Genomic DNA, 61,821 nt, shown 5'->3' on the forward strand with positions numbered 1-61,821 from the left:
GGCAAATTACATTTATGAAGTAATAATTAGTTGATAGAATCCATGTCTCGACTTTGATCGATGATACCCTTTATGGATGCTTATAAGTCTCGTATGAAAACCCCGTTATGTGGAATTTGTATCCGTCACATGATATAAGTTAGCGGAAATATAAAGGATTCAATTAGTCAATGAATTAAATTGTCGATAATTTAATTTAATTGATTGGTATCTCGTAATCTTAACATAGGGTTAAATAAGATTTAATGAGAGATTTCGAATTGAACTGAGGAGTGCGATTATGATTTTTTAGTGGAATAATTCCGTAATTTATTATGGTAAGATTAATTCGATATTTGAATTAATTCCATAATAGGAAACCTCGTTAATTAATTTTGTAGTCATTAAAATTTTAGATAATAAAGAATTAAATGGAATATTATTTCTTGGTGGAAATAAAGACCCAATAGGTTTTGGAAAAGGAAAAACCCTAAACCCGTAGTTGCAAAATAGGGGTCATTCATTCCATAAAGGAGGCCATTTTACAAGTTTTTCTTTTTTTCCATAGAAATTCGCCCACACGAATTTCACATATTATTATTATTCGGGTTACACGACCAAGACCGTAGGCCCCGAAGGATGACGATCAAGCAGGGATGGTGTTGTTGAAGATTCGATTCTTGGTCGCGGTCACGCTTCAAGAGATAAGTATCAATTTTATGTTTGATTAATATCTTGATTATGTGTTGTCTATATTACATGCAAGTTCGATCCCAGTACATTTGCCACCGCGTATGCATGTATTCCATCGTAGACAAAGAGCTCCAACAAAATGTAGGGCTCATTCACGCACAATTTCGTGTGTGAAAGGCCAAACTCTTATTTTGTTGATTTGGTCCTTTCACGCACTAAATTAGGCGTTTAAACCTACTTCTATATATATATATATATATTTTTTGTATTAATTTGGTTCAACTTTTTTTTTTTTTTTTTTGTCTTACAAAAGTGTGATTCATTATTTTGCTATACTGCACCTGAATCAAGTCCACACCTTACCAGTTAGATTCCATGCATGTAATCATTTGATTTTCTTTATTATTCTGGCCACGAAATAAAGAAAAAAAGGACTTTCACTAATTCTTTTGATTTAATAATAGTAGAAAAATGGATGTCAATGATGAGTTACATATATTATAATGGAAGCTTTTGGGTTATGGCATTATTCTACTTGAGTTTGTTTCCCCTGGCTTTCGAGTGAATACTCGTATCTGTTTTAGTGGGATTAAAGTATAAAGTAATAAGTACTAGCAATAAACAAAATTGTTTATAATATTAGTGTAACTAATATATGATAATTAATTAATAATTATATTTTCATTCTGAAGAAAAAAATAAGGAAATTAAGAATTTACAATGGTATTAAAAATCTACATTAATAGTTGAATATTGATTTTTCAATTTTAAGAATATTCTGTTTGAAAACTTTATACAGTCCGCACAAGATCACAAGTAAAGACAATTTTCATGGATTAAGCAATTTTCATGGACTAATTTTCATGGATTAAGCAATTTTCATGGACTAATAAAAACAAATAAAATTTGGTAAAAAGATTTCTTATTAATTAAGAGAGAAACTTATTAGTAGGCAGACAAAGCTCGACGATGAAGACTTTCAATATTAAGGTATTGCTTCATTTCTCATGCAATGCAAGGTATAGAATTTGTGTTTAGTACTCAACTTGTCCTTGCAGCCAAAGCTGTCAAAATCCTAATTGTTCTTGTGTTTATTTTATAGTAATTTGATATTATAATTGTTTTGGAAAAGCAAATGGAGAAATGTGTGAGATCATTTCCAACTGGTAGATCAGCTAGTATACGCTAGAAATTTACTGTTGTTTTATCAGTAATTATTGGGAGCATAAACCGTCTTTTGTTGATTTATAAATTGTTGGCTTGCTTCTAAAAAATAACTTATTTTAAAAAATACTTTTCAAAAAAGAGATTTTTGAGTTAAACTTAGTTGTGTTGTGATTAATTTGAAAATTACTTTTGAGTAGCAATTAGTGTTTGATCAAGCTTTTTAAAAGCGGCTTTACGCGTATTTTCTCAAAAGCATTTTCAAAAAAGAATCTTTTTATTATTTCTCAAAAGTCTTTATTTTCTCACCAAAACTCTGGCCAAACACCTCCTTTTTAAAAAAAAATAAGTACTTATTGATAAAATAAGTACTTTTGGGAGAAAAATAAGCTTGGCCAAACAGGCTATTAGCAGATACACCAAAAAAATTCCTTCCATGCAATAGATTTTTTTTATAAAAAAACTTTTATATTTGTAACCGGGGTTGGATAAGTAAAAAAAAAAGAAGAAAAAAATAAGATATAATAGTTTTTAAGATCTGAAAGTTGTAAGAAATATGTGTTTGATTCTCTTAATTAGGATCGAAATGCATCCAAATGGATAATTTTCGTTAGGAGATTATATTCAAATATAAAAAGTAAATATATAAAAAAATCAATAAATTTCAATATCTACTATATATATAAACCCTGTTTGTGGGATCTTTTATCCTTTCCTTCTTCCTAGGACAGTAAGAATGGAATTGCCTGAATGATATCATTTTGATCTTCTAACTACAATTTAGTTTTTTCAATAAAGAAATTCGGATAAATTCTTTGCGTACCTAGTTTCGTGACCAACTGGTAAATAAAAGAAAGAGAAGATGACAAGTGTTGAGATCTTAACCTCATAGGATAAAGTGTCGACCAATGGGCTGGAACTTCAATCATAGGAAAGAAAATTCAAGTTTGGGATCTTTTACTTGATAAAATCAATAATAATGAAACCAAGATTGTTATTAATTCTTCTTTTGCATTTTTAAAATTTACTAGCTCAATTAATTTAACTTTCTATCAAGTATACTTATTAAAGAAGGTGAAACACTTTTTATTAAAAGATCTTTTACTCACAAAAAGTCGAATATAAAATTTTTAATGAAGGGCGGATAGATTCTAACTCTCTCAGACTCTCACTATACTTGTTAACAGTAATTTGACATTATTATAAGAACAACCAACCAACAATTATGTTGTAGTAATACCAAAATAAATAAGACAACACTATATGAATTAAGGAACGACTATCAACGAGAAATATCAATAGAAAGCATTTCAAAATTAAAGTTCATCCCTCACAAATACAATATGTGATATATCTGATATAACCTTTATCCGTTAGTTTCTAATTCATTTTTTTTTTCTTCTTTTTCAGAACTCCTCTCTTAGTAATAATTTTTTGTCTAATAAGACAGAGACAGCCGTAAGAGTCATGAGGCAATAAAGCAACATCAGTAAATTAATTTGCCTCAGTTCTAAATAGACATATTAAGGGACATATTCTGCTACATTTCCCCCACTTTATGCTCTAAATTCGTTTTCGTCGTCCCTTCCATACATTAAATATTTCAATACATTTTGACAAAAAATGAATTATTGAGTACGATAAAAGCGTTACCATGAAAAGTATTTTGCATGTCGCCCAAATGTCTAACTGCTTTTACAGTGTCTGTCCACTTCAAACATTCTTCAAGGGTTGTTTGTATTTTATTGTACTTATATACTTTTTTATTTAAATAAAGACACGCCAAACAAAACTAAATTAGAAGAGAGAAAGACAAATGATAAAACTGTAATAACATTCCTCCACTACAACAGATGTGATACTTAGCTACGAAATTATTAGCTACAACACAAAATTTGTCACTAATTGTTCACATTTTGTGACAAAAATTACATTTCATCGCTAAATATATGAGTCACATACTTTTAGTGATGAAACACAAAATTTCGTAGCAAAACTTTTGTCCATTAGTGTTTCCCACCAAGAAATGAGTTGACGCCAATTATTGAGTAACATTAGCCACAAATTTTAAGTTATTGGTAACTTAATGGTGTACCTAATTTGTGACAAATCATTATTTGTCTTTAAAATTAGTTAAATTGTGGACACGAAATAATTTTCAACACAAAAAGTATATTCTTACAATAGCGACTAATTATAGTTTGTAGTTAAATGTTGTAAGCTTTAGCCACAAATTTTATATTTAATTGTGACCGTAGTTTTTGTCACTAATAATATAAACAATTATTGACGAACAATTTATCATCTCTAATCAACATGCGACTTAGTGGCGATAAAGTTTTGTCACAAAATATGCAATCTTGTTACTTGTTTTAATCGAAATCAGATCCATAACTTTTTTTTTTTTTTTTTTTTTTAAATGTGTGTAATGCATGAAAGAAGAAACAGAGAGAAAGTGGGGTCTGACAATGGGATATATGGAAAAGAATGGAAGAGCTGACTTTGTTAGTAGGTTTTTATGGAGAGAAAAGGGACAAGAAAAGGTCAAAAGGTAGAAATTGGATTTGGGACTGAGCTGTTTGGTTTTGTTTGGAATTTCTCAATTTTTTTAGGCCTTTTAAATTTGTCCAATTTTTTTATTTAAGGTGTGTTTGGTATGAAAGAAAACGTTTTCGTATAAAATATTTCTTGAAAAGCAAGTGAGTTTCTTACTTAATTTTATAGTGTTTGGCAAGTAAGCAAAATCTCACGAACATTTATGTGTAATCTAATAAAATACTATGGGGAATGGGGAGGGAGAGATGAAATTTGTTTTCATTACTTCCATTAGGAAAGTTATTTTTCTCATTTAATAAACTTATTTCCTAAAGAAAATGTTTTTTCCTCCATACCAATTAAACACAACCTCAATCAATTTAAGGGATGAATAAGCACAATTTAACTCGGAATTTAAATGCTCAGCAAATGCAATTCTTAGTCGTAAGTATCTAAATAAATAAAAATATTGAGAGACCCCATAAATTATAATCGTTAGAAGTTTTACCTACACGCAGTTGTTATAAAATTGATTCAAATTGATAATCAAATCTGAATGACTTCAAATTTGATATACGTTATTTTCATACAAATTTCAACAATTAAGCTTAGCAAAATTCAGTAATGATCTGTTTCAAATTACTTCGACCAAAGTTTGGTCGTCAAACCAATCTAGATCAACCACGAATAAGAAATGTATCGTTAGAGAAATAGAAGTGTCCGATCTAAATAATTTTTTCTCTTATTTTTTTTTTCTTTTTTAAATGGAGACACAAAGACATTGTATGGGATAATAGGAGCGGGGAGCCTCTAAAACGCATGTAAAAGATTTACTAGTATGTTATGATGTAATCTTTTAGAAAATACACAATTTACATTCTAAATTTATTTTAAAAGTTATTTACCATCAAAATTTTATGGGCACCTTTTAATTTATATCCCTATTCTTGTTCGAAGTAAAGAGATAATATCTTACATGGTCACTCAGAAAGTCACTTAACTTTGTTTTTCAACCCAAAATTCACTCATTAAGGGTAATTCACTCAGAAAAGTCACTCAACTTTGTTTTATCCCAAAAGTTACTCAACTATTGATATTTCATTTAGAAAGACACTCAACCTATTTAAGTGATTTTTTCATTAAATTTTGTTGAAATATAATTTTTATTTAAAGCCAAATTTTTAAGAAATAAAAAAAAAAACTCATTTTAGCCATCTTATTAACCCCATCCACTTGATCCGACCCGCTAAAAATATACTGACCAAGAGCCAACAGATACAACTTACTTTAATTGACAGAAAATATATTGAAAAATCAATATCTTTGACGGACAAATACTAATTTCTTTTTCTTTTTTCACTTCACCCACACTACCTTTCTTTCACTTGTCCATCTTTTCCTTTTATTTCACTTTTTGGTTTGGGATAATTTCCAATCACTATATCTCTTTATAATAATAATAACATTACCGATTTCTTTTCAGAATAATTTACTCCTCTGTGATGGTAGTTGTACTAATTATCTAGCTAGGGACCACCATTGTTGCCCTGCATGTTTTGTTTGTTAATATATCAAGAGCAACACGACAACACCATCTTCTTCTTCTTTTTCCAGTACGTATAATTAACTTTTTCCATAACAAATTAATAGAGAATGTCAATATCTGAGTTCGACTACACCTATCTGTCAGACGTTGACATTTAAATTCAACAATCTGTAAAATGATTGTACAAACTGTTCTTTCAATCATATGTAGTAATAATGCAGATGGAAGAGAAGATTACTAATAACTTCTGCTTTATTAAATGTTGATTGAGCAAACCAAAAATTAAACTCACATTTCAACTATATATCCAAGATATAAGGTTTTCCATTGTAATGCTACATTATACATTTGCATAAAATGTTAAATATTAAATATGACTAATTTCTGTATATATAACATACATACTATTCAAAAATAAGATTAATTATAAACTTGTAAACTAATGGTTGATGTAATTTTATATTGCATCACTTAAGCAAAATATTCACGACCTCACTCCACCCTGGTTGATTTACACAAATGCTTTTCTTTTAGGTCATTGTTTAGATTTATATTTTTTTAAAAATTTGCAAATACAGCCCTTGGAATAATTATGTTTCGGACAATGTTATATCAGCCTAATGTCTGCTCGTATATTTAAGAACGAAACTTTAGATTATCGTCTAATATTTATTATACGACAACAACATAGTAGTTGTACGTAATATCTCATCTGGGGAGGGTGATGTGTACGCAAACCTTACATGTACCTTATGGAGGTAGAGAGACTGTTTCCGATAGACTCTAGGCTCAAATAACACATCTTAAAGCGGGTTTGAAAGGTAAAAACAATAGTGACGAAACCCATTTTCAAGTAATGTCATCTAACATTTATAATAACTTATAAAATTTTAGAACGCTTTATTTGCCTTGGTGATGGATGAATTGTCGCGGCAAATTCAAGGTGAGGTGCCATGGTGTATGCTTTTCGCAGATGACGTAGTCCTGATCGACGAGACTCGTAGCGGAGTTAACGACTAGGCCGGAGGTTGGAGACGGCCGAGTAGACCAAGACGAGCAGTACTTCAAGCCGAGCAGTAAAACCAAGACGAAAGTACTTGGAGTGCAAGTTCGGTGAAGCACCTCAAGAAGGCCGGGCGTGGAAGTGAGCTTAGTACCGGAGTCATCTAGAAGAAAAGTAGTTTCAAGTATCTTGGGTCTATTATACAAGGCGATTAAGGGAGATTGACGATGATGTCGCACATCGTATTGGGGCAAGGTGGATGAAATAGGGCTTTAGGAAAGTGCTATGTGATAAGAGAGGTGCCACCACAACTTAAGGGCAAGTTCTACAATGGTGGTTAGACCGACTATGTTGTATGGGGCGGAGTGTTGGCGGTTGAGATCTCTCACGTTCCAAAAGATGAGGATTCTTGAGATGAGAATGTTGAGATGGATGTGTGGGCACACCGAGAGTGACGAGGATTAGGAATGAGGCTATCAGGGACAAGGTGGGAGTGGCCTCGGTGGAAGACAAGATGCGGGGAAGTGAGACTAAGATGGTTTGGACATGTGAAGAGGAGAGACACGGATGCCCCGGCGCGGAGGTGTGAGAGGTTGGCCATGGATGGTTTGGAAGAGGTAGGGGTAGGCGAAGAAGTATTGGAGAGAGGTGATTAGACGGGACATGGCGCGATTATAGCTTCGATACATGACCTTAGATAGGGAGGTATGGAGGACTCGAGATTAGGGTAGAAGGCTAATAGATCGTCTCGTTTGTTCTTTCATATTAGTAGTCGCATTATCGTGTTATAATTTCTTGTGCTTTGATTTACTGTTGCTATCTCGTTAGTTTACGTACTTCGATTATCTTATTTTATCTATACCATCTGCCCTTTTGCAAACTGTTTATCACTTTACTACTTTCGTTATTTTCTTTTCCATATCGCTTTTTTTTCTAGGCCTTATCCGACCTCTTTTTTGTGCTTTCTATCGGCCTGAGGTCTTTCGAAAACACCATCCTACCTTGGTAGGAGTAAGCGTCGCGTACACTCTACCCTCCCCGTACTCGCGTTGTGGGATTTCACCTATTGTTGTTGTTGTATAAAATTTTAGAACGCGATATAACGTTTTATTGTAAGATTTTCAACTTTCTCAAAAGAGATCCTTATATCATGATCTAAAAAATATACTAATATATATTGCAAATCAAAAACTATCATTTACTAAATAGTTACACTAAAAAAGGATAACCAGCAAAAAAAAAAAAAAGAAAAAAAAAAGGGCACATTGAATTATGTTGGGCCCAATATACGGGCCGCAGAATTGAAAGAGCCCACATGGAGGGACACCTCTACAAAGTCTTCATCGATCATTTTGGCGCACACGTGTCATATTCACGTGTACTTTTGCTATAATGCGCCTGAATCCAGTCCATACCTTACCAGTTAAGATTCCATGCATGTAATCATTTGATTTTCTTTATTATTCTGGCCACGAAATAAAGAAAGAAAAAAAGGACATTTCACTAATTCTTTTGATTTAATAATAGTAGAAAAATGGATGGTCAATGATGAGTTACGTAAATTATAACGGGAGCTTTTGGGTTATTGCATTATCTACTTGAGCTTTTTTACCTGGCTTTCGAGTGAATCATCGTATCTGTATTACTGGGATTAAAGTATAACGTAATACGCACTGACAATACACCAATGTTTTATAAATTAGTGTAATTTAATATATGATAATTAATTAATAATTATATTTTACTTTTGAACAAAAAATAAAGAAATTAAGATTTTTACCATGGTAAAATCTACATTAATGGTTGAATATTTTTATTGTAATTTTAAGAATATTCTACAAAAATATAGTTACTTTCCTTCTAAGTTTAGCTAGAGTCTTATTAGATCTACATTAATTATACAATGTTTATTTGTCTTTTAGGCTATGATTTATAGGGAAAATAGTAGTATATACTATCTTTTTATTTCGTATATTTCCTTTAGTTCTCTAAAGATAATGATGTATAGTTTATCCTCATTCTTGATCTTCTCTGATTTCTTAACAGTTTGACCATAAGACGACTTTGATATATTGTAATACGTACGTCCGGTTCTTTGGAAGAGTGGATAACATAATTTGGGAATTCAATATATATCGGTAAACTAAGAATTGAGATACATGAGCATATGACACAATGACACTAAAATCGATGTTAGGTTTAACTCATATTCAAAAAGTTACTGTAGTTCATAAGGTGAAGACCATATACAAAGACCAATTATTCAAAACGTGGGACTACTATGTAAAATGATTGTCATAAGGAATTGAAGGTAACAATTAGGGGTGTTAAATCGGTGAATTGGACTGAGTTAACGGTCAAAATGAGTTGCTTTTATAAATGGGCAAGTGAAATGGGTTGGACTGGTAGGTAGACAAATTAAATTTGGTATACAAGATTTCATATTAAGAGACAAAACTCGACGATGAAGACTTTCAATATTAAGGGAGTACTTCATTTCTCATGCAATGCAAGGTATGGAAATTGTGTTTAGTACTCAACTTGTCCTTGCAGCCAAAGCTGTCAAAATCCTAATTGTTGTTGTTGTTGTAGTTATTTTATAGTTATTTGATAATTTGATATTATAATTGTTTTGGAAAAGCAAGTGGAGAAATGTGTGATCATTTCCAACTGGTCGATCAGCTAGTATACGCTAGAAATTTGCTGTTTCTTTATCATTAATTATTGGGAGCATAAACGCGTCTTTTGTTAGGGTTATATTTAGCAGGTACACCTAAAGAATTCCTTCCATGCAATATATTTTTTATAAACTTTTATATTTGTAACGGGGGTTGGATAAGTAAAAAAAACAGATACAGTACGTTGTTCTTAAGATCTGAAAGTTCTAGAAAAATATGTGTTTGATTCTCTTAATTAGGATTAGGGCGCAGGTCTAGTGGAGTCAAAATTCTCATTAAGGGGATTCAAACTATAAAGAAATAAATATACGAAAAAATCAAGAAACTTCAATATCTAATAAATACATATATATATATATATATATACATATATATATATATACATATATATATATATATATATATATATATATATATATATATATACAAAAAAAATATTTTGATCTTAATTATAACTACAGTTTAGTTTTTTCAATAAAGAAATTCGTATAAACTCCTTGCGTACCCTAGCTTCGCGATCAACTGGTAAATAGGAGAACTAAAAAAAAAACGAAAGAGAAGATGACAAAGTGTTAGATCTTAACCTCATAGGATAAAGTGTCGACCAATGGGCTGGAACTTCAATCATAGAAAAGAAAATTCAAGTTTAGGATCTTGTACTTGATAAAATCAAATAATGAAACCAAGATTGGCTTTAATCTTGTCTCGCATTTTGATATTTGAAATTTATTAGCTCTATTAATTCAAATTTCTATAAAGTATACTTATTAAAGAAGGTGAAACACTTCTTGTTAAAAGATTTTTTTACTCACAGAAAGTCGAATACAGAATCTGTAGTGAAGGGCGGATAAATTCTAACTCTCTCACCACACTTGTTGGCGGTAATTTGACATTATTATAAGAGTGACCAACAACTACTATGGTTTATGCTGTAGTAATACCAAAATAAATAAGACCAAACTATATGAATTAAGGAAACGACTATCAACGAGAAATATCAATAGAAAGCATTTCAAATAAAAGTTCATCCCTCACAAGTACAATATGTGATATAACCTTTATCCGTTAGTTCTAATTCCTTTTTTTCTTATTTTTCAGAACTCTTTTCTTAGTAATAAATTTTTTGTCTAATAAGACACAGACAGCCGCTAGAGTCATGAGGCAATAAAGCAACCTCAGTAAATTAATTTGCCTCCTGTTCGAAATAGACATATTAAGGGACAAATTCTGCTACATTTCCCCACTTTATGCTCTAAATTTGTTTTCGTCGTTCCTTCCATACAACAAAATATTTCATTACATTTTGACAAAAAGTGAATTATTGAGTACGATAAAAGCCTTACCGTGAAAAGGACTTTGCATGTCGCCCAATGTCTAACTGCTTTTACAGTGTCTGTCCACTTCAAACATTCTTCCAGATTTGTTTCTATATTATTGTACTTATATACTTTTTTATTTAAGTAAAGACAAGCCATACAGAAACTAAATTAGAAGAGAGAAAGACAAATGGTAAAACTGTAATATCATTCCTCTTTTTTATAACAATTTAGTATCCAAAATACCCTGTGCCTAAGGTTGCTTGCGGGTTCGACAGAATTCAATACTTTTAGCCTCTTAGACTCTGAATTTGTATTAAAAAAATCTACTTAATATATATAAATAATTTTTTCATAAACCAGTAAATCGCATTGTCCAGAATTCAGAACTCATGAGTTCAAAATTCTGACTTCGTCTATAACTGTCACAGCTAATTCAGGTTTGCACAAAATAAATTTAGTAGAGCATGTCCCATTAAAGGGTTAAGAACTCCTTACCAGGAGTTTCTTTGTTGCCGAGGCTCAAATTTAAAATCACTTATTAAGAATAACAACGGGATCACATTCATTTCATCGTAATCCGGGATAATCGTTTCTCTTATTTTTAATAGGCACGATCTCTTATGCAAATTAAGTGAGTTTTTTTAATCATAAAACCAAGTACACGTAAGAAAAAGGTTGTCAATGAGTCATCATGAGGGAGCCTTTAGATTATCGTATGGTGGCTTGACCTTTTCTCTATATTTTAGGAGTGGACCATCATTGCACCACCAAATAGCTTTTTGACTATATAAAAGCGTAGGACTATGGTATTATTTTTGTACATCATCTCCTTTCATCTGACTAAGGATGTTGTATATGTACATCCATTTGCAAATTAAAATTACTTTTGTCGGTAGACTAATTTCAACTAATATGAAAAATATTGTTGCGAGTATAGAAATCAAACTCTCGTCTCTCTGTGCCTTGTTTGATGGAATTAAGTATTTGCATTTTGCTCATGATAAATTCTTCTTGAAGTTATTATTGAAGGGACGATCAAATATACTTACAGAAGTGCAAGTCCGGATAACAAGTAAATACAAATTAATTAGCATTATATGTATAGCACTTGTTATTTGTTTTGTCGCTTGATTCGACTATAGGTAATAATCCTACCAAAAAGAAAAAAAGACTATGGGTTATAAGGCTTAAAGTACAAAAGCAATCAAAAGTCAATCATAGATCTGCAATTAACCATTTTCAAGAAATAATTAAAGTATCAATAGAGATTGGAAATACAAATAAAGGTTGGTATAATTCCAAAATTTTGATTTACACACTTATTTTAACAATAAAAATTGGTAACAAAGGAGATTTCGTTGGTAATTTGGTATCGTGAGGATACCCAATGGTCAGTTCTCTTAATTAAAGTCAACGAAAACATAAGAGAACCTGTTTCCATGTTTTCATACAACTGTGAACTTTCTAAATATTTTACTAATTAGATCCAAAATTCAAGTTTTTGTTCATCTATAGTTATCAATTATCATGTCAACATGTTCATACAAGTCCTGCGTGTATTATCAATATTTAAAAAAAAAAAAAGAATCTTAGATGAATTGTGTCCTGAAATTCCTCTCTCTCTCTGTAACGAAGCGGAGAAAATTTATTTCGTGCCTCACATAATTAACGTGTTGTATGAGATCTCCTCTTATTTTACAAATTAGTGGATCAAAATCTTACACTTTTGGGTCAGTTAGTTTATTATTTTAAGAGATAATTACTTAGGGCCAATTTTTTTTTTGATCTTGATATTATTTCCTTTTTTTGGGTGTTAATTTTAGAAATATTTACACTTGGTAAAGGTATACTTCTTTTAGATTACAAGCAACAAAGTCATCAGCGCAAGTAGTACACATACACATGCTTTGCACAAGTTTTAACCCAATTTGTTTTTTTAAATCTTAGCATTTCGATTCCTCTTTAATCACTTGATCAAAACGTTTCATTGTGATATAAAAAGTGATTATTTAGTAATTGGCTACTTTGCCTTTAATTTTATTAATAACTAATAAGCAGAAACTTTTTGACCAATTCATCGTATTTGATATTTGGATAAGCAAAAGTAAGCTTACTCCCCATGTGTGATAGATGCAAACATACAAAATCTAGGAATAAAATTAATTCCATAATTTAAAGAGTCTGCAATTGGTTTGTTTGTTGATCTGGATACCAAAACCTAATACATAACTTATCTTCAGTTTTAATAGTAGGGTTATTTAATACATAGCAAATCTTAAATTCGTCTCTGATTACAGTTCAAATAATTAGACTTGTTAGATTTATATTGGTGGAAAATAATATATACTTGATAAATTAGTCGAGGTGTATATAATACAGGATCTCAAAAATATGCATCATGAGTCAATTGTGTACAAATGCACCCTCATTAAAAAACTATACTACAAATTGCTAACGCAAGCACCTCTTTGATCAACCATCGAGTTTGAATTCTAAATATTGGCTAATAGTTTAATTAAGCAGCTCACAAATAAGTTTGGTAGAGTAGTAGCGCAGACCAGGGATCGGGATTTAAGTTCTATGAATTCAACTTTTAAGATTTTTAGTATTGAACATATTATATTTTTAGAATCATGAGTTCGAACTTACTATTTGTTACAATCTTAGTGAATTTTTACACATAAATTCATACATAAAAACTATTAATTCAGATGATAAAAATAATTGATTCAGATGAACTCGGTACCACGACGATGCATCTGCCTCCTATAACAAGGGGCCATAGTCCAATATTGACTTTAAGAATGATCCAATGTGTTAGAGATGACATTTTATCTGCATATACGAATATGATAACGATTGATCATGATTCATTGAGGTTGCTTCTTTTTAAATTATGTATAATTTTTTAATTTAAAGAAATTTAACATGATCGATCTTTTAAGGAGGATGAATGCGCCGGCAGAACCAGAAAATCTTTGATTAAAGTACTCGCATTAATTAGAATGGATGCAAATTTTGACACTAGGTTCAAGTGATTTCAACGAAACTGTATAAATAAAACACTAAATTCCTATCCATTACTATTATAATACGCAAGAGTACTTATTGTAGTGATACTTCTCGGCTTCGAGAAATTTGTGTTATTTAGTACATCAAATATTATAAATTTTAATATTTGTGATTTTTTGTTAAGCACATTTAATCTTCATTTAATTGATATGCATACTTTTGATATCCCCAAATTTAATAGAGTAAGTCATTTAATTACCAACTGCATTGAATCTAAGATTTAATGAATTTTTCATTCAAAGGATGGGCCTTGAATTGCGATTATGCAATGACACTATCTGTTTACTTATGACCCTAATTATCTGTATATTTAATTTTTTTGTGATGTCATTATAAAACACCATTAATAAAAGTAATAAGATGTTCTAGTCTTTCATGGAGGCTAAATATGCGTGCATGTTAAGTAAACTTACTGACTCATATCATGAATTTTTATTTTAATATTTACGTTGGCTTCTAGATGCATTTGTTTGTCTTGTAAGGTTGAAAATAAAATATGAAGTAACCATTCTACGCTTGAAGACTTGGGGAAAAAAGATAAAGGAAGGGGAAAAAAATATATGAGAGAGAATGGAAATTTGAAAAAGAATCATCAGTTTCTTCCCTTTATTTGGTTTGAACAAGATTAAAAGAAAAGAAACAAAAACATATTCTCATAATTTATCGTCAACCCAAAAATAATTTTATGATCTTATTCTCATAGTTGTTTTTTAGTTTTCAATAACTTTCCGGAAACGAAAAAAGAAGAAAAATAACTTCTCTGAAAGAAAAAAAGAAGAAACAAATAAAGGAAAAGGAACAATTGGCAAACCGGGTGAAACCATTGACACCCCGTGGCCCAAGAATTTTAAAAGTCATTTTTTAGCATTTTCAATATAAATTCCATTTTCTAGCCATTTCTCAACTAATTCCAGCATGTGTATATAAACTGTATCATTTCTGTATATGTATCACTATTGTATATGTATAGAAAATGTATCATACGTATAGAATAGAAACTGTATCATTGTTGTATAGAAGATGTATCACTATATTTCGTATATGTATAGAAAAAATATATCACGCGTATAGAAACTGTATCATTATCGTATAGAATATATATCCCTAAAGTATATGTATAGAAAATATATCATTGTTGTATAATTTGTGTATAATAAATGTATAATCAACGTATAATTTCTGTTTAATAAATGTATAATTAATGTATACTTACTAATTGTACACATATTATACATGTTTTGGGATATTATATTTTTAGTAACGACTTTTCGATCTTTTGTGGCGAATAAAGTTGCCACAAATAGCATGATTTTTTTTTTTTTTTACTGTGTCGGCTGGGTGGCTAGCGCCTGGGAATAGTATGGGCTGGAGGGCCAGCTAGGGTATTAAGCCCAAAATGGGTCGTTTTTGGGCTTTTCTTTTGGGCAGGTGGCTTCACCGTGTCTTTGTCCCAACAAATAACTTCTCTGAAAACTTCTAAATCCAAATGGTGCTAATTACCTTGGGCCCATAAATTGGGCTTTGGTATGGCAGTCCTCAACCTCGTAAATTTGTTGCAACTTGTAAGCCTGTTAATTCTCGGCCCAGACAACAAGCTATATTAAACGGGTCATTTGCACTTTATCCCTATTTTGTGCTGGTCTTTAATTTTTGTCCCTCAATGCGAACAGTTTTTTGCGGGGCATAATTTTATATTTTAAAGATTATAATATTTCATAAGTTATGCCACATGCCTTCAAAGAATTTATACCCATTAGGCATAAGTTCGCTTTTGAATGACAAAAATCAGAGACCAGTCCATTTGAAGGGGAAACCATGTAATTTATTCATATTAAAGTTCAAAACAGTAACGAAAAAGAACCAGAGTAATAGGATTTTCATATCCTTTTTCCTTTGTTTCTTTCTTATTTTCCGCTTTACATATTCTGATATTATAAGTGTTTTTTTTCACATTATTAGCATATTTTAACTAATTTCGGAAGGTTTTCGATTTTTACTCCTAAGTTACCAAATTAAATTTATACGTAGTTACCAGTTGTCATTGTAGGTCACATTTACTTAAAACTATACACAGTAAATGAATAAAAGTTAAACTCAAAAGGAAGTACATACTCCTGCTATAAAGACAAACACTAAGCACATCAACCCTTTCTCAAGAATGGAACGAAAATGGTCCGCTAGCAAGCTCGTTCTCGTTTTGAGCACAGAACGTTAAAGTAAGTGTACTTAATTTTTGTAAAATTATCTAATGTTAATAACTAGGGCGATGATGCTCCTCTCCATTTTAGTAACGAAGGAGGTAATGAGCATCGAAGTATTACAAAATTAACAGAGAAATAGCACGTATATATAGTAGTAGAAGGATGCATTTCTGTTGGAAAAAAGCAACAACAAAAAATAATAATAAAAAGAAGGTAATGTCGATAAAAATAAAGTATTTTCTAATAAAACCAGCACATCTGGTTTAAAAAGAAAAAAGAGAGAGAAAAAAAAAAAAAGCTCATCTGGTAAAATTGTTGATGCCCAGGATCGAACTGGGGACCTTCAGTGTGTAAGACTGACGTGATAACCACTACACCACACCAACAAGCTGGTTATGCTTGTTAAAAATGATTATTAATTTACATATAACTTTCTTGTTTGGTTAAAATTGAATTTTCCGCCTCTAACTTTCAAGTATGACCTTTCAGATGCTTTTCCAACATTTTTTTTAAACCAATCACGATATTCAAAGTCAAGGAGATCAAATCAGTTCAATTAAATTAAGATTTTTTAATGATTATGGATTTAAGAATTGACTCAATACCGAATTTCAGATATCCAAAAATGATTAAAGGAAAGGTTTACTTCTGGAAAAAGAAAATAAAATAAAATATAGTGACAAAAGGAGAATTCTATCAATGTATCACGTCTCACAATTAGCTAGTTGAATATGAATTTGCTCTATATTATCTAATTTTTTTTTCTTTTTCTCCACCCTCCATATCATTATTGTAGTCACCTAGCTAGAATAATTAAACACTGATGCCCATAAACACCCAAATAACTTATGCATTCTTTTATTTATCATACAACAAGCAATCACAATTTTACAATAATAATGTGAAAAAACTTCTCAGTTTCAAACAAAGTGACAGGACAAGAAATTATTGTATGCAATACTTGGCAAAATATAATGCTGAATCAAATTTACTAAAACCTTAATCCAGAACCTTGGAACTTTTGTTCAATGATATGATCGAGTTTCTCACTCATCTCTATATTAAAGTAATTCTTCCAATCTTCAACTGCACCTTTATGAAAGAACGCTTTATTTTCCTCTCCAGATGACAATTTCCCATTTATATTCACCTCCAAATGGCTCAAATTCTCAAAGCTACACATTCTTAATATTTCATCAACTACTCCACAATTTTCTTCCTCTATAGAAAATGGACATTCCAAGAATTCCGCTAAACGTTTAAGCTGAAACTTTGGTTGTTCTTTAATTTCTTCATACATTAAGAAAAGTACTTTCTTAGGCTTTTCTATGCTTCCTTTCCAATAATCTAACATGTGATTCCAAAACGGACCATAAATGCTCACTCCCTTACAGAAAAGATCAAGCATTTCTTCAATAGAATTGGTCCCCATGTTTTCTATTCTCAAACTATTTGTGAAATGAAATAAAGAAATAAAAGTGTCCCTAGGATTCCTACATAAGTAAACAAGTTTGTTTCTTGAATCTTGGACAGATTTTGGTAAGGAAGCAAAAGGCAAATGAGTTGACAAGAGTCTTGGTGTGTTGAAGGATAAAAAATTAGGGACTTGTCCATCAATGTAGAGTTTAAGTTCCAAGAATGGAACAAGATCATGAGGGTTCTTGACTAGTAAAGGGTGATTTTGTTCAAAAATAGGGTGTAACAATCGATTTATTAGAGCAAATAAAAGTGCTTTTAACCAAGTGGTTCCTGATTTAGGAGTTGTAACAAGGATGATATCACTATCTTGAGCTTGAAATTGTTGCTGACATGCAATCACACCTTGGATTAATCTTGGTGATGTCCAAAAACCTTGGTAATTGTAGATATGTGATGCAAGCCATCCTCTTTCCTTTGGTAAGGTTAAGAGCCATTGCTTACATTCTTCACTAAGTTCATCCTCTCGTAAATACTGAGGAGGAATTTGTGGAGAAGTTTGACATGTTGGCATTTTTTTGAAGTGTGTATATATTGAGTGGTTCTTTTAGTTTTGCAGGATGGAGATTTACTCATGAATGCTTGCAGGATGGAGATTTACTCATGAATGCGGATATATATAGAGCTGACTCACCAACAATGTGACTTACGTAGGCTTAGGCAATAATTGAGCTAGGTTGATTCCAATCTTATGGCATGTCTAAAATTTTAGTCTTAAAGTCTAGTTAATTTCCAACAATTCAAATCACTTGTCAGTCTGTGTTTTATACCACAAATTATTACTATTTTACGGTGTAATCCTAGACGTGCGATTGTCATGCAGCGCACAATGAATGCTTAAGTTATGTTTAAGATGGTGCTTTATATGCTTAAGTTATGTTTCGAAAAAATTTGAAATAATAATGAATGGGTAGACAGGTATATGTGGTTCGCTCAGTGGAATGGCAGAATTGGGTGTCAGTCTCGTATGTCTTTCCGGAATACGAGAACACATTTTTATTTACTTAATTATCTTCAACGTATAGCAAGTAAGCCCCATCACGTGCGGGCCTTTTGTATTCATGGCCAAGCAGTGAGACTGTCTTCTCTTGTACTCTATTTCCATGACTCGTCCCTTTTTTATGCAAAGAATACTTTTAAAACAATCAAGTTCAATTGGAAGGGTGTTGTCATTCGTCTCAAGAACATATTAATACATAATTGAACAATTTTGAGTTGTTATTCCTGAGGTTGCAGTTAATTGAAAATAATATTTCTACTTTCTAAAAAATAGTATGTTGTATTAGTTATATATGGTATCTCTCCTTCATTTTCCTTTCTAATTCATACATCTTCTTTAAATGAATGCACCAGGCATATATTGAAGGATGAGTCGAAACAATAATGCATTTGGGAGACAAAAAGTCAACGTGTGAAATTGACCCCAAATAAATTTACATGGCTTTCAAGCTAGTAGTTGAAGAAAAGATCTAACATAGATCTTGTAAATAATTTGTAAAAGAATCAAGACAAATACATATCTAGTGCTAACATGATTGACTAATCTTAAATTCATTTGGGGGCAATTTCACACGTTAACTTTTTGTCTCTCAAATGCATTATTGTTTCGACTCATCCTTCAATATATGCCTTGTGCAATCATTTAAAAAGATGTATGAATTAAAAAGGAAAATGAAGGAGAGATACCATAAATAATTAATCCAACATACTATTTTTAGAAAGTAGAAAATTTCTTTTCAATTAACTGCAAAAACCTCAGGAATAACAACTCAAAATTGTTCAATTATGTATTAATATGTTCTTGAGACGAGTGGCAAAACCCTTAGCTTCCAATTGAACTTGATTGTTTTTATTTTGTTAAAATGACTGAATTGTCACTAAATTAAGCTATTTATAAGAAATACAGGTTTAAAAGTATTTTTTGCATAAAAAAAAAAAAAATTATATGGAAATAGAAAAAAAGACTAATTATGGAAATAGAGTATATGGATGTGTGTATCGGAGATTCCAAAAGATGTTCGATAAAATCATAAAAGATTTGGTTAAACCAAAAGTGCTTATAAAATGTACAACCACAAGTTAGGCTGATCAATTTATGGCTTTTATTGATTTAACCTTATAAACACTTTCGATGTTCACCAAATATGTAAATACAAAAAATGTTTATAAGCTTAGCCAATAACACTATCTTTTTTTAATTTATAGATATCAGAACTTCACAATTTACTACAAGTGAACAAGTTATTCGTTTACTTAATTATAGGCATTTTCTTTTGTCTATGTGAGTATCACTACAAAATGCACTTCTCCAAGGTATTCACAGGAGAAAAATGTTACCAGAAAAATCTAATGATGCTTATAATAGTCTCTAATAGAAATTATGTACACTACACTTTAGATAAGTGCATTACTTTCCTAATTAATTATGCTTATATATATGGTCTCTAATGGTACTTTACTTAAGAATAATGCACTCAGGGTGTGTATGAAGGAAAATGTTTTGCAAGAAAATAAGTAGTTTTCTTACTTATTTTCTTTTATTCGGTACGTATGCAAAAAATATTTATTCAAAAAGCATTATATAATCTAGATAAGTACTATGAGAGGTGGGGGTGGGGGATAGGGGTGTGGAGTGGTGGGGATGGGGAGTGGGAGTGAAGAGGAAGTTGGAGGGCGAGAAGGACACTGTCAATGTGAAAGATCACTTGTGGAACTTGTTATTCCTACTTCCAGTAAAAATAGTTTTCTCATTTTTAAGCAACTTATTTTCTTAGAAAAAATATTATTTAAAAGCTTTGATCAACCAAACATGAAAAATTAAAAACATTTTAGGAAAAATATTTTTCTACATACCGAACACACCCTCAATCTTTTCGTAGTAAGAGACAAGTCCCCACTTAGATATGCATGTCGGTTGATGCAAGCATTTTGATCCTGCTACATTTTAATAACCAATATGTTCATGAAGAATAATATGCCATAGTGTACGACTAGTATTTTTTGCTCTATGATAAGCCTCATTTTAACTTTTTAACTCCATTTTCTTTTTATGTGACACAGCAAAAAATGTCTAAATAATGTATTAACCTTGTGTAAAAAAAAAAAGTATCTATCATATATCAGGCAATTCCAGAAAATCAGGGCTTTTTAACTCGCTTAACATTCTTTTAGCAAGTTGGTAGTTGTACACCGAAAATTTTTATACCATTTGGTTCAATTTATTTGTCTTACTTTCCTTTTTAAATCCGTTTAAAAACAAATGCATCTTTCTTTTTTTGACAACCCTTTAATTCCAACTTTTACATGATATGTCTAAAACCACAAAATTAAAGCGCATTTTTTAATACATTCTACATATCTTTAATTTAAGACCACAAGAAATTTCAAAGTCTTCTACCCTCTTAAACTCTCAAGTCAAAACCGACAAACAAATTAAAATGAAGAGAGTAATTGTTAAAATTTATTGCACAGATCAATAACATTATAAAAATAAAAACTATTAGTTGCATATTTGTATAACTGTGAATGCAATTGTGCATTCCACATCCATAAGTGTGGAACGTTTGGGTCTGTTTTCGTCTCAGTTCGTCTTAGTTGGCAGTTGAATGGTGCACTCGTCTAGGGTTGAGGAGAGAGAACCTGACCATATATTTATAGGCATCAAGTCTTTTCCATCACAAACTTTATTACTCCCTTCGCCTCATATTAGTTGTTCACATTATTATAGATATTAAATGCCTCAAAATACTTGTTCATTTAAAAAACCAATATAGAATTAATTAATTTTTATTTATTTTGTCCTTAACATTGATTGTTTTTGAAAGTAACAATATGAATTAAATATGAATTAAAGTACAATTTATTGGAGAGAGATAAGGGTAATGTATTAAAAATATACCTTTATTTATGATTTCTTAAAGGACGTATAAGGGGAAAGTGGACAAGTTGTATGGGATGAAGGGAGTATATTTCAACGAAACCTACATTACTGCGAGACCACACTAAGATATAAAGAGACGAAGTGTATAAGTAGCCCCTTTTTAGGACCGTTAATAAAACATAGCCGAAATATATGTAACAAACGCTTAACTCAAGAACAAGCAGAGAACTTGGAAAGTTCAATGGTCTCCGATTAACTACTAAAAGCCGATTAGAATAATAGAAATAGCAATAGAACAGTAACTAAGACACGATAAGAAGAAGGAGACTGATACAGAAGGGTATGAGAACTCAGAGAGATACAGAGCAGGGATGAGAAAGAATACTGTACATCACAATACGCATAACCGTTTTTTCTAACACTCAAGGGGAAATTCGCAGGAATGTTCTTATTTTGGGGTGGTCTTTAATTTTTTGCCTCAAAGAAATTGGTGGTTTTAATTTTTCTTCTTCGCCTAATCTGTACGAGGTTTTGGGATTCGAACCCCGGCTTAGTAAAAAAAAAAAAAAAAAAAAAAATCGCAAGGCAGAATGAAAATAAGGACGCTCCACCTCTATAGCCACTATCATTAATAAAAATGTAAATAGAAAAGTACTACCCCCTTTACAATAAATAGCATACATAAATAATAAGACCGTTCATGAGATATGTGAATAGCTCTTTTGTTTTATGTTGGCTGGTGTAAAAGATATATGTAGAATTAAGTTACTTATTAGGTAAATATATTTATTAAGTATTACTCCCTCGCTCAAAAGATTGTATTTTTTTCTTTTTATCGTAAAAAGATTGACATCTTTCTATATTTAGAATCATTTAACGTTATGAGATGATGCTACATGTACACAAATATCTAAGATTGTTTTGTAAATGCACACATTTCAAAAATCTTCCTTTATTTCTTAAATTCCGTGTCAAGTCAAACTAAGACAAACTTTTTGGGACGGAGGGAGTAATTGATAGTGTATATTTAACCTACTATTACAAGTTAAAATTCATTGATGGTATAAAGAATCTTTATGCTACAAGTATATGTTACTAATGCTCGACCTAAAATGAATTTATTTAGTCATTATTTGCCTCATGTTTAAGTATTTTAACCGTCGTTTGAGTATTATTTATATTGCTTTGTGCTTAATGTTATGTTTTTATGTGTATACAATGTGTGTTGGATCAAAACGGACCGAAAAGAGATATTTGGCAAGAATTGAAGCAAGACAAGTAAAGTGGAGGAAAGTTGAAGACGTCTCCCGAGCTGCTTAGACGAGGGCTTGGTCCATCGCGAGCCTCTGATGTATGGGAATTGAAATGGTTAAGTTGCACTTGAAAAAAACGCTGCACTTAGAGCAACATCGTGAGGAATAACAATTTGTCTTTTGTCAATTATGGAGAATATACACCAAAGGCCAGGCTTGGGAATATTTAATCCATTATGCCACGTAGACGTTTGATAAAGGAATAGGGTAGACTTCGCATCATAAAGACTTATTTGACTGAAGTATCCTTGCATTATATTGAGTGCTATAATTGTTATAGGGGCAAAACCGTCCAAGCTGGTTTACACACTATATAAGCAAGTCATATTATTTTCTAGGACCGGACGTTGGCAGCAACGCAAGGAGGGAGCGACATCCAACTTTCAGAGGCAAGGAGCGGAAGCGACGGGAATTAAACTTAGAGTTTCAATTTCTTCCCTTCTTTTACTTGTTTGTTATGGGATTCTATGCTACGTTATTAAACAATACTATGAGTAATTAGATTTCTTATCTAGGATTTTGATGGAACCTTTTGTAGGATGAATTCTTGTTACGTTTTTACATAATTGAGCTGTTGGATTTTCTACTGTGCTTATTTCAGTTGATTGAATGACTATCGATTAGATGTTCCTATTTATTATGTGTTGCTCGAGAGAGAATGCTTATTTAGGTAGTTGTTGAACAACGTCACTCCCTAGGTATATGAGAGATCAATACGGCGGGTTTAAAAGCGGGATTGGAGATAACGAAGCTTTGATGTGGTTATAGTGAGTGGTGAGAAATTGCTAGCTAAAATAGTTCGAGAGAATATGCCCAGTAAATTGTTGTGATTGCTCGAGAGAGAATTTCGATAGGTTGAGTGCTCATGATTCGTAGAAAATAAATTGGCAAGATTACAACTAACGTAGCCGGAGAGATTCCGGAAATAGGGGAAGTCTTGAACTCATCCTGGACACTTCTTAGATTTTCACTTCCAGCAGTTTGGCTTATATATGTTTCCTGATCTAGAGTACACAATTAATCATGGAGTTTCTCTTATAATTAATTGTGTTTCAGGAAAATTCTTGAAATTTGTGCTGCTACTTTTCAAACACTCTTACCGCATTTTCAACTACATTACAAACAATGATAATTCCAAGCACAGCCCTAAAGGTGGCTTCCATGGATAATACTTCACACGTAAATGGCTAGTTGAAGTGTGGTAAAACTACCCATATACCAATCGGCTTCATATATAGTTGTATATTGGGAATCTTTCGTAAATAGTGAGATTAGTCTCGTTTTTTAACAAAAAATAAAATAAAAAATAGTGACTGAAAGTGGTGATTAATATTTTTCTTATTAAAATGACTAAAATATCTTTAGAGCTATTTATAAAAAAAAATGCAAGTTTAAACGTATTTTTTGCATTAAAAAGGACGAATGATGGCAGTAGAATAGAGAGAAGATTAAAATAGTACTTTTAGGATGAGTATATCGGAGATTGCAAAGATATTAGAGATAAACTTATAAAAGATTCGGTCAAATCAAAAGTGCTTATAAGTTGTAGAATCACAAGTTAGACTGATCATCTTATGAATTTTAATTGATTTAGGCTAATAAACACTTCTGATGTTCACCAAATGCGTAAATTTTTAAAAAATACTTAGCCAAACACTATCTAATTTATAGGTAGCAAAACTTCACAATTTATTACAAGTGAACAAGTTATTCATTTGCCTAATTATAGGCAAATTCTTTTATCTCTGACGGCATCACTACAAATGCTCTTGAGTCGAAACAGATGTGGCCCATGAAAGCATTTCTCTTTGTGAATATGCCCATAAGACATGACAAAAAAGCCAAATACTAGACTTCTAGACGCCTTACAATTAAGAAGCCCCGGCCAACCAATTTTAAAAAAAAAAAGGGTGACCAGAAATTTTTATTGATGCTCATAATAGTCTCTAATAGAAATTATTACACTGCAAACACACTTTAGATAAGTGCATTACTTTCCTAATTAATTATGCTTATACATATATGGTCTCTAATGGTACTTAAGAATAATAATGCAACTCAATCTTTTTATATTAAGGGACAAGTCCCCACTTAGATATGCTAAAATCATGCATGCTTTTGTTGATGCGCGAGAGGCGGATCCAAGGATTTGAAGCATGTGGGTTTTAACTAGTAGTGTCTGTTGCTTTTAAGGTTCTCGGTACCAAAGTTTTTATATATTTGAAGGGTTTCACATTATAAATACAAGGTTCGGATAAAAGTTGTGGGTTCCAGCAAATCCACACCCAATGGTGTGGATCCGCCTCTGTTGATGCAAGCATTTGGATCCTGCTACATTTTAATAACCAATATGTTCAAGAATAATATGTCATAGAGTATACGACTAGTATTTTTTGGTCTATCATGAGTCATTTAACTTTTAGGTCCATTTTCTCTTTTACGTGACAGCATAAAATGTCTAAATAACGTATTAAAATTATCTAAAAAACAATATCACGTGTAGATCAGGCAATTCTAGAAGATCAGGACTTTTTGTTGGTGAATATACCACAAATTACAATAAATTACAGTTGAAAAATAAAATGAACAAAATGAAGAACAAAATAAATAAATATTCTTTAAGTGAGAAGTGCGGATATCTCCTCTTTTAAAGGCACTTGCGGCATTGCGGCATAATCTTCATTTGATTCGGTATATAACTCGACTGTCCTCTCAGTCCTACAATACTGTCAACGTCGTCGTGTACTCAACCAACTCGGGCCACTGATTGAAGAGTCATCTGGCTTCACCATGTTAACACCTTCCTTCAACATAAAAAATCTCTCTTATCTTCAAACTCTCCAATATTTTTCATCTATCGGAAGGTTAGGATGACTAACTATTTATAGTTAACAAAATCATCCTTGAATTGAATAGGATATGAATGGGGTAGTAAAATAGGTAGATAATGGAGAATTATGATTTAGAGGTTACATGAGTTACAAGACCAAAAGGATGAACATGGGTGATTAATGATAGGAGGTTACAAACAAAATAATGGTCATATTATTACCACTAACAAATGTGGTTAAAACCAAACTTAAGACCCCGTTCCACATTCTGCCTCTGGACGTGGGGAATGAAAAGGCAGCAAACAAATGTATTATTTTATTATTAAAATGCTCCAAAATATCCTACACTTTTTATCTTGCTTAACATTCTATTAGCATGTTGGAAGTTGGTATACGTAAATTTATGACCGTAAAAAATTATTGTATAGATCAAGAACATCATAAAAAGAAAAATATTTGACTCATACTTGTAAAGCTGCCAATGCAATTGTGCATTCCACATCCGAAAGTGTTTGACGCATACTTGTAAAAATATTTGACGTATATTTTACTATTTATGTTTGTGTACATTCTGGGATTTCTATGCAAGCATCCAGGATGTGAATGATGTCCACTGGTATACACTCTTTTTCTCAGCCAAGGATAAGAAATACAAATATTCAACCAATCATCAGACTCATTACAAAGGTAATGTCTTAACGAAATCATGAATAACACCGATATATCAATCATTAAGAACTAAAGTTACATTTGGAGAAATATGGTAAAAAAGTGAATAAGGATTATCTTACAAAAATTGTAGAAATCAAATCGTAAACCGGCGGTGTTAATCAGGGGAAATAAGAAGGTGATTAGAAGAGAAAGCAAAGCATCCTTAGCGAAAGGACATCAATATTAATTACATTCTATTTTGGGCCTAAGCACTGTTTTGAGTCATTTGCTTAAATTTGAGCCTTTTGGGGCATTTTGTTTTTGCTGATGGCCACAACATTTTCTTTTTCCATTTATTTTTAGCCACTCTTTTTAACCAACCCAGACCCGATCCAATTGTATAAAAAAACCAATTCCTCATTTTATTCAACCCCCCGGTGACTTAGAAACTTAGGCCGACCAAGGAAAAAAATCAAAAACCTTAGCTAGGTTCCAGCGAGAACTTCATCCAACCATGTCATTTAATATAGTATGCTAATTAGCTTTCATTCAGTACACGTAAAATCGACAGTTGAGACCAATGAAAATAAGGAGGCTCCACCTCTATATGACCACTATCATTTTATTCTAATTAGACATATACCCTATCTAAGATACATGTGGTTATCGATAGTTGAGACCAATGAAGGTAAGCAGGCTCCACCACTATATAGCCACTATCATTAATAAAAAAGTAAATAGAAAAGTACTACTCCACTTTACAATAAAGCTTACAAAAATACAAAAGAGATAAGCATATAATAATAATAATAATAATAATAATAATAATAAGACCATACATGACAGATGTGAATGGCTCTGTTGTTTTATGTTGGCGGTGTAAAAGATATTTATAAAATTAAGTTACTTATTAGGTAATTATAGAAAATTTTAAGTATTAATTGATAATCTAATATAAAAACGGCATTAACCTACTATCACAAGTTAAAAATACTATCACAAGTTAAAATTCATTGATAATATAAACACTTTTTTTGCTACTAGTATACGTAACGTAAATCCCGTCTCTATATATATCCTCGCGAGTAAACCTTCACCATACAAACTAAACGAAAGCACTGAATCCTCAAAATCATGATAACATCTCAAACTTCTCCACAAATTCCTCCCAAATATTTACAAGAGGATGACCTAAGTGAAGAGTGTAAGAAATTGCTCTTCATCCTACCAAAAGAAAAGGGATGGATTGGATCCTGTATCTACAATTACCAAGGTTTTTGGACATCACCAAGATTAATCCAAGGTGTGATTGCATGTCAGCAACAATTTTCAAGCTCAAGATAGTGATATCATCCTTGTTACAACTCCTAAATCAGGAACCACTTGGTTAAAAGCACTTTTATTTGCTCTAATAAATCGATTGTTACACCCTATTTTTGAACAAAATCACCCTTTACTAGTCAAGAACCCTCATGATCTTGTTCCATTCTTGGAACTTAAACTCTATGTTGATGGCCAAGTCCCTAATTTTTCATCCTTCACTTCACCTAGACTTTTCTCAACTCATTTGCCTTATGCTTCATTACCAAAATCTGTCCAAGATTCAAGAACCAAACTTGTTTACTTATGTAGGAATCCTAGGGACACTTTTATTTCTATGTGGCATTTCTCAAACAGTTTAAGACTTCATCACCTAGATACCAATTCCATTGAAGAAATGTTTGATCTTTTTTGTAAGGGAGTGAGCCTTTATGGTCCGTTTTGGAATCATATATTGGATTATTGGAAAGAAAGTATAGAAAAGCCTGACAAAGTACTTTTCTTGATGTATGAAGAAATTAAAGAGCAACCAAAAATTCAGCTTAAACGCTTAGCTGAATTCTTGGAATGCCCATTTTCAATAGAGGAAGAAAATTGTGGAGTGGTGGATGAAATATTAAGACTCTGTAGCTTTGAGAATTTAAGCAATTTGGAGGTGAATACAAATGGGAAATTGTCAACCGGAGAGGAAAATAAAATGTTCTTTCGTAGAGGGGAAGTTGGAGATTGGAAGAATTATTTCTCTACAAAGATGAGTGAGAAACTCAATCATATTATTGAGCAAAAATTCCAAGGGTCTGGATTAAGATTTTTGTACACTTGATTTAGCATTAGTATGCTTTTATGCCAGTTGAATACAATTATTTGTTCTGAAAATCAATGTTGGAGTAGTTGTGTTTGAGATTAATGTAACAAGTACATATTACAAGAACATATTATAGAAGTTCCATTGTAGTCGTGGCACTATTTTCGATGTTGAATATTCAAATAGTCACTCTAGTATTAAAAATCATGTAGTAATCTTTTTTTTTTATTTTGTCAGCAGCTCTCCCAAAAAGGACTTCCATTGAAACCCATATCAAATAAACCACAAGAATTTACACAAAATGCAAAATTTTCACACTCAGATAGTGTAATTAGTACATGCTATCCCATAATCTTAAATAATTTTAGTAAAATAGAAATTAGAAAAGCATTCATTTGTTTGATTTTTTGTTTTAACAAATCTAATATATAAACTAAGAAAAGGATTTTCCTTTAACTCTTAGATACCTTTTTGTACTTTAATATTTTAGAATTCTTTAGAAAGTGTCAAACTAATATTATAAAAAAATAAAAAAAAATAAAAAAAAGTAAGAGCGGAAAAAAGTTCAAAATAAATCTACAAATTAAATTTTAACGTCAGTTTTTGCCCAGGCTTAGCACGAGCCAAATTACACTAGTCTAGTTTATAATAAATCTTACAAAAGAGATAGCATCTTTATCCATCATGTAGCTAGGGGCTTTATTCAGTCTGTCCAGACATAGATTGTAAATCATAGAAGATTTCAAAGATGCCTGGTATGATGTTTATGAGTTTAAATTTTATATATTGACGGTGTAAAAAATATCCACACATATCAAGTTACTTATTAGGTAATTATAGATTAAAAAAGCATTAATTGTTAATCTAGTAAAAATGGTAATTAATATATTATTACATGTTAAAATGCATTGATATTATAAAAGAATATTTATGTAGTCAGTGTATGTAACGTAATCCATCTTGATATATACCCTCATTGTCAAGAACAGAGAAAGCACACTAAAAAATGATTATCTCAATTATCTGATTGAAATAAATCAGAATACATTGCTATTTATAGACAAGAGAAATAAGAGATGAAAGGAAGTAAAATATCCTACACTAAAAATGTAAATCCTACAGAATATTCTTCATAATATTCTACAACAAATGCTACACAATATTCTACACTAAATGTAGAATATTCCTAATTATATTTCATATATTTAGAGTTTCTCTTACATATTCACCATATCGAGAATATCTTAATGTAGATATTCGACACTCAATCCTCAAAACCATGACAATATCTCAAACTTCTCAACCACTTCCTCCCAAATATTTACAAGAAGATGACCTAAGTGAAGAGTGTAAGAAATTGCTCTCTATCCTACCCAAAGAAAAAGGATGGATTGAATCATATATCTACAATTACCAAGGTTTTTGGACATCGCCAAGAGTAATTCAAGGTGTGATTGCATGTCAACAACAATTTCAGGCTCAAGATAGTGATATCATTCTTGTTACAACTCCTAAATCAGGAACCACTTGGTTAAAATCACTTTTATTTTCTCTAGTGAATCAAATGAAACATCCTATTTTTAAACAAAATCACCCTTTACTTGTCCAAAACCCTCATGATCTTGTTCCATTTTTGGAACGTAGACCCTATGTTGATGGTCAAGTCCCTAATTTTTCATCCTTTACTTCACCTAGACTCTTGTCAACTCATTTACCTTATGCTTCTTTACCAAAATCAGTGCAAGATTCAAGAACCAAACTTGTTTATTTATGTAGGAATCCTAGCGACACTTTTATTTCGATGTGGCATTTCTCAAACAGTTTAAGACTTGGTTATTTAGATACCAATTCCATTGAAGAAATGTTTGATCTTTTTTGTAAGGGTGTGAGCCTTCATGGTCCGTTTTGGAATCACGTGTTGGATTACTGGAAAGAAAGCATAAAAAAGCCTCATAAAGTACATTTTTTGATGTATGAAGAAATTAAAGAGCAACCAAAAATTCAGCTTAAACGCTTAGCTGAATTCTTGGAATGTCCAATTTCTATAGAGGAAGAAAATGGTGAAGTGGTGGATGAAATATTAAGAATGTGTAGCTTTGAGAATTTAAGCAATTTGGAGGTGAATATAAATGGGAAATTGTCAACTGGACCGGAAAATAAATTGTTTTTTCGTAAAGGGGAAGTTGGAGATTGGAAGAATTATTTCACAATAGAGATGAGTGAGAAACTCAATCATGTTGTTGAGCAAAAGTTCCAAGGATCTGGATTAAAGTTTTTGTACACTTGATTTAGCGTTAATAAGCTTTATGCCAGTTGAATGCAATTATTTATTCTGAAAGTCAATGTTGGAGTAGTTGTGTTTGAGATTAATGTAACATGATCAGATTAGAGAAGTTCTATTGTAGTCCTGGTGCTATGTTGGATGTAGATTATTCATATAGTCACTCAACTATTAAAATGTAGTAATTTTTTTTATTTTGTCATATAAAAGAAACTTTTCTAGAGTTATTTTACACCAAACCCTTAATAAGAGTACTACAATAATGACAACGGCATTGAAGGGAGTCCACAAGGACCTATAAATACCAAACCAAGAATTGAGTGCCGAATCACTCATAAAACTGATCAGAATAATTTTTTGAAAATAATTTTAGAAGAGCCATTTTACTAAATAATTTCTAATAATTGAGTAACAAACTCATTTTAGGTGCTTCTACGCGTGATGTTAAGGTGTAGATCGTTTAAATCTCTATTTAGCACTTCCTAAATTAGTTAAAGAGCACCCACTATTCAATGCAAAGGTAATTAAGATAATGATCCGTCTCGATTTAGCATTTTCTAGATTACTCCCTCCGTTCACTTTTACTTGTTGACAATTCCATAAATAGATTTTCAATTTTACTTGTCCACTTTCGTATATCAAGAGAAAAATAATTTATTTTTCTTATTTTGCCCTTAGCATTAATTAATCATTCCAAATTATTTTCCAAATTCAATGCAATTATACATCAATTAATATGGGTATCATGGTAAATTATGCACTTTATTTATTATTTCTTAAAAAATGTGTAAAGTCCACAGTGGACAAATAAAAGCAAACGGAGGAAATAGTTAGAGCCCACTCGGCATGCAAAAAGTGACGATAATTACTATAATGATTATGATGATAATAATAAAATAAGGCAAAAGCCATCGGGGACCCCTTGTGGTCGCCAAGGTCTTTAATTTAAACACCTCAACTAAGCCTTATTTCATTTAGACACCTATGATAGGGCCTGACAGTGCTATTTAGACAATTTTCGCTGACTTGACATAGTGAGTGTGATACACTCATTAGTGGGGCGTGAATGGCTTTATTTAGTCAATTTTTATTTTATTTTATTTTTTCTCTTCTTCTTCCCCTTGTTTCCTACCCATTTCCCAAGCTTAAACACTACAAAAAAACGCTTAAATTGCGGGGGTTATTTTTAAGGTTTGCGGCGGTTTGAAACCCCCGCAATGTGTTGTTGCGGCAGTTGTCAAAACCCCCACAATAACAGCTGTCGCAATCAATTAGCGGCGGTTTTTTTCTGACCGCCAGAACTAATTTGCGGCGGTTATTTTACGGCAGTTGACCCCCGTAATTTTAAAATTTAATCTTTTAAAAATAATTCTCAATGACAGATTGCGGCGGTTTAAAAATATATATATATATATATATATATATATATATATTTATATATAAATTAACTTATATTTAAAGGTCCTGGCAGTCTCATATCCCCCAACAATTCATTGAATTTTTTTTATATATTATCGATTACAAAATCACTAATTAAGCTAGAAATCATAATCAAAGCAAAAAAACATTAAAACTTTAAGAGACATCGATAGCATATCGTAAAATCACAAATGTTATCATAAAGTACCCTTAGTTTTTGAAACTAAAAATTTAAGTAGCATTATCGTATCACTCAAAACTAAATTTAAACATAATACATTCACTCCAGCATTCTAACATCCGTTCCTACCAAACAATACAATGAAATCAACGGTTGTCACTAGGATTACTATCACCGCATGATCTTCTTGCATCCATGGGCGAAAGGGATCCACTCGCCGCATCACTTGGCTGCATAATCAAAAGCATAGAAATAGAGTTAGCTACTATCCTGATAACACCACAACTCTTTATTCAAGTTTAATTTGGAAATCCAACTGCTCATACAGTAGAAAATAAAACATAGTAGAGAATAAAGCTACAAAACTTTAATAAAATGGGTATTCAAGCATATAGCCACAATATACCTTTGCTGACATTAAATTCAAGCACTTCACTAGACCAATAACTGGTGTCTATATCTATGTAACTCCACTAATGCAAAAATTTCATTCGTTCAAGCAATTATGGAGCCATTTTGATACAAGAAAGGACCGCATAAGACTTCGCATAATTCCAAAGTTTTCTATTTCTTTTACCAAAGATATTAATACCAAACGGTATTAATATCTCGAAGAACCGAAACGAGAGGAGAAATTTTACACCAATCCTTGAACTATTACCGAATATCGAATTACCAAAATAGTAGTGATTGTGTTGAGTCGTATAAACATTGTAGACTAATTTTTTATTTTTTTATTTTTAAGATTGAACAAAGGAAGAAGCAAATTAATGTCTCAAAATAAGGGTGACTAAAAGAGGTGGAGGAGATTAAGCTGGCCAACAAAAAGCAACATAGTGTGACTAAACACGTTCATCATATCTCTTGATTTATTTCTAGTTTATTCAAGTATTCACGAGCACAAAAAAAAAAAAAAAAAAAAAAAAAAGGTAAATTAACAACCAAGTTAATGGAAGTCAAATTCCATCATATAATATATTGAAAAATGCAATCACTTATTGACCCAAAAAAGACAAATTAACACTTACATTATTATGCACTAAAAACGCTTCGCATATTATAATAGATCATCTCAAAATTCAAAACTACCATCGTATATACTAGAAAATTTTCACACCAAGTTAGTCCAATCAAAACTATCCAATATCAAGTATAGATTCGTAATCTATACCACCGAGTTTATCTAGCATTCATATGTAAAAGTTTAAAGCACTAATGAAATGCAAAACACTCTAACTTGTGAGGCTACCGATCATTTCATCTCAAAGCTTGATCAAATTAATTACTCTGAATCATTTTCTCTCAACCCCTCTATATAGCAAGAACTTTAAGACAACACACATTTCTATGAAAACTAAGCTCATTATGAGGTTAGCAAAACTCTCCCAAGTTGTGAACTTGTTTTTCTTCTCTAATTAAATTCCTATTACTATATGAATTAAACAACATTTATGATACATAGCCTTTGAGTCTCTTAATATCCCGATCTTTTGGATGCTTTAACTCATACAAATGACCATTTCTATCATTTTTCATTCACATTTGCATTCATACTCTAGATTCGTCTTTGAGCTGAGAATTTTCATGCCTAGCTAAGTCAGGACTAGGAACTCTTATCTATTATTTTAGTACACAACAAACCAGAATGTACTACTCTGTTTTTACTCTCTGTTTGCTTGTTTCTTAGGGATGGACCAATTTATTACACAACAAATAATTCATTGACAAATACAAACGGTATTTATTATCTCGTTCCTAACTGCGAACCCTAGGAAAGGACCATCATATTACAAATTTTATCATCCGAATGCCGATACTATTTTTCCGACACAAAATAAACCAACATTCTAAAAACAGCCACACTCTCTATTTGTCAAAGAGAAATCAAATCCAAAAAATTTCAGACCAATTAAATGAAAAAGAAATATTACACAACAAACCGCCGACTTCATTGACACAAAGAACCCGAAGTCTCCTTTTTTTTCATTATCATATATCACGAAAGCATTCATCATTTTTTCCTGAGCATTTATCATTTTCTTATGGTTCTGTTGACATTGGGACGAACATGAACCTTCACTTCTTGAAGCACTTGTACCGCTGAAACGAGGTCTTGCTTGTTTAAAAACTTTACTGGGGACAGGTCCTAATCCCAAGCACCTCACCCTCCCAGAGTGCTCTTCTCCTAGCACCTTGCCGACGGCATCATTTCGCGAAATTTGAGACTCGTCTATGGTGCTTTGGCTTAAAGCTAACTCAATTTTTTCCTACACATACAAAACTCATTGTCACAAATAAACCAATAGGAACGCGTGAAATTTTTAACCCATAAGATGGAAAAACTTTAACTTGATTCCTTAAAACTTAGGATACAAAGCAAAGAGATGGGATTCTAAGGACAAATTTGAAAAAAATAACTTCAAACAATGAAACAGAGAGCATAGAATCAGATCATATTGCTATATTAAAAACGTCAATCCAACCACCGATCATTTTTTCATATACAAAAATCAGCATTAGCTCACTTCAATTATCTGCCCTACTCCCCAATCCTCATGATTTGTTTCTTGAGATAAGCTGAGAATTCACAGAAACTCACGCATATTTCTTTTGCTGCTTCATTAACATATACTCCATCTTGATTCTTATGAGTAGCAAGGTATATTTGTGCTCGTCTTTCCTTTGTCATATATGAGCCATCTATAAATAAAAATCAAATCATTATTTACTACATAGAAATAATTACATAGCAAGTTAATTTACTCACCATTTCAGCCCTTCTCGTAGCATTAGCTTTGGAGCCGCCTGTGTGTGGTATAGTCTGTTTCTTTCGATTTTCAGCATTTCTTAATCGCATTGCCTTATAAAAATATACTTGAAACTCAATTAGAAAAACAAATAATTATATAATTAGAAAGACTAGTATAAGCAGTTACATAAGTACCTTTGTTGAATCTTTATATTGGTAATCAACAAAAGAAATCCATTGATCACGTGGAATCCCATCCGGCACACTTTCAATAATCTCAGTTTTACTTTTAAGCAGGTCTTCATGTGTCTTCCACAAGTTATTTTTATTTGCAGCCCACTTCTTTCCAATAGATTTATAGACATGTCCCATTGCAACTGACTCGGTTGTCCTAAAGAAGAACTTGGGCTTCAAGAATAAAACATTGGTTAGCTTATACCTTTATAATTTGATATAGTTGTGCTTCTCACCAAAAAAGAAACAGTGATATAGTTGTAATAATATAGAGCTTATACCTTTATAATTTGATATAGTTGTGCTTCTCACCAAAAAAGAGACAGTGATATAGTTGTAATAATATAGAGCTTATACCTTTATAATTTGATCGAAGACGCGGTTGAAGTATGAAATAGGTAAACTTAACCATTTCTCAAAGTTGATTGGAAATAAAGAGCAGTCACATGCCAAAATTCCACAAAAGCGTGAAAGAAGGCCGCGTCCATCTCCAAATGGTTCATCCAAGTAATCAAAATCAACCACAATACGTTCTTCACACGTTAAATTGATCACTTCATTAACTTTCACTCTGAGTTTCCTGATATTTTCTTCTGAATCTATAATAAGAAAAGAGATCAGTTGAAGCCACGAGAGAGATGAACAACAACTTAGAAGGGACTGTTGAATATGTACTGATAGTCAAAAGTATTTACCTATTGCGTCTACAATCCAATGCGACCTAGAACGCTTTTTGGATGCGGCCTGAACTGTTGGAGCTGGCTGTGTTGAGTCCTGATCTGTCGAAGCCAAATGTGATGTCGAGTGAACTGACAGAGATGGTTGTGGTGAGTCCTGATCTGTCGAAGCCAAATTTGATGTCGAGTGAACTGACCGAGATGGCTGTGATGCTGGGTGAACTGCTGGAGCCGGCTGTGGTGCGGCCTGATCCATCGGAGCTGGATGGGATATTGAGTGAACTGATCGAGACGGCTGTGATGCCGGCTGAAATGTTGGAGTCGCCTGCGATGTAGGCTGAAATGATGGGGCCAGATGTGTTGTTGCCCGAAATGACATGGTCGGATGTGTTGGCAGGCATGGCGTTGATTGAAGAAAAGAAGGTCCTGATTCAGCAACTGGATGAGATACTGACTGAACTGAATTTTGCTTCTTCTGCAAACGCTTGAACCTTGGCATATCTACAATTCAATAATGAATCCTGCAGCAGGAAGCAATGAAGTTAGTAAGCAGATCCACAGCAAAACGTCAAGATTGAATATAGCTGCTGAAAATAGTAGTTAATGAGAAAGATCAAGAAATATTTGAACATATTAAGATCCAAATAAACCAATATGGTTAAAAAGTGAACTTTCAAAGAAATGTTTGAACATAGGATCAAACACTTTCAAACACTTTCTAAATCCTGTGTAGAACCCAAATAACAAGCAACTCAAAAATTCCATAAAGAATAAAGATAACTTTCTTAACCAAAAGATAGTAAGTTCTGGAAAAAACACTAATGAAACCTTCCTAATCAAGCGGGAAAAAAAGGTGACGAAGGGAACTAAAAAAGTAATGATATATCTATTCAGTCATATTCTCCTCTATTGCAATTTGGATATTCTCGTAATCAACATCAAAAAATTGTCCAAATTCTTGTTGTCGATATGGTTCATTCTCGTATATTTCCTCTTCATCAACCTCTCCCATGTCAAACAAATCTCTTGGCTTTAGATGTACAGCCACACTCCATCCTTTATCAGTTTCATCATCAACATAATAGACCATATTTGCTTGTGATGCTTCAATATATGGATCGTCATCCTCACGATCACCAGTGTGAATCAATTTAGAGAAGTTGACACAATTAAACTTCCAAACATCTGATTTGAACCCTCTGTTTCGAGTAGTGTCAGCCCACTGACATTTGAAGAGAACAACCCTGAATCGGCCATAGTAATTAAGCTCAATAATATCTTCCAACCTCCCGTAATATGGCAGGTCTGCTTGTCTTGCATATCTATCTGCACTAGATGCAACACAAGAAGTGTCAGAGACAAGAAAGACTCCGCTATTTTGAGTTTTTAATCCTTGTTCTCTAGACAAAGTCCGAAATTTGAATCCATTAATGTTATAAGCACTGAATCTTCTTGCATCTTGTGCCGGACCTTGTGCTAAGAACTTCATATCATCGGAGATAGTGTCTGCTATATCCGGATTCATTATCTAAATAGACAACACATTTATGTTAGAAATATAAATTGATACAAGAAAACTTATGAAACCAATCAGGAAACATTCTAATAATATTCACTTACTCTCTTAGGAAACCAATCAGGGAACTCTTTACTAACTCTCCTCTCTACCTCTGTTGGTGAAAGTTTTCGGCCTCTACTTCTTCTGATGTGATGTCTAAATTCACTACAAAGGTGTTATATGAATCAATTTAAATCCAATTATTCTAAATGTTTCTTATAAATCAAATCAATTTAAATTTCTTACTCAACAAATGGCTTCACTGTTGCGCAATTAAGTAACACATATCGATGAGCTTGTGTTTTCTCCAAAAGAGTCAATGGTTCTGTTGTGGAACCTCCAACAGGTTTACCTTGTTGGGGGAACATAGATGACTTTTTAGAAGCCTCATTACAATTTGGTTCATCATTTACACGTTTAGGCCGATTTAACCTTGACTCAATTCCCTCAAAATAACGAGAACAAAAAGTTAGAGCTTCTTCAACTATGTAGCCTTCAGCTATGGAACCTTCTGGTTGTGATCTGTTCCCTACAAGGGACTTTAAATGACCTAACAATCTATAACCAAAATAATAAGGTGTTAGAAGAAGCATTTACATTGAAATACTATTACAAGATCGATTAAAATATTTTGAATAAGAAATATTTTACCTTTCAACAAAATACATCCATCGATAATGCACCGGGCCACCTTGTATTACTTCATCCACTAGATGAACAGTTAGATGAACCATTACAGTAAAAAATGATGGAGGGAACAACATCTCTAGATGGCACAGAGTTTCCACAATTCGATTTTGTAGCTTTTCAAGGTCTGCGAGGGTTAAGCTTTTCAAACAAAGATGCCTAAAAAACGAGGAAAGCTCTACCAAAGTTGCAACAACCTGGTTTGGAAGCACATTGCGAATTGCTATCGGTAACAATTGTTCCATAAGGATGTGACAATCATGACTTTTTAGTCCAAAGATCCTTTTCTGATCCAAATAAACACAACGAGATATATTACTTGAATAACCATCTGGCACTGAGATATTCTTTAAAGTCTTGAGGAAGGTCACTTTCTTCTCCTTTGGAATTGTAAATGCACCAAGCCTACATTCATCATTCTCATCCGGCCAAAGATCACGCCTTATACCCATATCTTGTAGATCTCTTCGAGCCTTAACATGATCCTTTGATTTTTCTTTATCATTTAGCAAAGAGTATATAATATTGTCAAATACATTTTTTTCAATATGCATAACATCTAAATTATGGCGCAACGAGTTAAACTCCCAATATGGAAGATCGAAGAATATGCTTTTTTTTCTCCATTGTTGAGTTGCACCTTCTCCAATACTCCCTTTCCCATTTCGTTTCCTTTTACCATTCAATTCTGTTTGTCTTCCAAATGTGACACTGATATCTTTCACTTGTTGCAAGATGTCTGACCCTGATAACTTCTTCGAAGGGGTCCTCTCTTCGACATTCCCATCAAAACGATGCCTCATCAGTCTAAATTTATGGTTTCTTCCCAAAAACCGACGATGGCCAATAAAACACCACTTTCTACTATGACGAAGGCGACAAGGTTCTGTGTCAAAATTACAAGAGGGGCATGCAAGGCCAGTATGTGTGTTCCAACCAGATAAGATATCAAGTCCAGGAAAATCACTAACTGTCCACATAAGAGCTGCTCGCATTCTAAACATTTCATCCTTTGATGAATCAAAAGTGTCCACACCTTCCCTCCATAACTCATTCAACTCCTTAATAAGGGGTTGTAGGTATACATCTATGTTATTCCCTGCCGTACGTGGACCTGGAATGATCATTGAGAGGATGAAATTTGGTTGCTTCATACACAACCAAGGAGGAAGGTTATATGGAACCAAAACCACAGGCCAAATGCTATAATTAGTACTCATTGTCCCAAAAGGATTGAAACCATCACTAGCTAGACCTAATCGAACATTTCGAGGATCAGAAGCAAATTCAGGAAAAGTTGTATCAAACCTCTTCCATGCCTCACCATCTCTAGGATGTCTTATGGTTCCATCTTTGTTACCATCCTCCGCATGCCAGCTCATATGCTCAGCAATCTTAGAGCACATGAACAATCTTTGTAATCTTGGTTTTAATGGAAAGTAGCGCAAAATTTTTGCCAGCTTTTTTCTCTTGCTTTTTTCCTTTTTCTTCTTTTGTTTCTTACTTGTAGTAGGTGCATGATCTTTATTGCTCTCATTCTCAGGCTTCCATCTAGAAGTGTGACAATACTTGCATGTTTCTGCATTAACATCATCTTCCCAAAGACAACATGCAATCATTTGGACAAGCATCTATCTTGACATAATCAAGACACAACTTCTTGATGGTTTTCTTGGCCTCATAAAAAGAATTAGGAATCTTTGCAAATTTAAATGCATCTCTGAGTAGATCTAGTATCATAGTCATTCCCTTGTCACTTAACCCAGACAAACACTTTATGTGATAAAGCTTTAATAAAAATTCCAACTTTGAGTACTTAGACCCTTCATACAATTCTTGACGTCCATCTCCAAGTAACTCAAACAAATCTTTGTTATTTGAAGCAGGCATATCATGTAACATTTCTTCTTCTCCCACCACTTGTGACGGACCTACATCAACACCCTCATGCCTTAAGCCCCCAAATGCTTCATTAATCAATAATTCTACAGGATTTTCAGTGGGTGGTACATCTTGAGTGACCTCTCTATTTCTGGCATTATGCAATACATTCATTTCCCCGTGCATAAACCAAGTGACATAATTTTTAGGGAACGGCTTGTCAATCAAATGATTAAACACTATTTTCCTGGTCTGCCACTTCCTAGAACCACATTTAGGACATGGACATTTTATTTTATCTCCTATAGCTGCATTGTTAAATGCAAAATTCAAAAATTGATTCAAACCAATCACATACTCTGGTGTGTTCCTTGGCATTCCAATCCAAGATTTATCCATTAAAAAATTAGATTAGTGTGCAACAATATCACCTATAAGAATTCATGAGAAAGAAAATGAGTTGCCTATTAGCATAAGTGAACATAATAGAAAATGAAAAAACAATTAATTCTAACAGAGAACATACATAATCTAACATGGTTTTTTGGTATGCATCTTTTTTTTTCCCCTGCCAATTCATGGTTTTTTGGGGGAGAATATAGTAATATGAAGATTATAGATGTAAGTTTTCTCTTTTCCGTGTCCCTTTTTCTCTTTTGAAACATCCTATTCAAAGCTATTTTTGGTTAAACAATCTGGATTTAAGAGGGTCCTAACACAGCAAAAAGTTTGTTCTTTCAGGCAATTTGTCAAACACCTCGAAGGCAAGTTTCATAGCAGTTCCATTCTTACTACACTTTGAAAAGCTTAAAACACGCACAACAGAGGTGTAGAGATTTATCACCAATTAGCCAAAAAATTTAGGTGAAAGTAAGCTAAATCTTCCATGGAAGACTCAAAACACAGAAAAGATCATTCTTCAATTTAAAACTCAGCACAATGACAAATCTAATAAATAACACTGATAATCAGAAAAGATGGAAAAATAAAGACGAAATCGGAAAAAAAAACTCACCTAATAACTGTGTAGATCACCTAATAATCGGGAAACACGCAGCAAAACGATCAAAATATGAAGAAGAACCTGGTAAACCCAAAAAATTAGTGAAGTCATATTATTCATTAATCAGCGATTGAAGTGTCAATCTTTAAAAAATCATAGGTGTTTGAACATATAATCACATGAAAACATTAAGAAAGGGGAAAACCCATATACTGAAATACCAAAAATCAGAAGATACTTGAGATAATAGATAGATTAGTAGAAGTAGTAGCAGTACAAGACAAAGGTGGAAAAAAAGTGAGGGACACATTAGAAAAATTCACACAAAAAAATCAATTTTGAGCAAAAATTTACCTTTGAGATCAATGTTTGGACCAATTTCGTTCAAAAACTCCAGCTTCTATTTAAAACTAATTTCGTACCCATGTTTGGACCAATTTCATTTGAAGTTTGAGAAAGGATATTTCAAAGTTACAAATACAATTCATTAGAATGAGTCTAATGGTTTTGTTGAGTCTGTTTGGTCATATTTGCAGAAATAAAAAGTAGTGAGAGAGGCAGAGGGTTTTGAGAGAGAGGGAAAAGATACTAATGTTTCTTTTATTTGTGAGGGAACATTTTTCAGAGAAAAAAGAGCCAAAAAAAAAAAGTGAGGGAAAAGTTGCGCGCTATTTTTTTTCCCAGATGGTGGAGGTTCCAAACCCCCGCTAGTTTCTTTTATTTGTGTCGGACATGTAAACCCCCGCTATTTAATGAAATTTGCGGGGTTGTATTTGACTCGACCCCCCGCTATTAAACCGCCGCAATTTAAGCATTTTTTTGCCACGCGACTGCGAGTGTAATAAGTACTACGTAGGCGGACCTGTGGATCTTGACGCGTAAAGGGCACCAATGACTAACGTCTTAATATAAATATGTCACTTATTATGTGAAAGTTTCACAGGTAACTCTTTGAAAACTTACTAATTATGCTAAGTTATTGCGTAAAGTAGTAGTATAAAGTATAAACTTCAAATTGGAAGAAACTAAAAATAGGTTTAGAAACGGAAACAAAACAAACTCAATAAAAAATAGAAATAAAGGTGTCGCAATGGCATCAATCCTGTTATTGCTATAAGGATCTATTAGGTAATAACAACCAAAATGCACCAAAAGAAATTGACATTCTGCGGCCCTTTTAAATATATATACATTCTTTACGATATACACTATATATTATATACTTATATATTCCTGAAATAGTATACGCACCTCTTCATTAAAAGTCATGTATTACACACACTTTGTAATTTTAACTGATTGCCAAAAAAAATGTCTAATTGGAATAAATTCAATGTAATCTGAATGCTCAATAGGTACAAGAAATCATCATCACACTCGTGTCTCAATTCTTTCGCATGTTTTCTTTACTCTTGGATATTAAGATGCAATACTTTGTTACTAAAGTTTTTCAGATTCCATTCTAACACTATAGGACCACTAATTATCACTACTATATTACTTCCTTTGTTCCAATGTACGTGATGTTTTTAATTGGGGCGGAGTCTAAGAAGAATTGACGTTTAAAAGTCTAAAAAAATTCAAAAATATATTTGTGGTTACAAATCATCTAAAAAAGAATAAAATGAGAAGTTTAAAGTTAAATTATTTTACATATATAAAGGACTCATTCTTTCGTAGATAAACTAAAGAAGAAGGAGTATCATATAAATTGATACATAAAAGTATTATGTATAGACTTATATTAGATTTTCATGATATCAACAAAGATTGTAGTGGAGTGGTAAGTATATGTCATCCTTAACTAAAAGTCTTGGATACGAACTTCGAGGATGGACTCTACTTTGTTAGAAGGCTTTACCGCCCAATGTGGGAAAGCGAATTCGGATTTTGTTGAGCTCCAATACGAATATCATGCACTAGGTAAAAAGAAAAGGTTAGATTTCCTTGGTTATAGTGAATAGTGATATAATAATCACCAAAGAATATCTTGAAATTGAAATCATTACTTGACAAAAAGTTCATTGCCTAAAGGACAAAACAAAGCATGAAGTGAGATTGCCTTGCTAACTATTCTGATGAAGCTGTGGCACTCACGTTAATAGCATACTCTTGGGGGGTTGGGGTGGTAATTCAAATAACTGAATTAAAAATAGTAGAAAGACAAGAAAATTGTGAAGTCGAGAGCTCACATGAAGTGTATGACTATCCTCTTGTTTATTGTGTGTTGTTCTTCTGTCTTATGTTCATCTATTCCATTTGTTTTTAATATCTCCTTAATTAAATGGATGAATCGCATGTCTATGTAATTGTGGCTATGGAATGGCTACTTAGTTTGAAAAAAACAGAACACAATTGAGGTAGAAGTTAAATAGATATTATGTGTATATTATTTGAATAAATACAAGCAAATATGATTCAATAAAGTATTTGTCTACGGTACTGTAAATTATTTTAGCCATTTTTTAGGAATGCCTGAATTTGTAGAGTTGTTATAAGTTTATTCAGAATGATGATATTTTTCTTGAACAAACGTGTTTGTAAAACTTTGAATATAAGTTCAATTTTTTAACAAAACCTGAAAATACCAGGGCTCTTAATATAAGCCTTCACACTCAGTTTCTCTTTCGATGTGGCATCGTCCCACTTCTTATACATATGTGAATAATCCCACATAGGCAATGGAACGGAAATTTGAACTCTTTATATGGAAGAGTTTCACTTGCAGCAATTCGATTTGTATAAGTGTCAAATCCTGATACTTTCCTGATTCCTGAAGTTCTCTCGTACGGTAATTCGAACTTCAGGCAAATTTCTTGAAGTTTGTGCGGCTATTTTTCAAAATACTCTACCGCATTTTAAAGCTATGACTATTTTCAAATATTACAAGGAGGTTGGTTTGTTGGCTGATTGTAAATCATACCTCTATACAGTCACGGTATTTTTATATATTTAAACAATTTAACTTAAGCAAAAATATTAGAAATAGTACTGCATCACATAAAATAATTTTATGAGGGGTCAGCTATTATGATGTTTGTCTAAGTTTATGTATTTGGAAAAAATATTTATACAATCAAGTTACTTATTAAGTAATATAATTATAAGTAAATATCTTGATAAATATTAATTAATAATAAGGATAAAAAATTTTAATTAAAGAAAATGATATTTTTTTTTTTTTTTATATGTTAGTGTATTTAAGCAATTCTCTATATATACCCTCATCACTACTAAAAAAATAAATAAAATTGATAATTACCACGATCGAAAATAATTTTCGCAAAATTTAAAGAAGGCATGTTTTATGAAGAAATTTTTCGATCACGTGAAAAATTTTAAAAATTTTCTACCTAAATTAAAAAAATCTTTATTTTTATTTAAATATTAATAAAAATTTCTATGTCAAAAATCCACCTTCACATAAAATGGGTCGAAATTTAGAGGGAGACCTCATGAGGTCAATGTAAACGTTCGCATTTTATGATGTTTATGAGTTTTAAGTTTTTATGTATATTGTGAGGTCAAAAACGAAAAAAATATTTATACAATCAATCACACTTACTTATTAAGTAATATAATTATAAGTAAATATCTTGATAAATATTAATTAATAATATGATAAAAAAAAACATACGTCTTCCAAATTATATGACATTATTTTCGCTATTAACTCCACCGTAGCATTTTCAAAATTCATTGATACCGCAAGCAAATACAAACAAACTTTATTTTTTTATCATATCTATGTGTATGTAATGTACTACCATCCAAAGAACTCTCTAGAAAGGATATAAAGGTAATGGACAACCTCACATATTGGTCCAAAAAAGTTGAAATGTGAATTAACCTTCATCATACATACTACAAGAAAACACCCAATCCTAAAACCATGACAACGTCTCAAGCTTCTCCACAAATTCCTGCCAAATGCTTACAAGAGCATGATCTAAGTGAAGAATGTAAGGAATTGCTCTCTATCCTACCAAAAGAAAAAGGATGGATTGGATCGTATATCTACAATTACCAAGGTTTTTGGACATCATAAAAAATAACCCAAGGTGTGATTGCATGTCAACAACACTTTCAAGCTCAAGATAGTGGTATCATTCTTGTTACAACTCCTAAATTAGGAACCACTTGGTTAAAATCACTTTTATTTGCTCTAGCGAATCGAATGAAACATCCTATCTTTGATCAAAATCACCCTTTACTTGTCAAGAACCCTCATGATCTTGTCCCATATTTGGAACTTAAACTCTATATTGATGAACAAGTCCCTAATTTTTCATCCTTCACTTCACCTAGACTTTTGTCAACTCATTTGCCATATGCTTCATTGCCAAAATCTGTCCAAGAATCAGGAACCAAACTTGTTTACTTATGTAGGAATCCTAGGGACACTTTTATTTCTATGTGGCATTTCTCAAATAGTATAAGACTTGATTACATAGGTACTACCAATTCCATTGATGAAATGTTTGATCTTTTTTGTAAGGGTGTGAGCATTTATGGTCCGTTTTGGAATCATCTGTTAGGTTATTGGAAGAAAAGCATAGAAAAGCCTAACAAAGTAATTTTCTTGATGTATGAAGAAATTAAGCAGCAACCAAAAATTCAGCTTAAACGCTTAGCTGAATTCTTGGAATGTCCATTTTCTATAGAGGAGGAAAATTGTGGAGTGGTGGATGAAATATTAAGAATGTGTAGCTTTGAGAATTTGAGCAACTTGGAGGTGAACAAGAATGGGAAATTGTCAACTGGAGAGAAAAATAAAGTGTTCTTTCGTAGAGTGGAAGTTGGAGATTGGAAGAATTATTTTACTATAGAGATGAGTGAGAAACTCAATCATGTTATTGAACAACAGTTACAAGGGTCTGGATTAAGGTTTTTGTACATTTGATTTAGTCACTGAATGCAATTATTTGTTTTGAGAATCGATGTTGAAGTATTTGTGTTTGATATTGATGCATGTAACAAGAACAGACTATTGTAGTCATGTTGGTACTATTTTTTAGGCGTTTGTTACTCAAATAGTCGTTCAAATATTTGAATTTATCTAGTAAAGTCATTTTATTTTATTTTATCCTACAATATGCACTTTTCTATAGTCATCTCACACCAAAAATCATCCCGAGCGATAATTTTGTGAATTATCGATATCCAACTTCTGATTTAACATTTATAATATAATAGTCCATGCAAACTTAATTAATCCAGCACTAAAATAGAAGGGATCCGACCAGAATGATTTTGCCATAGCGTGCAAACCTTATTTGAGCAATGCGAAAGTGACGATAATGACGGATGACAATAAAAAAGGTTTTCCCGTGGAAAATGTATCTTCAAAGACCGAAATAGAAAATTTATAGGTGTCGTAACAACGCGATAGCGGGGTTAGCACCCACAACTGTAGTCACTTTGAGTATGTTGAAAAAAAAAAAAACAACATCCTTTTTATACATAAAAATATTTATTTGTTAATTTATCAATATTTCTTAAATTTTTTAAAGTTGAGAAAATTTATTAGATGATTTTACTTATAAATTCACAAGAAAACCTTCATCAGACTTATATAAATTGAAGATTTTTTGTTATTTTTGTGAATATAACAACGCGATAAATTTTAGCATGACTTATTATTTTTAATTATTAATATCATTTTCTTTATGGCTATTAATTAGCAATGTATTTTAACCGATTTTATTATCTTTTATTTTAAACAAGTTATGTTTAGGGAGACAAATCCAAGATTTTATTGGTTCTATTTGGTGTATAAATTTAAAAAACCAGCATAATTTTATGTTATCTTTTATATTACTTTCTTCATATGTAAGTCAATTGATCAAATAATATTAAAAATTATGCCTCTTCAAATATATATATATTTTTTATTTCTGATTTATCGTCGTTATTGACCAAACTTTATTGGCTTCCGTATGACTCATTGTTATTTCGATGCAGCAGTGGTCTCTCAATTCATTCTCTCTTTATGTGTGTGTGTATTGGATATTAAGGTGCAGTTTCAAAAGTTATTCAAATTTATTTTTCCAACGATAGAGACACAACTTATAATCACTATTATATTAATTACTTCCTCGGGCTAAATTATGTGATGATGTTATTTGATTGGACGTGAAGTTAAAGAAAAAAAAATGGAAAAATGAAACTTACATCTAAAATAAACTTTAAATATTTTTGTAGTTATAAATCATCATTAAGGGTAATTAAAGTTAGATTTTTAAAGTTCAGTCATTTCTAAATATATATATAAAAAATGTATCATTCTTTTTTTTTCTTAAAAGTATCCTTAAATTGTGACGGAGAAAATAGATACATATAAACACCAAAGAACTACCTTGAAATCATTAAAGCTAATCTGGTGAAGCCATGACACTCACATCAATAACGCCCTCTTGGAAAAATAATCAAAAAAGTGAAATAAAAGACACGAAAGACGTGAAGTCGAGAGTTCACATGAAATATAATGTATGACTATCCTCTTGCTTTTTGTGTGTTTATTCTGTCTTTATGTTCATCTATTCCTTTGTGTTTGATTGTCCACTTAATTAAATGGATGAGTTGCATGTCCTTATATGGTTGTTGTGGCAATGAAATGATTGCTCAGTTAGAAAAAATAGAACAACACAATTGAGGTAGAAGGCTTTCACGTGACGTATTTAAAGAGAGATTGTTTGTATACTTTTTGAAAAAATACAAGCAAGTTAATTCAGGATTCAATAAAACATTCGTGTACGATATACTGTAAATTAACTTAGGCACTTATTTTTTCTGGAAGGCCTGAATTTATAGAGTAGTTAGAAGTTTATCAGAATGATCATCAGTTTTCATGGACAAACATTAATTACAATGTCACACTGCACCACGCATAAAGGTTTCAAATTAGACCTTCTTCCTTCCATTTTCACTTGCAGCAGTTTGACTTATATAAGTTTTCAAATTCAGACACTATCATGGAATTTCTCTTACAGCAGGCAAATTTCTTGAAGTTTATGCGGCTGTTTTTCAAATGCTATACCTCATTTTAAAGTTATGACTATTTTCAACTACATTGCAAACATGAAAATTCCAAATAACAGTCCTGAAAGTAGCTTCCGTGTATCATACTTCACACATAAAGGCCTAATTAAAGTGTGGTAAAATGACGGGCAATTAGCAGGAATACCCTGCTTTGGGGTGGTCTTTAATTTTTTTGTCCACTCAAATTTGTAGAGTCTTTAATTTTTGCTATAAACATACTGTCACAGTTTGAGGTTCTTCCTTCCATTTTCACTTGCAGCAGGACTCAACACACAAAAAAAAAAAAAAAAAAAAAAAATCGCAAGACAGAATTTTGTAGCAAAGTTAGGCCTGCAGGCAGAATTTTGCGAAATTCTTTTATTGAACTGGGGTTCGAATCCAGAACTTCGAGTTATTAGGCGAGGGACGAAAATTAAAGATCACCTCAAAAGAAGGACAATCACCGGAAAAAAAATATAAAATGACCCATATACCAATCATGTTCATGGTTGTATAGTAGGGCGGCCCATTATAAATTGGGCTCATAAGTTGCAGCCCAGTTTATTCTCGCCAATAGGCTTGTGTCCGTTTAACAAGGCCTCTGAATATTTTCATAGAATTTTTCAATTATTTATTTTCTTTAAACTTTTGTTTTGCTGGATTTAAAAATAAGAGGAAATATGATTTAAACAAAAAATATATAAACAAACTATGTCACTTTATAAAAACAAGGATAAATTAATGTTCAAATATTAACGGAGGGTAAAAATATCTCATGGTGTATAATACATTGGTAATTTTGGCCCTTCCCTGAATAAAAGAAAAGAATAAAATGACTTTTTTCAAAAGAATACTATGACTGGACAGTCATGTGCAAACTGGCACGAGTCACGTGCGACGGTGTAATTTCTAAGATCAAGCAAATTATTACTACTTATAATAAAATTCTATTTCATAATATAAATTATTTTTAAATTGTAGTATCTTGATGTGATATGATGTTAATTGCTACGTAATGTACGAGTAATTTGAACATGCATGTGAAATCAAAAGTGGAAACCGAATCTCTCATGCATCATTGAGAATATAGAGTTAAATAATTTTTTTGCACTATCAATATGCTCTACAACCTATTGTAGTGAGTTAATCTGTTTTATAAATCAGGTTACTAATTCCTCTGATCATCAAAAGTTTTTGTAGTCATTTTTAGCTGACATGAAAGACAAATATAAAATTAAACTCTAAACTAACTAGTAGAAGAAGTCATTCATTTAATTTTTCTTTTACCTTGTTTAACTTGCACATGCACTACTCTGATGATAAGTTTATAGTTTTAGACCATATAAAGTTTGAAATAACATAAGGTAATCAAAAGTTTGGCTGTTATGAAGAGAAAACTTTCAAAACAAGGAGACACACGAGCCACCAGTATAGTTGAAAAATTATCCTCATCCTATATATAAACCAAAGCTGATTTGGAATATCACTTCAAAGTTGTATATATAATATTTCCATTAAAATTGGAGGTCAAATTAATGCTTGCATTTTCATCAATAGCACAGAGAAATCTCCAGGACGTTAGCCCTAGTGTCTCATAAACTTGACGATATGGTTGCCTTAGAAAATACAAGGAATTGCCATGGAATTGAAGTGTCCATTGTATAGACAATATCTCCACTATATGACACTTACTAACAAGGTTGAAAAAACTCATTTTTCCTCGAGTTTAAGTTATATATTGTTAATGGAAGGAATTTTTATACCTTCATGTTACCTTTACCTTTTATACCAGGTAACTTATCTTATTTTTTAAAATTTCAAATCTTATATTTTAAAGAATCTTGACCTGTAAATACTCTTTGGGTGACCTGATAGTGTAAATACTTCTATACACAGACAATTGATGTTCATAACTTAAACAGTTAAACTCCCTTCTTCAAAGAGACTAAGTTATATACATCGTCAATATAAGAAATTTTCACACCATCATGTCATCCTTACCTGTTGTAGCATATAACCTGTCTTATTTTCAAGATTACATATATCCCACATTATAAGGAGGCTAATTACCGATTACATATATCCCACATTATAAGGAGGCTAACTACATCTAGATGATGTATGTAACTTAAAACTTTTCTTCCAATACCAATTGTGAATGGAAGGCAAAGTTTGATGTTTCTTTTGGGACTTTTTGTGGGTGTTTGTATATGTTTGTGTCCTATGTATCCATGCACCTTGATTTTTAAAATTATCCTTTTACTCACAATGGAAATGTTCTCTTCCATATTTTTCCCCAATACTTTTTAGTCAACTCTTTTAAGGATAAAATGTTATTTTTTCTGAGGAATCTTTTCCAATTCATATGTTGTACATGCGACAGGTTTGTTGGGAGGGAGGATTTTCTGTAACTAATATCTTGCTCTACCATAAAATAAATAATTTTATTGATGCAATTATCATTACATTGGTCTTTTGACCCAAATTCAACTCCCTGCCTCTTCTTTTGGCCCAAATGCCCCAAAAAGGTTGTGGGTCATTTGCACTTCTGTCCCTATTTCTCTTTAATTTTGCCCTTCAAATGGCTGGTCTTTAATTTTTGTCCTTCAAAATCGAACTTATGCCTAAAAGGACATAACACATCATAATACCTACAAGTTATGCCAGCTCAATTGAAAAATTTATTCCCTATTAGACATAAGTTTGATTTTGAAGGACAAAAATTAAAGACCAGTCAATTTGAAGGGAAACCGTGCAATTACTTGATGTTATTTCCCAAATAAAGTCCTATTAGTTTTTCAAAAGGGAGAATAACCTATATATACATAAGAATAGGGTATATTTATAAAATATGATAATACTTTTCAGTTTACAAAACATATCAATAGATTTCTTACAAAATATATACGAAAATTTTCGCTCAAATTTTATGTATGAAAACTGTATGAAATGTGTATATCTCGCTCAAAGCATAAAATTTTCTCTTAGAATTTTGTGTATGAAAAATATATGAAATGTGTATATCTCACTCAAGACTTAAAAATTTTGCTCAAATTTTCATGTATGAAAAGTGAAACAGGTATGAAATATGTATATCTCGCTCAAGGATCAGCATGTTAGGTTTTTGGAAATTTAATACAACTACAACAACATTATATACAACTTTCATACAATATTTATACAACAACAACAACATAGAAAACTTAAAAAACACCTTTCTGAAACATAAGTCATGATTCTACCATCATTCATACGGTTTTATGCTTTACATAATTCACGATTCTACCATCATTCATATAATTAATTACCCAATCTCCTAAGAACTACACTATTAACAACAACAATAATTAGAAAACTTTCCAGAAACTAATTCAAATACCTAATCATGTAAAACCTAAAAACATAAACCCCAACTAATTATTCAACGGATTCGTCAATTATCCCCCAAATCTCTGTTATTTTCATAGTTTGTTCTCTCATCGGAGCTACGGTGGCTGCCGACGCACCAACATCGGCGTCTGCTTCATCTCACCGTTGTTCGCCGCCGGTTTTGTCGTCACTGTCGTTGCTTTCCTCATCGGATCTGCTCTCAGGAACTGAAGTTTTGACAATTAGAGACAGAGATGATTTGGTTTCACCGTTTGCATTTTAGTTTCCTAGATCTTTTGTGTGGTTCTGCAACGTGTATATGATGAATATGATATATTAGGAAGTTCTTCATTTATGTATAGTCTATGAATTTCTTCTATGTTATGGATTTTTAGGTGTCTGAGAGTAGCTTTTTGATATCGGCTCTGTGTATTGAATTTCCGCCCATAATATAGTGGCTTTTGATATTTTCAGATCTGGTATGTTTTGTAATTAAGTTGGTATATTTTGTAAATAAGGAAAAATATCCTCATGTTTTGTAATATAGGATCTTAACAAGTATAACTATGTAATTTTCCCTTTTCAAAATGCCCAATAGCGGTTCTAACTAATCTCTATGGCCTATTTCTCTTCTTCATTTTTCTCGTTCGAATTTACAAGAAAAATCTGTCTCAAGTACAACTATCAACTAGCTAGAAAAAATTCCGATAATTTAAATAGAAATTCTTTAACTGTATAACAAAGTCGAACTAATGCAACTCTCCATTTAGAATGAAACAATCTACTGTAGGAAGGAAAATCAATGTCACGTTTGTTGGTTAAATGTGCTGTCTTAAAAGAATACCGAATCAAGTTTTATATAGATTTGTAGCTGAAGCACTTCTTGATTGTTTTCTAGTTGTGTCTTTCCACCTAAGTTGGAGGTGCAAAATCACATTTATTAAACCAAACCAATATATCAGAAATTTGAAAGTTGAAAAGGTGTATCTTTGATGGCCAATAGCAACTAGAAATTCAAGCTCTATTTTACAAAAAAATAATAATTCATCTAGTTAGCTTTGAAAGCTGAATGATACATTTGAGACACAACCAGCTGGAATTGGCCAATTGAAAGGACTAATGTACTTGTGTTCTTATTTGTTTACTTCTTGTATTTGCGATATCCTAAATGTGTACCTCTACTAGTTTTCCACCTCAAAATAATTACAGTTATGAATGTAGGATATGGAACCAATTATATCTGTACACACTACTTTGACTAATATGTTCTTTATCCATCAGTCTCACTAAAAAGCCAAAAAAAGAACGTTAAAAGTGTAGGTCCAAAAGTTTATTGATGATTCCCACATGTACCAAAAAGCATACCTTTTCAAAAGTTACAATGTGACATGCATGTGTTAGACGAATATATAGATGGTAGAATAATTAGAACAACTTTAAGTTTCAGTGGAGCCAAAAAACATTTTTCATTTTCTATATATTCGTTAAAGTTTTGTTGGAGCTTTTATTATATGTGTTGATGAGAGGTAGTAGGATACTGGGGCAATAATCGAGGTGCGCACATGCTATCAAAATATGCAAGTTGGCCAAATAAATTATCGTTTTAATTTTATTTTTTTCATGTTCTCAGCCTGATTCAGTGCTTCTGTAGTTGATCAATAGGGAGTGATAATATAAGAAACTCACAAGTAAAAATAATTTAGAACTAAAGAATCTCCTAAGCATTTAAAGGACTATTGTTTTTAATTGCAATTGTTTCTTGGTGGTCATTTCTAGCGACGTCAAGATTTGCAATAAAATTCTAACGAAGTAATTTCACGATTTCCCTTCAAATGAACTGGTCTTTAATTTTTGGCCTTCAAAATCGAATTTATGCCTAACAAAGATAAATTTTATAAGAAAAGTTCGACATAACTCATGATATTATAATACGTAACTTATGTCCCTCTATAAGATAAATTCAATTTTGAAGACAAAAATTAAAGACCAGCCCATTTGATGGGAGAAAAATTAAAGACCATCACAAAATAGGACCCAAAGTGCAAATGACCCAATTCTAACTAGTAGTCAACCAAATGATCAGTAGACAGATGACAGATCAATGTATAAGAATAGTCGATGCTCTCTCCATTCAATTTATGTGATGCAATTTGATTTATCACGGAGATTTATAAAAAATATTTTTTTTAAAACTTGTGATTTTTAAATATGCATACCACCATAATATTTGTATGATGATAAAACTTTCAAAATTGTAATTTTGAATATGTTATAACATTTGTGTGGCTACAAAACTATTTCATTAATGTTACGGTGAAAAGTTTAAATTGAAATGTTTTCAACTATAAAAATGTCATTCCTTTTCAAATGGAATAATAATAGAGAAATAATGTCCACGTAAATGAAACAAAGGACGTATATATATATATATATATATATATATATATATATATATATATATATATATATATATATATATATATATATATATTCTTTTAAATGACTTTCTTGTACCTTCCGAGTTCCAAATCTTATTGTTAAACTATTAAAGGTTTAACCAAATGACTTGGCATATGAATATGTTATGAGGCTATATAATGAGAAGTTGAGAAAGTTAATATTTGTTACACGTATGCTAAATATATTTCCTTTAATTAGAAAATGTATTCGTAGATATCAATAGTACCAACTTCTCAACTACCATATCTCAAAGAGCCGGGGCGGATCTACGTGTTGTCGAGGGTGTTCACCCAAACACCCTTGGCAAAAAATTAAAGTGTATATATAAGGTAAATTTTCTGTGTTTATGTGCATATATTAACTTTTGAACACCCTCGGCAAAAAATTACAGTGTATATTTAGCTTCTTCTTTTTTCCGAACACCCTGAATGAAAATCCTGGATCCGCCACTGTCAGTAGCCCCATATATTTTATAAGAAAATGCTTTTCAGTATCCAAATATAGAAGCTCATAATATATATATATATATATATATATATATATATATAGATAGATAGATAGAATTATCCCCCTCTTGTCCTATACTCCTATATATGCCTTTCCCTTCTCTCCCACCCAACCAAAACTTTGATTAATTAGTTTCATATATCAACCATTACAATGTCTTAATAACCAAGCAAAAGACATTATTAATTATATATGACTCCTTCTTTTAAGAGCTGAAAAAAGAAAAGTCGTGTGCTGTGGATATAATTTGGTTGGTTAGTTAGTTAGGTGACTATGATAAGCGGGAATTTATATTTGTTTTATACTTTTACATACGTAATACTATTTGACGTCAATATCTCCATGCTGTTTTCCACCTTATCTTCAATGTTTTGGTACCATGCACAATATTTTACGTGCGTTGTAGTAACGTAACACCACATCACTATTGGTGGGACAAATTGGCTTATTATCAAATTTATAACTTGGTGTATAGTTCTGTATTTTTTTTATTTAGAGATCCACTCCTAATATCAATATCATTAGGTGCGATATATTTACCTGATTTAGTGAAAGTTCATGCTAACAAGGATTATGGTGGAGTGCTATTCTTTCATCCTTAGTATAAATTTGATGGCTATTTACGTCACTTTCTCATAAAATAACTATACAAGTTACAAAGAGAATAAGAAGTACATCTGTTACACTAAATGAGCTGAAAATAAATTGGGCCATCTTCTACGTTGGGCCTTCGAAAGTTATTGAGATATAGCGCTTAGTGACCACTTTTTCTACGGATAGCCTATTTCGACACTTCTATTTAATCTGTACCTATTTTTTAAAATCGTTTGCGTACCTATCCACTTCGGAACAACTTCGAATATGTGTGAAATTAGGCTTAAAATGGGATGAATTCACTCACATGATTGAAGTTCAGAAAAAAATGGTTAAAATGTCTAAACTTCAACAATATATAACTTCGATAAGACACTCTGCATGTCTAAAATTATTCCGAATTGGATAGACTTCCAAATTTTATGCACTCAGGATGACTTAAATGGTAATCCTAAAATCGGATGAAGATACAAGAACTAATTATAAAAGGGGTCGCTCTCTCGCAAGAATCCATGAAAATATATAGGAAAATGTTACTGTAATTTCTTTTTCCTATTTTCTCTTCCTTCCTAATGTGTGTCTGGAATGAAAGTGAAATCCCATATAGAAAGAAAAATTCCAAAGAGAGGAATAAAGATTAGAAGATCTTCTCGCAGGAATGTGAATCTCAGATTTTGTGGGGACTAAAAGGGAAAGAAAGAGTGTGGGAAGGGGAATTAATGTGGCCTATTGACAGCTAGTATTGTTGATTGACAAGAAAAATATTCAACTTGAGGCACGAAGTAGTCCACGCTCTTTAAAGAGATTCAAATTTGTTTTTCTAGATTTTTACTAGTTATATGGTTTACTAATAATAATATAGGCTCCTTCACGCACCCCTTTCTCTCTTTCCAAATAGGAAAAATGGATTAAATACCTTGTTATAGGAGTGAAGAACTTGCACAACGTAAATAAGAATTATGAGATAGTAATACAGTTTATAAGAACATCAGATTATGCGGATTTAATTAACTCGAGGTTTATATCAAACTAATAAATGTATGATCAGTGACAGAATCGGAAAATTTAACGAGTTGATTCAAAAATTTGAGCCTAATCAAAACAAAAACAATTTTGAACTACCTCTAACACTACAATGAAAATTCCCTTATGTCAAGGAAGTTCAGATGTTTACGTAAATACCAAAAATTGTTTTATCCCAATTTACGTTGTATAATTTTTTAACGAAGGAAATTCAGTTGAACATTTGAGTCCACCTCAATAGCTAATTGTAGCTCCGCACATATATAGACTTTTATTACTTAATCATGATTCAATTAATGCATTTTTTACTTTATTAGTCATTAAGTTACTTGGGATGTGCTTGGTACGGAGGAAAATATTTTCATTAATATTCCCTTTTATGGTTAGTCAAAATGTCTTGGAAGACATTTTTTCTAGAAAAAAACATTCTTTAAAATTTAGGAAAATGACTTCTCTAGAGCAGGAAATAAAGATATTCACAAGTACATTGGAGTAGCATCTTACACTCATTGTCTTCTCCTCACACCCTCCCACTATCCACTAACCACCTCATCACCCCCACTGCACGTCCACCCACCCCCCTCCTCACCACACCCACCACCCCAACCCACCACCCACCCTCAACCCCTCACCTCCCATCCCCCACCGTGAACCCCAACCCTCTACCACACCCCACCCCACCCCACGCTACCCCCACTATCTCTTGCTCCACACTTCACACTTCGTCCATTTCATCCCTATATGTTTGCCTAGATTATATATAAATATTCGCTCGACAATTTTCTTAGTTACTTATCAAATACTACAAAATAAGTAAGAGAACTACTTATTTTTCAACAAATTTTTTTTTTTTTTTCACACAAACACATCCTTAGTCACAGTACATTTTTACCTAAGGGAAAGGGTACTTTTAGTGAATGTCACTCTCAATGCTAGGCGGAAACAGAAGGCAACCACATCTCCTTTTCCTACTTTATGGTACTTTTGAAATTTGGCACGAATTAAATTCTCTTATCTATTTATCGCAGGGACACAAAATGGATATCATCAGATTTGGTTTCTCCTTTTCTATTTATGTAACAACCATACAAATATGGGGGGAACAAAAGTTAGTACTTATTTTCTGTTACTTTCTCAGAATACCAGGTTATGTGTTTGTTACGTGAAGTTTATCTTTTACATCTGATTATGTGTGAGTTTAGTTTGACAAAATTAATGAAAAGACTGAAATTCCAATCTTATGTTCAATATACTGATACTCCCTACCTTTATAGTGGACTAATTAAAAGAAAGAACATACTCATATTAAAGTTCCGCAGAAAAAAAAATGGATGTTGTTGAATTAGCTGTGAAATACGCTTTGCTTACAAATCTGTTGTTCTAGCTCAGACCAGACTATCTCCAAGAGTCCTTTGACCAGTTTGTAATTAAATATCGTTTAAAATTTTGGTATACTTGTTAAAAAGATCATCTAATACTGTTAATCATAAGGATTATTTGATTAAATTGCGTTTCATCATCAAACTGCTATTTATCTCTGCTCTGGACTTTCTAGACCATTTCATATTCATTAAGGAAGGGTAGATTTTGGAAAAAAATAATAGTCGTAATTAATGCCGTTTTCGTTTCCTAATTTAACACATACTTTTGACCAAATTGGTCTGGCTAAACGACACTTGATTTGGGCTGCAAAGATCAAGATGCTACTCCTATTTAACCATGCTCCTTCATGTTAAATCTTTGGAGTAGATCTTATTATTTGATTAATAACTTTATTGTCTCTTGATGATAAAGTAACATATATAAGTAAACTTACGAAATATGCAAATATTTTTAAAATGTTAATTAGTGCATGGAAATCATGATATGTTGGAAAGGGTTAGAAACATGAAACACACCTTACGTGTAATAAAAGTTTTTTCAGTAATCCATATGAGATTTTCTATTCATACCTAGCCAGCTGCTTTTCTTCAAAGAAAAATAGCTATGATCTAGACTTAATTTAGAAGAAATCCAATTGCAAAATCGAAACTCCTAGATTTAGCAATAATACTCTAGTGCTTGTTGTGAGCCATTATTTGGTTTATGAGACCTAGCAATATATTGCTTTTAAAATTGTCAATTAGTGATTCAGGTTAAACAATCAAGTTTCTTATGAGCTATTATTAATTTGATCTTAAGTTAAACCGTCGTGTTTTGTGAAATTAGCTGTTATTTTATTTGCTTTATTTCTAAATCAATTCCGACTGTAAAAACAAACGTACAATTGTTAGATTTCATATATAAAATAATATAGTCATCCAGTTTATGTGTAACATTTAAAATCGGATTACACGTACAAATTGGAATAATGGTTACAAAAAGATTTCGCAATGGTATTGAATTAATCCACATGTTGTTTTGAGAGTCAATCAGGCTGGACGTTTGGCATTTAATTGAGTTAATTTACGGTTTTTATTTCAAAAAGTCACTTAATTTTATTTTGCAACACAAAAGTCACTCAACTAATGGTAATTACCTCATAAAATCACTCAACTTTATTTTCTAACGGAAAAGTCACTCAATTATTGTCATCTCACCTATAAAGTCGCTCAACTATTGTCATTCACATACAAAGTCACTCAACTATTGTCATTTCACTTACAAAGTCATTCAACCAATTCATGCTATATTTTTGATAGATATTCTGGCGTGGAAATTTCTTTAAGCCAATTTTTAAAATAAAAAGCGATCCATTCCGATAAAATAAAAAGCGGGTCAATCTAATAAGTAACTAAAATAATTAGCTTTTTAATTTTTAGAATATGGCTTAAAAAATTCGCACGCCAGCAATATCTATCGGAAATATCGCTTGAATTGGTTGAGAAGGTGAAATGACAATAGTTGAGTGACTTTTTTGTTGCAAAATAAAATTAAGTGACGTTTTGAGCTAAAAATTATTAGTTGAGTGAACGTATAAGAAATTAACTCGCATTTAATTTGGGTTTGGTTTTGGTAAAAGAAAAAAACTTTAGGAAAATGATTTTGTCGAAATTCTCTGGGAAATAATTTTCAACTTCATTGTTTGTGGCTTTCCTTTAAGGGAAAAGGGCTAACAATATCTTCCGTTTTAAATTTGGGTCAAAAATACCGCTCCCGTTATTAAAGTTTTCAAATATATCTCTGTCTCAACTGAAATCCCCAAATCCCCCAAAATAAACAATTTTATTTTTAAACCCGCTTCATTTAAATGCGACCCAACTAAATAAAAAACTCATATGTGGTGCCCGCTCATGTGCGTAGTGGCTCCAGATGTTGGACTCGAGAACAAGTTGGTCGCATATGAGTTTTTTATTCAGTTGGGTCGGGTTTAAATGAAGTAGGTTTAAAAATGAAATTGAGTTATTTTGGGGGATTTCCGTTAAGACAGTGATATATTTGAAAACTTTAATGACGAGAGGGATATATTTGACCCAAATTTATAACGGAGGATATTTTTAGTCTTTTTCCTAAAGTAGAGGTGTCAGAAATTACAGACAGAGACACGTCATTTTTTAGCTTTCTGACGTGGAGGATGAGCTGGCACTTTTCGACAAATCTAGAATGTCCCTTGACCAGTACGAACAGCCAGGAGTTGAAGGGAAAAAAAGAAAAAGAAAACAAAACCACAAGAAGAATTAATTGAACAAAAGTTAAAAGAATAACATGGTCCATAAATCATAATAACGTGAAAACTTAAGAAAAAGGTCTGCTGAAAAAACTGGCACGAGTCACGTGCGGTGGTGTGATTTTCAAGATCTAGCATTTTTAATATATAATTCTTTTTAATAATATAAATTACTAGTAATTTTTGGTGTAGGGCTATTTTGATGATGATATGAATTTTATGTTATTATCTATGATCAGTTAGAACATTCACGGGAAAGCAAAAGGGGAATTCGATTCTCTCATGCATCTTTTTTAATGTAAAGATTTGACATGGAACGTTATAATGTGATAATTGAGATCTTTTCTAATATTATTTTGAGATTTTGAGGTTGAGTGTTAAAACAGAAAGGTTTTCCGTGAGCAACGCTTTATCTTCCTTTTGGCTAATTTGATTGGTATCCAAATTGATTGGAACAGTAAATTTCAGATATCCTTCGATCAAAAAAATAGGTAAACTTGGGAAGGCTAATTTCATTAAAAGAGTTAGGGAAATAATATTTTAAATACAAAAAAGGAGCAGAAACATTTTATATTGGTATAACTAATCTAGGTAGCATAGGATGAGCAAAATAATGATTCCAATGATTCTTCACATCATCTGATTGGTGGAGAGATCTAAGCCTTGATTCAAATTGCAAAACTATGGTCTAACGCAGTTTTCTTTTTCTTTTGGTATTTGTTTGTATTTGGGTTCTCAATTTTTTTTTTCCTGTTCTCCTCTAGATTAGAGTTTTTCTGTTCTAAAATGATACTAGTTCTCTTTTTAATTAGATCTTGAATAACTTCTAACTTTTAGGTGGAAATTCGACATAATTATTAGTGTACCTAGATGGCTATAAATATTGTGAATAACATCTTTAAGTATTTTCAATATATGACTTATCCTCTTTTCTATTTCTCAATAATGCTTCTCAATGCGACTAATGTCTAATGCTCATGCTCTAATCTATTCATAAGAATAGAAAGAAGGTGTTCATTTTATCACCTAGAGTTCGGTATCTGTTTTGGAAATCGGAACATAACTAGTTCGGATTCACATTTTTTTTTCTTTTTTTTTTACTTTTATGGGTAAGGCACCATCTATCAAAGGTGATTCCACTCCTACGACTGACACATAGCGCTTCTATAAGTCACATGTTCCATCTATATGAATTTACATTTTTTATTTTTCTCTAAAAAGGTGGTTGTTCTACGACTACAATTAAAATAGTATAGAGAAAGTAGTAATTTTATTTAGCTTTCCTACCCAGTGTATGGCGTTCGCTTTAGGGCTCATTAATTCGGATTCATGTCGGAAGTAAGTCCATTTTGAGGTTAATGTGCACCTTTTCAAAGGCGACTCAATTTCTAGGACTCGAACTTGAGACCTCTAGTTAAAAATAGAGATGGTATGTACCAATCGCAATAGTAACTTTTTATTTAAGAACGTGGTCTAGTGGTCAATAAAGTGAGATAAGAACCATGAGGTCTCAGGTTCAAATTCCAGCAGAAACAAAAAACATTAGCTGATTTCTTCTCATCTGTTTAAGCCTTGGTGGATAGAGTTACATGATACCTGTTGCTGGTGGGAGGTAGCAGGTATCCCGTGAAATTAGTTGAGATACGCGCAAGCTGGCCCGGATACCATGGTTATAAAAAAATACAAAATAGTAAATAATCTTGAAGAAAAGGTGATTAAGTTAATAAAGTTCAAATATTTACATAGGCTTTGACCTAGCTAGCTAGACAAATACTTTTTTTTTTTTTTTTTTCAGATAGAGCTAGACCAATACTTAAAGCTTCTTTTTATGATTTTAATATGCATGTCTCTAGGTTAATGGTTTGGTACGAGACCCCTTTTAAGTCCAAAACAGACAAATTTCGGGTAGACTATGATCTAAGCTATCTCTTTTCTACTGAGTTATGGTTGAATATATAACTTGTTTTGTTTGTCCTTTTGAAAGTTATATTGCATTTCTTGAATATTTCAGGTTTTGTCATACAAATTTCTCGACATTTGTAGATATTTCGAAGTTAAGCTTAATA

The 61,821-nt window shown here is 32.0% G+C and overlaps 6 protein-coding genes, 1 non-coding gene and 1 pseudogene across 7 annotated transcripts; 3 read left to right on the plus strand and 5 right to left on the minus strand.

Moving 5' to 3' along the window:
• Window positions 1-16,503: 16,503 nt before the first annotated feature.
• TRNAV-UAC (transfer RNA valine (anticodon UAC)) lies at window positions 16,504-16,576 on the minus strand. Its single transcript has one exon. It is a non-coding gene; the product is annotated as a tRNA-Val (tRNA).
• A 446-nt stretch (window positions 16,577-17,022) lies between these two features.
• Window positions 17,023-18,272, minus strand: LOC132066788 (cytosolic sulfotransferase 12-like). Its single transcript, XM_059459997.1, has one exon. The coding sequence runs from the start codon at window positions 18,178-18,180 to the stop codon at window positions 17,182-17,184; it is 999 nt and encodes a 332-aa protein (XP_059315980.1). The 5' UTR covers window positions 18,181-18,272; the 3' UTR covers window positions 17,023-17,181.
• Window positions 18,273-27,454: 9,182 nt separating this feature from the next.
• LOC132066789 (cytosolic sulfotransferase 12-like) lies at window positions 27,455-28,555 on the plus strand. Its single transcript, XM_059459998.1, is given in 2 exon segments — window positions 27,455-27,667; window positions 27,669-28,555. Coding segments are annotated over 2 exon segments (1,008 nt in total). The 5' UTR covers window positions 27,455-27,475; the 3' UTR covers window positions 28,485-28,555.
• A 1,176-nt stretch (window positions 28,556-29,731) lies between these two features.
• LOC132066790 (cytosolic sulfotransferase 12-like) lies at window positions 29,732-30,804 on the plus strand. The gene has a single exon (XM_059459999.1). The coding sequence runs from the start codon at window positions 29,746-29,748 to the stop codon at window positions 30,751-30,753; it is 1,008 nt and encodes a 335-aa protein (XP_059315982.1). The 5' UTR covers window positions 29,732-29,745; the 3' UTR covers window positions 30,754-30,804.
• A 1,689-nt stretch (window positions 30,805-32,493) lies between these two features.
• Window positions 32,494-35,052, minus strand: LOC132066219 (uncharacterized). Its single transcript, XM_059459574.1, has 3 exons — window positions 34,947-35,052; window positions 34,288-34,614; window positions 32,494-32,577 (listed from the first exon to the last, which is right to left on the minus strand). The coding sequence occupies exons 1-3, from the start codon at window positions 35,034-35,036 to the stop codon at window positions 32,494-32,496; spliced, it is 501 nt and encodes a 166-aa protein (XP_059315557.1). The 5' UTR covers window positions 35,037-35,052.
• Window positions 35,053-35,075: 23 nt separating this feature from the next.
• LOC132066221 (uncharacterized) lies at window positions 35,076-41,422 on the minus strand. Its single transcript, XM_059459575.1, has 5 exons — window positions 41,149-41,422; window positions 36,026-36,528; window positions 35,688-35,929; window positions 35,292-35,504; window positions 35,076-35,207 (listed from the first exon to the last, which is right to left on the minus strand). Exons 2-5 carry the CDS (start codon window positions 36,504-36,506, stop codon window positions 35,076-35,078), a joined length of 1,068 nt encoding a protein of 355 aa, XP_059315558.1. The 5' UTR covers window positions 36,507-36,528; window positions 41,149-41,422.
• LOC132067810 (uncharacterized) lies at window positions 36,721-39,713 on the minus strand. The gene is made up of 4 exons (XM_059461151.1): window positions 38,217-39,713; window positions 37,812-38,123; window positions 37,628-37,730; window positions 36,721-37,535 (listed from the first exon to the last, which is right to left on the minus strand). The coding sequence occupies exons 1-4, from the start codon at window positions 39,656-39,658 to the stop codon at window positions 36,894-36,896; spliced, it is 2,499 nt and encodes an 832-aa protein (XP_059317134.1). The 5' UTR covers window positions 39,659-39,713; the 3' UTR covers window positions 36,721-36,893.
• Window positions 41,423-45,009: 3,587 nt separating the features above from the next.
• LOC132066791 (cytosolic sulfotransferase 12-like) lies at window positions 45,010-46,135 on the plus strand (annotated as a pseudogene).
• The last annotated feature ends 15,686 nt before the right edge of the window (window positions 46,136-61,821 follow it).

This window comes from Lycium ferocissimum, chromosome 8 (assembly GCF_029784015.1).
Source record: "Lycium ferocissimum isolate CSIRO_LF1 chromosome 8, AGI_CSIRO_Lferr_CH_V1, whole genome shotgun sequence".
Taxonomy (NCBI): Eukaryota; Viridiplantae; Streptophyta; class Magnoliopsida; order Solanales; family Solanaceae; genus Lycium; species Lycium ferocissimum.

Coding starts and splice junctions, on each gene's coding strand:
- LOC132066788 (XM_059459997.1), bottom strand. CDS start 18,180: ATGCCAACATGTCAAACTTCTCCACAAATTCCTCCTCAGTATTTACGA.
- LOC132066790 (XM_059459999.1), top strand. CDS start 29,746: ATGACAATATCTCAAACTTCTCAACCACTTCCTCCCAAATATTTACAA.
- LOC132066219 (XM_059459574.1), bottom strand. CDS start 35,036: ATGACAAAGGAAAGACGAGCACAAATATACCTTGCTACTCATAAGAAT. Junction 34,615..34,946: donor AAGCAGCAAAAGAAATATGC/GTGAGTTTCTGT, acceptor TTGTATGTGTAG/GAAAAAATTGAGTTAGCTTT. Junction 32,578..34,287: donor TTGTGTCAATGAAGTCGGCG/GTTTGTTGTGTA, acceptor TTGATTATGCAG/CCAAGTGATGCGGCGAGTGG.
- LOC132066221 (XM_059459575.1), bottom strand. CDS start 36,506: ATGCCAAGGTTCAAGCGTTTGCAGAAGAAGCAAAATTCAGTTCAGTCA. Junction 35,505..35,687: donor TCTTCGATCAAATTATAAAG/GTATAAGCTCTA, acceptor TTATTCTTGAAG/CCCAAGTTCTTCTTTAGGAC. Junction 35,208..35,291: donor AATATAAAGATTCAACAAAG/GTACTTATGTAA, acceptor TATTTTTATAAG/GCAATGCGATTAAGAAATGC.
- LOC132067810 (XM_059461151.1), bottom strand. CDS start 39,658: ATGTGCTCTAAGATTGCTGAGCATATGAGCTGGCATGCGGAGGATGGT. Junction 38,124..38,216: donor TGGATGTATTTTGTTGAAAG/GTAAAATATTTC, acceptor TTTTGGTTATAG/ATTGTTAGGTCATTTAAAGT. Junction 37,731..37,811: donor ACAGTGAAGCCATTTGTTGA/GTAAGAAATTTA, acceptor ACACCTTTGTAG/TGAATTTAGACATCACATCA.